The following is a 67358-nucleotide window of genomic DNA, read 5'->3' on the forward strand; positions in this document are numbered from 1 at the left end:
CAGCTTCAATCACCTACTTATTTTACTTTGTCTTTTGGTCGCTCTATAATCCTGCTTTTATTCATTGTTAGAAATGTAAGGGTTTGGCTGGAGTCTAGTCTAGCAAACTGCTTGTCTCTGCGCAGATTAAAAGAGTGGGAACTGAACTCCAGTTTTACCTCTGTTATGCTAGCTGCCATCAGAATCAGCATTAACCTCAACTTGCTCCTCTTAATTTATAAAGGTCTTCAGAAAGTTGATCCAAACTATCTGTTTGAGCTGAGAGCTTTGATTGGTCACCCTTTAGGCTGTGTCCAACCTAGACTTATTTCCCTAAAATTTCCTGACAAAGCAGCTACCAGTAATTTTAACCCTTCCATCTAACACTACTCAGAGCTTGACATGGTGGTTAAAATACTGTTAGCCACCATTGCTACAATTGTAGTGGAACTAAACCAGGGAGAACAAAGGGAGAAATTTCAAGAAAAAAGCTAGTAAAGACAAGGCCTTAGATTCTCAGTTGCCAACAGAGTTATTTTGATGCTAGTCTGCTTGTCTCATTATTACTTTAATTGGCTATAGTGCATGGCTATTTCTTCACCTACCCTGTTTCCCCGAAAATAAGACAGTGTCTTATATTAATTTTTGCTCCCAAAGATGCGCTAGGTCTTATTTTCAGGGGATGTCTTATTTTTCAGAAATGAAAAATGCCTTATTATCGGTGGATGCCTTATATCGGGGAGGTCTTATTATCGGGGGGATGCCTTATATTACAACGAGAGGCAAAACTGTAAGTAGGCCTTATTTTCGGAGGATGTCTTATTTTCGGGGAAACAGGGTATTTAGCATGTTCTCCTTGGAACACCGTGCAGAGTGCCAAGTACCATAAATCTTGTGTAATATTCATGCACTTGACAGCCCTATTGCACATTCCCACACCTCAGCCCTCATTCCCAAGTTGTAAGAGCCCAGGGACTACAACCTGTGTCTGCAGAGCATAGGACAGTTGCTATTCCCACACAGGGGCAGCAAGTTGTAAGGGCCTGTGGTGCCCAGGCTCCAGGAATATTCAGGGCCCAGAGGCCCAGCTCCACCAATTTTCGGAGCGGGGTCTCTCCCCCGGCCCTGTCTGCCACCACCATGTGCTTCCTACAGAGCGTCCCCCGACCCCCACATGCCTCCCCTGGGCCCTGGAGCATCACTGCCTCAAGTGGGTGGCTGCCCTGCCGCTCCGCACTGCGTTCCCTCGCCACCGCCGGCAGCCACTGCTGCCTACAACACAAGAGCAGTGCTGGTGGCAGGCTGAGGTGGCTGCTGCACCTGCGGAGGTAGGAGGGGAGGAAGTGCACACATGATTGGCAGCCCTCCTCTTGCCCCGGCACCCATCAGGAGGCAATGCCAAGGTGGCTTTCGGGAGATGGAGTCTGGACCTCACCTGAGCAGCTGCTGGGGCTTGGGTGAGTTTCCGACTGTGATATCCACGCTTCCCACCCCCCGCCCACTGCCACCACTCCTGCCCCATGCTGGGCAAGGGGCAGCCCCATTTCTCATGAGGCTACAGTGAGGGACAGCAGGCTGCAGCAGGGGAGAAGGCCACATGTGATGGCAGCCCCCTCCTCCTGGCACCCACCACAGGTGAGGTGAGGGGGGCTTCCTGGACCTGAGAGGGGTCCAGCCCCTAGGAGCACGTGCAGTGTCAGTGTTAGGTGAGTGTGCTGCTGGGGGTGGGGCAGGGAGGGGAGCCCCTACCCCAGAGCTTGCTGCTGCCAGCAAGGAGGGGGCTGGGGGGACTGTGGAGTCCTGGGGCAGCCTGCCTGTACCCCAAACTCCTCATCCTCAGCTCCACCCTACCCCACAGCCCTCACCCACCCCCCGCATCCCAACCTGAGCACCTTCCTGCACCATGAAATCCTCATCTCTGGCTTCAGCCCATACCCCAACCCTCTGCCCTAGCCCTGAGCCCCTCCCACACCCCAAACCCCTCATCCCCAGCCAGAGCCCTCATCCCCCACACCCCAACCCTCTGTCCTAGCCCTGAGCCCTCTCCCACACCCCAAACCCCTCATCCCCAGCCCCACCGCAGAGCCCGCACCCCCAGCCAGAGCCCTCATCCCCCCACCCCACCCCACATTGTGCAATACAGGGAAACTGTTAAATGCTTACTGTTTCCAGTCCATTTTTACATTATTTAAAAAAATATATATCAGCTTACAAGGCACGTGTGGGGTGTGGAACTGGGCGGGACTTGGACCCGTTTTGGACACCACCAAAAATTATACAAACCTGCTGCCATTGTTCCCACAGTGATACTGGGAGGTCATGTGGAGGTATAGCCAGGGAACACTGTGGAGAGTAGGTGCAGCAGGATGTATTGCCCAAGAAACCCAGCATGACAGTACCCTGAGGTCCTGTGGTTGGCCAAGTGCCTGAATTAACCCCAGGAGTTGGCCCAGAAAGTTGTCTGCGAAACCACAGAGACTTTGGCCTGCTTTGTCTCCTGATCTCTGGCTCCAGCCTGTCTCTGAGCCTGATTTCTACCTCTGATGTCCAGTCTCCAACTCCAGCCTGATTCTGATTCCTGCCTCTTGACCTCCAGCACATCTCTCGGCCTGCGCCACTTCCTGCAGTCCTCATTAGCCTGGGACGGCGAACTGCGGCCATTGGGAGCCGCGATCGGCCGAACCTGCGGATGTGGCAGGTAAACAAACCGGCCTGCCAGGGGTCTTACCCTGGTGAGCCGTGTGCCAAAGGTTGCCGATCCCTGATTTAGATCTTCTTTGTGGCTACTGATAAATATTTCATGTGATCTGATAATCCATCTGGTATAGGGAAGTGGTGCACAGCTAGTAGATTACATACTCAATAGTCAATTGTCTATTTCCATCCATAAAGCGTGTGCAATATAAGCGTCAGTTTCTGAACATTTGGCTAACAATGTATTACCTCAACAACTTTCTCCTTTTTCATTTGACAAACATGGATGTATCCCTGGCTTTCTAATGGATTTCAGCACAGTGGAAATTGATGTAGGGTTAGTGGAATAGGGTTGATTCATTAACTGTTGCTTTAGAACCAGTTGATGGAAGCAACAAAAATCATAGAATCATAGAATATCAGGGTTGGAAGGGACCTCAAGAGGTCATCTAGTCCAACCCCCTGCTCAAAGCAGGACCAATTCCCAACTAGATCATCCGATTTAAAATGCTATTGCCTGATTTCTTCATGAAAATATCTTCCATACTTTAAACAAAAATTAGCATCAAACTAATGGATTAAAAAGGGGGCCCAACTGAAGTCAATGAAAGAACTACTTTAGTCTTCAATGAGAGCAGGAGGAGTTCTCAAATATTAGAAATATTAAGGTACATTGAATTTTAGGCCCATGCTATTTGACAGAACCCCTTTAACTGTTATCTTACTGGTTATTTCCCAAGTGTGTATTTTTTGTTTTTGTTTTTGCCAGTTGAATTTTAGAATTATGTTGTATGTTTATGTAGTGCCACTATTATAAAAATAAATACACAGTGGTTGAAAAAACCTCAAGGATGTACAACAAACCATTTTTCTAGACTGGTAAATTTAAAAAAATTAATAATGCTATAAATCTACGGTAATAGTGTGGACTTCAGATTTATCTTTGATTTACAATACAGCTAGGCAGCTTAAAACTACACTGTGAGCTCATTAACAACCAAATAAATTACACCAAAAGTACACTGTAACTCATATGTATCCCAAGCATAACTTTATATTTCAGAAGACAACAAATAACAGCAGGTCAGCAAGGCCCCAGAGATTTGAATTTTGTATTTGAACAAAAGAGAGAACATTAACAAGTAAAGGTTTTTACATAATTCCATGAATCCACCCATACTGCAACTATGTACCAATTTTGCTATTACTACAAGACTAAGTATCTACAAGAATCACATAATACATCTATGCTTGCTTTGCTACATCTCCCACCCAGGCACAATCCATTCACTCACTCTTAGCATGATGATGGTGGGAACGGAAAAAAAAAAAGATATTCACACATCGACAAATACTACATCTATCTCAGATGCAGCCACATATAACAAGATGTCGGTGGTGGAAACCATGATTGCAAATGTGTAAAATCTGTAACCATATTAAGGAGAGACATCAACAGGACATAATCCCAGCCTTTCTTCCCCTCAGTGTTTTGTTTTGATGATTTGTGTCTAAGAACTTGAAAATGGAAGGTATTTATCTCTTCTGAATCTACTTATTATTACTTTGAATGTGTGTAATTTATTGTTATTTTGTACCTCTTTAAAAGGAAAAAGGATGGAATGGTGGGAATGGAATAGTCTGTGTCAGTTGAAATTTTACAATTCTTCCCCATCTCTTGGTCCTTAGAAAGTTAGGCCTTTGAAGTTCTGCAAATAGGGACAAATCTGACTAATTGGGAGGCCATCAGGGTATTCCTCTCAGTCAAGAATGACATAACAAAAATTCTGAGCTGATTGGAATTTTGAGGGGCTAGTTGTCTCCTCTGGACAGCTTACAGTATGTGTTGAGCTTTGGTAGATTAGTGAATACAAAGACGAATAAAGGGGAAAGAGGGAATGTAATAGAATAAATATCCTTGTAAAGAAGAGAAAAATAAAAGAACATGCCAGAGAAGATATTTTTACCTACCAGTCTGTGTGTAACTCGAACTGAGGGAGAAAAACACACACTGAAAGAATATAGGGAAAAAGTGGAAAACTCTTAATAGATATTGATAAGGAGACAACTTGAAATGTTTTACTGTAAATAAGTTTGGTACAGTCCTCATCTAGCTTGGGAGGAGTTGAATGGATTATGGTTGATCACGTTATTTTAATAATCTTTTGATTTAGCCTTATTTTCTCCTACACTGTTAGTAAATAATGTTATCCTAGGTCTTCTTATCCATTGAGAGTACTATTTTTAAGTACAAGTATAAAATGCAAACCTTAGAAAGGAGAGCGGGGAAGGAATGGTGAGAGTGAAAGGGAAAAATACATTTTCTGTCTAGGAATTTACTTTATGTTTAAAGTCAGGAGAAGTGGGGTGAATTGCCCTGCTTTCTATCTACAATTAAACTGTTGCCTGTATTAACTTTAGCTATTGGACACTCTTTGATATGAATGAGGCCATATTCTTACATCCTAACACTGGGACAGTCGAGTTTTTGCCCAGCTGAGGACTGACTACACTGGACCATTGAAAAGCCCAAGCTCCAGTTTGCACTTCTATAGCAATGTGAGCTTATTTTCCTTTGCACCGACCTTTTCCTAAGACAGACGCTCAACCTGCTCCACCCAGTGCTACCTTCAGCAGGGGACTAATCTCCCCCTTTTACCAGGCATCATTTGCATAAAGGAGAAGCCAATTTCAACTACCCGCCCCTTGTGCACTGATGTGGCCCTTGAAGACTACTATTCCTAGCATGCAATGCTTCCACCGCCTGCAGAGTATTGAATGCTGGGATCTATAGTCTTCAGATGGAACTTTGGCCACGTCGAACACCAACTTCCTCCGCCTCTATACGTTGCGCATGCGCTCTTCTTTCCTTCCCCCCGAACCGCTCCCCGTCTGTCTCTTCCAGCTCACGCGCCCCCTGCTGCTTCAGCAGAGGCCGCGCGTGACTGCTGGGCCGTGAGGCCAAGTCTAGCGAGCTGTCAACTGACGGGGGGGGGCGGAAGAAGAGAGAGGGGAGGAAGCGCGCATGCGCCGGTTGGGTTCTGCCACTGCCATCGCCGCCCTCGTGCCCGCGGCGAGGTTGGCGTTTGATCGCAGTGCGCGCGACCGCCGCGGGGGTTGAGTCAATTCTTGGAGGAAAAGGGGGAGAGGAGCACGCGCGCCCACGGAGGGGGAACGAGGCGGCGGCCGCTCGGTCCGGACCCCAGCCGAGTTCGGCCAGTCCTGCTCCCTCTCCCCGGCGTGAGTGAGCGGCGCCTCTGCCCGGCTCCTCCTCCCCTCCCCCCGCGGCAGCGAGCGAGCGAGCGAGATGGCGGCCGCTGGGACTCTGGCTAAGCACGAGCAGATCTTGGTGCTCGATCCGCCCACCGACCTCAAATTCAAAGGTACGAGCGGTGGGGGCCGAGTCGCCCGGTGCCGAGAGGCTGCGGGGTGGGTGGGAGCCGGGCCCGGGCTGCCCCTGCGTGGGTATCGACTTCCCCGGGGTCGCGGCGGCGGCAAGGCCCCGTCCCGGTCTCCCTGCGGAACGGAGAACCAGAGCCGGTGACCGGGACGCGGCTCCGCCGCCGCCATCTTGAGATCCCGCAGGGAATCGTGTGTCTCGGGCCCGGCTCCGACCCAGGCCGCTCCCGGGGAGAGGCGGGCAGGTGCCGCAGCAGCCGCCCCGCGCTGCATGCCGCCCCCACCTAGTGCCTGGAGCGGGGAGCCGGGCCCCTCCGCCCTCCCGCCGGGAGCGGCTGTGCCGCAGCCAGGCCCTTAAACCTCCCCAGACTGCCCAGCCGAGGGGACGGGGCAGCCCGGCCTCCATCGCCCGGGAACTGGTGGGGGACGCGCTGCATCTCTACCCTGTCCGCTCTCGGGGCGGGTCTCTGGGCACCGGCGGGAGTGACGGGGGGCTCAGAGCGGGGATTGTCCCCTACCCCAAACCAAAACCTGCGTGGCGCGTCTTCCCCGGGAACAGGTAGGAGAGGCCGGGGGGAAGGGGGATGCTGCATGTGTGAGGAGAGACGCTCCCCCTTTCCCAGGGTGTCCTCAAGTCTATTTGTTCCCTGTCCGTAGGCCAGCTGTTAACAAGGGTTTGTAGCGGGGAGGGAGTGGTGCTATTTTGCACCATTATCTGCTGGTATCACTAGGGGATCTGCAACGGCACGCTCCTTTCCCAGATGGAGTTTGACCCTTTTGGGAGGGCAGATGACACGATGCTGGCGTCTTTCAGAGCAGTTTTAGGTTAATCCTTCAGAGTGTCTCAGCAGGCAGTTCATTAACTTTTGGTAATGAAGAAAAGGAATGTGAGAATTGCAAAAGCTTCTGTGTGTCAGATATTTATTTGTGGGGAGCTCGCTATGTAGTGTTACTAAGACTGGCTTAAAACAGTTCCGTTAAAATAGGCTCTGATTAATTACGATGTTCTCTGATAAACCCCAGCTTTAATAGCGAGGGGGGTTCTGAACAGACACACATTCAGTTGCTAGGACGACAGGCCCCTTGGAAGGTGAGGACCAAAAGAAAGTTGTGCTGTGGTAGTCATAATTATGTGGTAATTTTCAGTGCCCACAGATTGACAATGGGCATTAAGTGAACAATTTATTAGTTAAAGCTTTTACTCTGAAACAAAACGGTTACTGTTAATTTGGGAAAATATGAACAAACCTAATTGCATAAATATAAATTCCTTAATTCTTCAAATAGCATCAGCAGTTCTTGTACTTCTTAGCTAATCCTTTAATCTTTCTTTGTATTTAACTTTTTACTTTTAACCGTGTTAATTCTTCACATTCATTTTCTATGTATAGTATTTTGGGGAGCAGGGCAGTCTTTTCTTGTGTTCTTTGGGAAATTTTAGAATCATTTTGGTGGCTTATTTGTAGGACCCCTTTAAATGGGCAAGTAGAATAAACTGATGTGATCTTGTATCTTACAGAGAACAACTGTGTTCCTGAAAAATAGCTGTAGGTAGCCCACATTTTCTCAACAGTGCTTAAAGCTTGCTTATTAGAGAAGAGAGTTTTATAACAAACTATAATTTTCATATCAGAGATTTGAATTATTTTCTACCCATTTAGTCAATTAAAAACAAACCTACAGGAATGCGCTCACTTTAATATTTTTAGTAGAACTTTTTAAATTGCATATTTTCTGATACACCCAAAATTGTAGAGGTTTTTTTTCTTTCTATATTGTTAAAATACTGCCAGGTTTTATAAAGTCTCTCTCAGAGTTAGCAGGCCCCAGAATTGTACATGCTCTTAGAGAATGGCTGCACTGTATTATACATTTCAATACCCTGTTGTCTCCCAAGAAGAGTAGAAAGAGGGTACACGCATGCATATTAAACCAAAGCTAGTATGTATAATTGCAGGCATATCAACCTAGAATGTCTCACTTAGCCAAAAGTAAGCAACGTTTACTGGGTATAAACAGAACTGTTGAGATTTAAGAGATGCTGTCCTTGAATCATCATTGGATTGCAAAATCTATAGGACAGATATGAGTAAGCAAATAAATAGTCTTAGGATGTACCCTCAGAATGGGAGATATATGAATTATTTTAAGTGTAAACTTAAACTTTATTTAGACAAGTACAGGTGTTGGGAAGATTTTTGTGGAAGGGAATATTTAAGTAGAACATGAAGCAAAATGGGGCCTTCGATGACTGTATAGAAGGACCAAACCTATTGCATTTCAGATACAGCAGGTCAGTTCACTGACTCTACATGCCATCTCAGTATGTGTACTTTTATGTTAAAATACATCAGAACAATGTGCAATTAACAACCATGTTTGTGTATTACAAAACACTGTTTCTCCAATAATATAACTTAGAAAGTTGGGGGCGGGGAAGAGATTGTAAGTAATATATTCTCCTTTTATACCACTTAGACAAGCTGATAATAGGTAATGTACCTTAAAAGAGGTTCTCTTTCAAATCCAATGTGGCAAAAGTGTATTGAGTTGGTAAAAAGAATAGTGTTTTACTGTGATTGCCACTGATTTGCTGAAGTTCTTTTGATGGGGCAGAAAAGAAAGTGGTTGATTCATATAGCATTCCTAAAATCAAACACTTGATGTGCACACTAGACATCCAGATTGGGATTTTTACAGAGTCCAGAACAAAAACAGGTTATTTTTTGCTCCCAAAGGATTTACTTTCTGACATTGGTGATAGTTGAATGAGGGTATAATATGTGTTAACGTACTTTGGCATAAGCAGTGAGTTGCATTCAAAAATAAGCAAGTACCAGTCTTGTCAGGAAGCTCTGAGCAGCGTCCAGTAAAATGTTCCTGGTTTTTGCTTTCTTTACAGATGAGAAAGATGGTCAGCATCTTCGCTAACTGATTTAATTACTCAGAACCTTAATCAACAATTGCTGCATAAGGTCTGAACGGAAAGGTGTTACCATTTGGGGTTCATATAGGTTAAAGAAAATATCTAATGGTGGCTGATGTATTATATGAAATATTTCCCCTCCCTTCCCCGCAATGAATGAAAGACTAGCATCCAGTATTTGTAGCCCCTAGATATTTCAGTCTTAATAGCCTCTTGCTTGCAGAGGCAGAACTAGTTTTCTCTTCTGATGTAGTGGGCAATAGTTGATCCTATGAAATTTTGGCAGTCATCAGATTTACTCATTACATGGTTGTCAAGTATCAGGGGGTAGCCGTGTTAGTCTGTATCTACAGAAACAACAAAGAGTCTGGTGGCACCTTAAAGACTCATTACATGGTTGTTCTCAAAAGTAGATCTCAAAACACTTGATGAAAGGAAGTATAATTAAAACCTTTTTTAACAAATGGGGAAACTGAGGCACAGAGTTGACGTGATTTCCTGAATGAGCCACTGACAGTGCTGAGAATGGAACCCAGGTCACTTGCCTCTTAGTCAGATGGTTTATCCACTGAACCATACTACCTTCCTAAACCAGTGTGTTCTTCCATCTATCAGCCTAAAACATTTTGTTTGTAACTTGAGATCTGAGAAGGTACAGCTATAGTGCCTTGATATTTGATCGGAAGATTTGAAAATATATTATTTGCTTAAAATCCACTAGTTTGGAAAGTGGAACAACTTCACTGTATAGTATAAGGCTCTTTCACGTCAACCATGCAGATACTGATACATTTAGTAATTGTTGTTAAAGCTCTGAATTGTCATGGGATCTCAGCATGTTCTTCATTAAATCGATAAAGGCTTTTTTTTAACCTTTAAAAGGTATTTATGATTGTGAGAGTTTAATTGGAGTTACTTTTTACGTGTCAGTGCTTTTTTTCTTATCTAAGAGCTGCTCCAGCTTTTAAAAATATAATTGTCAATAATAAACAAAGTATGTGTTTTGCATACACTACCTACATTTCTTCAAATGTTGTGTCAGAGTTCATCATTAACAAGTACATTTCCCAGACCTGAAGTAGAGCCCAGTGTAAGCTCGAAAGCTTGTCTGAGGGTGCGTCTATACTTACCTCCAGGTTCGGCAGTAAGCAATCGATCTTCTGGGATCGGTTATCACGTCTTGTCTAGACGCGATAAATCGATCCCGGAAGTGCTCGCTGTCGAAGCCGGTACTCCTGCTCTGCGAGAGGAGTAAGCGGAGTCGATGGGGGAGTCTGCCTGCCACGTGTAGACCCGCGGTAAGTACCTTGTAGTTCGAACTACATTATTCACGTAGCTGAAGTTGTGTATCTTAGTTCGAACTGGGGGGTTAGTGTGGACTAGCCCTGACTCACAATAGAAGTTAGTCCAATAAAAGATGTTACCTCACCCACCTTGTGTCTCTTAATATCCTGGGGATAACTTGGCTACAACACTGCATTAACAAGTCACTCATTTTGCTAGTATTTAATAGCTGTGCTCCTGGCCATGCTGGTAAAACATTACTTCTTGTTCTAAGTCTTTCAAGTAACTATGGAATATTACACACATTTAATTTTGAGTAGTTTGTAAGTATTTATATCACCAAATATTTTCTCACTCCTTTTAAATTTTAAAAAAATCCTTTAGTTACTAACATATCAAATTATTAAAAATGAAAAAAACCTAAAATTCAGATTTTATAATGAAGATTTTTTACTTTTTCCTCAATTTGGACAATGAAAATAGATTAGTCACCTTCATTTTCTGGCTCTCTTGCACTAGCATAATACTGCTGTATTAGTTGCAAACACTGCAGAGGAATGTTTAAATATAGTCTCTTCACTGGAATTTAAAAAAAAGGTATGAACATTTCTATTTACTGAGCCTGAATTTGGGAGTAATTGACTTGATAGTGTCCCTTTAAAGGATTATCAACCAGTATCTTATTTAGGGTGTATATTTAAAATAACTTATTGGCATCGCATAGGAATATTTTAAGATTTAAAAAAATGCTTTCTTTTGAGTGGGGCTTATTCTTGATTCATGTTCTTCATTGAAGATCTTGTTACAGGAATGTGAAATCCAGTTGTTTCTATTGAAAAGGTCACTTACTGGAAAGTGTAAACAAAGTATCATTACAAATATGAGCAAGAGTACAGTGGTGGTGTTTTTCCATTTTGTTCCTGATTTTGTTATGTTTCGGGCTAGAATAAAAACATAAATAAATAGACTGAAATCACCCAGTTACCAGTAATGATCAGTATAGCAGATCAGATTTCATTTCTCATTATTAATCTTTGTAATCTAAACTCATTAGAAGAGTGTAAAATTGCCTCCTGTTATAACCAGTATTCATGAAGATTAACATGTTCAGGTTACATAAAATATTGCAAGGAAACACTTTCTAGTTTGTCAAGTATAGATGTCCTTCTGGGATTTCTTATGATTATTAGAACCATATCAAATAAGTATTGGAGTTCAATACTATGCTTTGTAATCACTGCCTTGCTATTGGTAATGTTGAAAGCTACAGGATATGCATTACTGCAAATCGAGAAGGTTGAATTTAAGAGTAAAAATAGCTCACTGTTAAATCCATCCCCCTGCCTTCAAGACGTGTTGCCAAAATTGGCCCAGGCTATGTCTTTTTGTGTAGGCAGGATTTGAACTCCTTAAATGTAATATGGCTGCTTTTTTGAGTGTGCCTAGATTGGGTCATCTTTTGGCTCTGCCCAAAGTGCCAACAGGATTTGTGGCGGATTAGTATTGAATTGTGCAGTCTCAGTTTTCACTGTGAAGTAAATGTTCCTGAATAAAAATAACAGAAAATAGTCATACTAGTTACATTTTAAAAAATCAAAATATTAGATTGCACAGGGAAAATTTGATGAAAATGGTTATGTGCACAATTGTGATTTTATTATTTATAAAATGAACTCTTTTATACTTAATGTGTTCGTATGCTAAGTGTTAGTAGTGTGTACTGAGATAGAGATATCATTCAATGTGAAGTTGAATAAAGTTCAGTGAATAGTCACTGATTTTTTTTAAGGCCAAAAATGTGACACCTCATTCGCAACACAGGCTATAGAGTTTCACCAAGTGATTATTGTCCCAAAATAATCTTTAGTAAGATGAACAGACACTCTTTCCTTAACCTGTGCATTATAGAATTTTAACATTAGCTTTAATAAAATTCTATAATTTTTTTGTAGTAGCAATGAAATGAAATGTATGATAAACTAACAATGATTTGTACAGATGTGTTAAGAAAAAATAAAATTCAACATTTAAAAAACTTTGACCAATCAGTATTTACAGGGAAGTGTTGTGACCATTGTCATCTCATAATCACACAATTAGGACAGAACTCAAAATTGAGTAATTGATGGGGTGTACTGCTTTGTCAAGTTAGGAATACTGTAGGTGTATTTGATACTGACTGCTGTTACATTTATTGAAGCTGAAAATAGTGTGACAAGTTATGTTTGTAATAGTGGCATGTCTTGCTGTTTATTCAGATAGAAAATTCTGTCAATAAATATTTAGAGTATTTGTTGTCAAAGGACTACCTTCTTTCATTGGAATTAACAGGAGTTGTGTTGCTCACTTTATCCCACCTCCAGATGCTTGAGAAACACCATCTATACATAATCCTAGATCTCTCTCAAGTTCTGCTAATTATAGTTTGAGAATGAAACTGACCTTTTTTATTGTTTAAGGCCACTATGGAAAACAGAACCTTGAAGCATAGTCCAAAGATAGCACTGTGCTGGGAATCCTAGTTCCTTAGCTAAGGGGGTGGATGTTTCAATGCAGTGCTGTCCTCTAATGGTTTGCTGCTGAATGAGGTGGTTGGTATCCTTATAAACTTCTGGCCAGTTTAGTTATTTGATTGATAGCTGTCTTGTAAACTTCTAAAGCACTAGCCATTTAAAGGATTGAAATATACTCATCTTGCCAGTTGCAAAATCAAGTTGGAAGAAAAGGCTGAGGAGAGCTTAGTTCATACTAAACTAGTAAGGAAAATTATGAAATATATGAACCGTTAAGGGACTAATGATAGATTGGTATTAACTTTCTCCACCCATACTGAAAGTTCTCAAATGAGACAACTGTGATCTTAAAGTAAACCAAACAGACACATTAATTTCATAGACAAAATCAACAGGAAGTTTGCTGAGTAGTACAAGTTGTCGCATTCTGCACAGTTCTTACTGAAAATAGGAAGGTAGAAACACGAGTATGGTATATTGTAGTTAAGAAATTCCACTTTTTCCCCCCCCTTAAGTTATAAAACTTAATTTCTGATATAACAAAGATGCAATTTATTCTTGGGGTGGTGGGTATTTATAACAATCTTTGATTATAACATACTTGATTATAATGTATTTGGGCATTGATTTCTGAGGGGAGAAGAGCTTTCAGTGAAGCTTTCTTGTGCTTTTTAGCCCAAAAGTGAAAGTTTTGATAAAATTTTTGTTTTGTAAAATTCATTTTGCCTATGTTTTGAATAATGGGATGTGGGCTTTCGGGGAGAGAGTCCTTCCCCCTTGACTTTATTAGGCTTTAAATCATTTAATTTAGAAATGAAACTACCAGCATATGGTATTCAACTTGAATACAGTTGGCAGTGAGGTTTGGAGAAGTCTTTCTTGTATGCAGCTGTGGCGGCAAAAAAAAGCATATTAGATACTTGAGTGAATTTTTAAAAAGATAAAGAATAACACAGAAAATATATGTTGGCATAACTGAGTATAGTCTTGCTTGGAGTAACATCTAGTTTGACACTTAAGAGCCCAAACATGTCTGGAGAAGGTGGCTTGAAGTATGGTGATAGTTAAAGATGCCTAGGAGATCATAAAAAAATAGGTTTTAGCTTTGAAAGAAGTTGGAAAAGCTTGCCTGCAATATTTAAAATTCTAGATTGTATTTCTACATGGTCTTGTAATACAAAGTGTGGGCTGGGGGCTCTCAGTGAAATCGGTCATGTAAACTTAGAACAAATCAGAAATACTGTTCCATGCACATAGCCCATGGAGTTGAATTCATTGCTTCAAGAAGTTACAGTCAAATACCGGAGCTAAATTTAGAAAAGGATTAGATAATTCTATTAATGCTTTTGATGTTGTTCATGCTAAAATAGGGGTTATAATTTTGATTGAAATGGAGGTTCTTTTATCTTTGCGGTTTTCATGATATCTAGCATATGCCATTTCACTTCCTTGTCATAATTTTGGTTAGGGTTTTTGGGTGTGGAGATGTGTGTAATATATAAAATTAAGATACCACAGTTTATTTCAAAATTGGGTACTATTGTGCAGTATAGTCCTGATTTTTCCAAAATCTTGTTATCTGAACCTAGTCCCTCATGCTGGGAAGGGATTTGCATACCAGAGCATCTGGTAAATAAGCACCCCGACTTTCACAGCCAAAAATCAAGCTAATCCCATTTCAAAATAAGACCAAAACAAGCCAATCCCTAAGAACCCCAATAGTGTGTAACTAGATCCCCCCCGGTGTGCAGCCTGGGACTGTGGTGAGCCCGCTATGCACCCCGGAGTCTCTTCGCCCCCTCGCCCCTGCTTGCCCCCCTTTGCCTCTGCTTGCTGGGAGCCGATCAAAAAAAGAAAAAAAACCAACAAGCTAAAAACTAGCCAACAAGCAACTCACAAGCCAATTAAGCCAAAACCAAGCCCAATTTCACGGTTTGGCATGTCAGCTGCAGGGAAGGCTATCTTACTGTGAATGGTTCCTGCAGCAGCGCAGGTACCACTTCTGGGGCTATTTGGAGGTGCAGGGAAGGCTGTGGTCCTGGTGGGAAAGAGCAGAGTCTGGGCTGAGGGTCTTGGCTCTGCTCTGCCAGGACCTCAGCCTCCCTCCTGCAGCTTGTGCCTGCAATAATGGAGAGGCAGGAATGGCAGCACAGTCTTCTGTATTTTCACTATCACAGGAGTGAGTGAGCAGACAGACCTGTGACCGTGGAACTGTAGAGGGCTTCCTGTGCTGCTGCTACTACCTTATTGATTATCTGAACTTCTGATTATCTGAATAAAATCCTGAGTCCCTCCTGCTATTTGGATAATTGGGAGTATGCTGTATTAGTTTTACTTGATGGAATGTGATTTGAGGATACTGAGATAATTGTTTCATAGTTCTATATCAGATGGAGTAAGTTACTAACAAGAGTACTATTTTTTTTGTAAAGCAGATGATCTAATACTTCCCTGAGTAACTTAAAGGCAGGTTCCATCAGTGCCCTTAAAACTAACTGTTGAAGACATGAGTATCAGTCTGTTTCTTTACACTTCGAATGAATCTTTGCACCTCTGGGTGAAAACTCACAATGTGTTTGATTTTTGCCCATGAACCTGCAATAAGATATTTGTACATTTAGAGAGCTTGTACTTAAATGGCCTATTGGATAGAGCACTCAACTGGGAGTCAGGAGACCCGAGTTTTATTCCCAGCCCTGCCACTCTCCTGTTTGGTGACCATGGGCATGTCACTTCACCTCCCTGTTTCCCCAGCTGTAAATTGGGGACAATTATACTGACCTCTTTTGATATCTTTGATATCTACTGATTAAACATGCTATGTAAGAGCTAGGTATTATTATCTAGGCCTGCATTTAGAAAATTTAAAAGATATGACACTGAAGCCTGTTGAGAGTGGACTTTGTGCATTGTGTCAGGTGGAGGTTGGAGAGCAGCAACAAAAAATGAATCTCATTTGATTTTTTTTTTTTAAACTTGCATGGGCCGCTTGCTGTTAGAGAGCAAAAAATATCTCACTTCCAAAGTCCTCAATAACATAAATGCATACACGTGTCTCTGTTCACAGCAGGAGCAGAAATATGAAACTTGCAAAAAGTTGCTTTCACTCTGTTGCTGAAACTTAACGCACAAGGGAAGCAGTGATGACCCGGAGAATGCTTTTTGAGTTCTTGCATTAAGTTCAGTACTTTGAATGTTCCTTGCTTTGAAGCTGGTCTCCTTAATAGCAAGTTTTTGTAGAACACTAGTCCCTGGAATAAGTGTCTTGAGGTACAGTAGCTGATTTTGATTAGGCTTTTTGTGGAGAGACTGAGTAGTTTGGCACCAGGGCCATAATAGTTGGTAGTCTGAGATGATTAAAATTAATTTTTCTGATTTCTTCTATATCATTTTAAGAATAGTTTTCCTATTGCAGCAGAGGCTAGAAATATGTATGAGAACTAGCCTGGAAGTTCCATTTTTGAGAAAAGCAACAGAGGGTCCTGTGGCACCTTTGAGACTAACAGAACCTTCTTCAGATGCAAGGCATCCCTTGCATCTGAAGAAGTGAGGTTCTTACCCACGAAAGCTTATGCTCCCAATACTTCTGTTAGTCTCAAAGGTGCCACAGGACCCTCTGTTGCTTTTTACAGATTCAGACTAACACGGCTACCCCTCTGATACTTGATATCATTTTTGAGAAGGCACTTATGCCTTGTGGTGCTGCTTATTGGACATGTTGAATAAACTTGAAACCTTTGCTGTGCTTCAGCCCCACCAACGGTTAGTAGTATATCAGGTGAAAACCTTGCGGGTCCTCTCTTTCATTCTCAGTGGTTCATTCAGTTTTGTTATACCAGTCTGGCATTCTGTGTGTGGTTTCTAGAAAAAGAGTTCCTGGGAGTATCTCTGCTTAGTTCATCAGTTATTTGGTTTACTTGGATTAGGCAACATGTTGCAGTTCCCGTGGTAAAGGATCATGCCGCGGCCAGTACATTACCGAAATATAATGGTTGATCACATATACTTAGCAATATCTGACCTGGCCTTGGAAATCACTTGTTTTATCACCTCCTCATCTATTATTGGGAGTGGACTACATCCACCCTGATTGAATTGGCCTTGTCAACACTGGTTCGCCACTTGTGAAGTAACTCCCTGCTCTCCATGTGTCTGTATATAATGCCTGCATCTGTAGCTTTCACTCTATGCATCCGAAGAAGTGAGGTTTTTACTCACGAAAGCTTATGCCCAAATAAATCTGTTAGTCTTTAAGGTGCCACCAGACTCTTTGTTGTTTTTGTAGATACAGACTAACACGGCTACCCCCTGATACTTGTTTTATTAAACATTCACATTTAGCAGTCCTAAAATATTTCTTGCCACTCTTCTGTTGTCACAGCAATGAGAGAGCTTTTGAAAGGGGAGAATATTTTATCAGTGTAAAATTTTGAAAGACTTATTTTCTCTCTCCCACTGTACCACGGGAGGAATAAGAATTGTTCAAAATTGTAAAAGTTTACAATAGATGTGGAGTCATACTATGCAGTAGGAATAACATTACCATTAAGTGAAAGTAGGATGTGAGTTTGGAATTAACAAAAAGAGATGTGGACCTTTAATATAAATAACTGAAAATGAGCCTCAAAGAAAACTTGTCACTCTGCTAAATGGATATTTGAGGAATATCTTTCAATAAAGCCGGGAAGGTGCAGCAATTGAATATAAATCAGGCTTGCTGTCTTAGCTTCAGAATTTAAAAGCACACCTTAATTTAAGACTTAAGTAGTTCTCGCAAAAAGGTACTTATTTTCTTACTAGGTATTGGTTTGTTTGGCTTATAATCACCCTGCCAAATTACAAATTTGAATTTGAATTTCAATTTTAACACATCATAATATTGTATTTACACAATAAAGCATAACTGTTGATTGTGAGTACCGAAGCACTTCATTAAAGTTCTGTTGAAGTGTAAGCATGCATAGTTAGAGTAATATAAATATTTCACAGCTGGGATAAAGGAGTTCTCCCCAATGATGTTTCAAATTACCATCAACTATACAGAGTTGTTTTGAGTACATACGATCTTTTGCATATTAAGTGGTTAATGTTGTACTTATAGGGTTCATCATGCCACTGACACCATAAACTGAGTGTCAGGTTTTTGGACCAATATGAGGTTATAAACAAGGATTCTTTGAATGGGAATTTACTGCTCTGTCAGGTTTGAAACTGCTAAGCTTTTTTCTGGCTAAGAAGCAGGCAAAAAGTTTCCCTTTTAGATTCCCCCCCCTCCCCTCCCCCCCCACCATATGGCCTGTCAGTACCCCCTACAGGCATGCCTGGTAAACTGCACTGCTGTTGCTTCTCAGTGTTCTACCTCTGTCAGAGGTAGACAGGATCTTTCTGTGGGTTAAAAATAGAGCTCGTCCCCCTCGTAGGGAAAATCTTTGGCAGATCCACTAGCAATCTGCATGATGACTGACAGCCCGTCAGGATGGGGAGCTAGGTGGAATCTTATATAACACATGGCAAGTGGTGTACTCTTCTGGAGTCCTAGTCTAGACTCAACCTTCTGGAATTGTGTGGATGCAAGTGTCAGATTGTTTTCAAGGGTGCTCTGAGTCACACATTTATGAGGAGAATGATATAACTACTGCCAGAGCTTAGTGCATGTCTAAGAAGAACAAACAGCAAAAGATTATATTGCAGATGTTGGAATACCTGGATTTGTGACTCAGATACCGATAGGCTGAATGTCAGCCATAATGAGCTGGAGTTGGGAGAATCAGAGCTAACCAGCAAGTCTTCAGGCAAATTATATAGAGTCGATTCCTTCTGCAAGTGGAGACTCATGTTGCAATCCAGTTCATAGGGAAGATAACCAAATTCTGCAAATATTTTCACTAAGAGGCTACAGTGGATGCACTACCACTTCCCTAATCTGATCTGCGATCATGTCTTTTTGCTGTTACCCTTTGCATCCAGATGGTCAGAGGGGTCAGCTTGGTAATACTGATTTCCTCTTCTGTCCCACATGCCCCTGCCTTCCCAGATAGTGTCCTCCGTAGGTTAGTACTAATCTCTTGAGATCTCATCTACCGCACACCTTTGACCTACCCAAACCCGCAGTGTGTGAAGCCTGCCTTGTGGAAACTGAACCACCATGCCTCCTAGAGTAGACTGTGAAATACTCTCAAGTTGCTTGATTTCCTTGTTAGATTCAGAAATTTTTCTACCATTTTGGCCATCCATGGTCTTTCGGGAGGAAGACAAATCCCTGGAGATTGTCCATGAAGGACATTTTGGACGTCTCTTTAAATTGTTTGTAGAAGGATCTGAGTTTCTTGAAAGTGCAAGTCTAAGCAGCAAATAGTAGGTTTCTCATTATTTCCTGTGCCATCAAGCTATTTCACCTGTATGTGAGGCCCTACCTAACTTGTGATATTGCAGAAAATAGATAACGAAACAAAGAAATAACAATTACAAAACCCCCCAAATGCACTGGCCATCTCTATTTTTTCCCTTAGAAGAGAGCTTTCTTCCAAACTTTACATGCTGTCCAAACAAACAATAATCCACATCAGACCGTTGGGGTCTCAAAACTATCAGTTTTTCCACAAACATACATTCCCTTCCTTCATCCATCTTTTCACCCTTCCTTGCTCTGGGACCAGCAAACTGGCAGTGAAGAACAGCACTGCAAGCCTCATTTCTCCATAAACATTCGCTCTTTTTCCTGAAGATATATATATTTTTTGGAGATGCTCATTCGAGACATATTCTTAATATTGGTCTGGCCCTATAATTAGTGTGTAAGGTGGGGTCTTTGTGGGGGATATGATGTGTTCTGTGGTCTTTCCTGGAAACTCCACACAACTAGTTTGTCTGATGTGATCGAGAATGGGGAGCCAGTGGAGGGAACCAAAGAGAAAGGTGACATGGTCAAGTAACGAGTCAGGAAAATAGTCTTTGCAGCAGTGTTTGGAATGGATATAAGTGGGGCAATATTGCTTAATGTTATAGAATAATATGACATATTACTCTGTTTGCTTAAAGCAGTACATCTAATCATGTTTTTTAATAATTCTGTATTGTATTTAAAACATGATATACAGTATCAATCCTTTGCAGATCAAAAATATTGACTTTACATTGATTTGAAGTCTTATTTTACTATTTGAAAAATATGTTTACAAAATGATAGAATGATGCCATAATCCTTTATGGGAAATGATTGTATTCTTTATACAGAACCCCATTAGTGGGATCCATCTGCACTAAATCCAGGATCCCTCACCGTTCTGTATTTTTGGTTCCTTAGGAAACATCCCTGGGAACTCTGTTACATTAGTTGTTGCCGGGTGCAATGGCAGAAACTGGGGGAAAAAAAGATCAGTTTTAAGACTTACCTGCCTTGTGGGGAAAGAGTATCTATATCAGACCCCTGTGCCCAATGACTTAAATGTTCGGGTGACGAGCACTTGTACAAATGATGCTCCATCTTCCTCCAGTTTGTTTATTAGAACCTGAGAGGTGAAGGAATACTCTTTCCCAGTTCGCCATAATACAAATCTTCTTAGGTTAATGGCTCCAAAAGGGACAAGAAAAGGCCAAGGAAATGCAGAGGATCCTCATATTTGTCTTCTGGGAGCAAGGGCAATTTTCTTTCAGACTTGGGACTAGAACCTACAGAGAAGGAACCTCAGAATCATTTTTTTGAGTAATTTGGAACTATTCTCAAGAGTATTATGTGGACCTTATATACTCCTCCAGATAACCCTCTGAAAAAAGCATTGGAGGAAGTGGTCGAGAAGAAGAGTCCACTACAAGTTAAATCTGTTCTGATTTATACTCCCTAAAGTTGATGGAACCCTAATGTCTGGTAAAGAAATGGCAATAATAAAGAATAATATAGTAATAAAAAATGAGGTAATGTCAGCAGCCCTTCATACATCCACTACCTTTACATCTTGTGCTAGAGCCATGCAGGCATGGTCAGACTCCTGTTGCCCGTTGTCATTCAAGATCATAGATTCCAAGGCCAGAAGGGACCATTATGACTATCCAGTTTGACCCCCTGTATAACATAAGACAGAGAACTTCCCCCAAATAATTCCTAGAGCAGATCTTTTAGAAAAACATCGAATCTTGATTTTAAAATGGTCAGTGGTGGAGAATCCACCAGGATCCTTAGCAAATTGTTCCAATGGTTAATTACTGACCATTAAAAAAGTATGCCTTATTTCTAGTCTGATTTTGTCTACCTTCAGCTTCCAGCCATTGGATTGTGTTCCACCTTCCTCTGCTAGATCAAAGAGCCCATTATTAAATATTTGGTCCCCATGTAGATACTGAGGCTGTAATCAAGTCACCCCTTAACCTTCTGTTTGTTAAACTAAGTAGATTGAGCTCTTTGAGTCTGTCACTGTAAGGCATATTTACTATTCCTTTAAATCAGTCTCATGGCTCTTTTCTGAACTGTGTCCAGTTTATCAACTCCTTCATGAATTGTGGGCACCAGAGCTGGACGCAGTGCGAAATAAAAAGAGGTAAAATAACCTCTCTACTCCTTCAAGATTCCCGTTTATGCATTCCATTATTGCATTAGCTCTTTTGGGATAGTATCACACTGGGAGTTTATGTTCAGTTGATTATCCACCATGACCCTCAATCTTTTTCAAAGTCACTGCTTTAGTCTTGAGAAAATATGCTACAAATGGCATCCTCAGGGGCCTGGTCTGAGTTTATGGCATGTGTTGTTAGCATGGATGGATCCAATCCATGCAAGGGCAAAGCAATTTTTTGAAATTTTACAGCATAAATTCTTAATATGGGCCTCACATTCTAATCCAAGTGGTACCCATATGCACTCATTGGAGACAGAAAATGGGTGTAGGATTGTTTTATCCAGATGCAAGAGGCATGTTTGAGTTGTTGTGCTGCTCAAATCCCACACCAATTAGAAGAACTTGCTCCTGGAAACTACTGTAAATATTAATTTTGAACTTCCTATTGGGAAATAGTCCAGACAGTACAGAATTAAAAGTTTACTTCATCTAATTATCAGTGTCAGACAACCATGTTGAAAACAGTTTCATAATTTAGACTATTTGAATGATGGCAAGAGAGGCACGGTGGTGTGATTTCTTCCCACTGCCACCCCTGCCGGATGAAGTGTGCATCAGTAAGATAGGAACACATCTTTCCAGTGCTGTCTTTCATTGATGGTGCACTTAAAATATTAAGTATGTAGCAACCATCATAGTTATTTCATTGGTTATAATGACAGTTATCCTACACTTTGTCCTGGAGTTTTTCACATTTATAGACATCTGTAAGACCTACATCTTGTAGCTGGTAACCTCCTGGAATTATCATTCTTCACTTGAGTGTTAAGCAACTGTCATATGAAAGGACGGCTTGCTTTAGGTAGTCATATATTTGCACTGGCACAAGTTTGTGCCCTGTCACAGATGACATGTAACCACTTCTGTTGTGCAGTTGTGGTTGTGCTGAAACATGTAAAAAATTGTGCACTGCATTTTATGACATTGTCCTTGCAACTCAGCCTTTCTCTTTAAATGCTTCTGTGATTTGTAGTTATTTATTTCATTTCATGGTTGAGAATGTTACATATTTTGCAAAAGAGTTTTCCTCTGTCTTTAAATGCCTCTCTAAGAAAATATTTTTTGTCTTTTGCTGATTTATTTGCAAGATGAGACTTTTGTTGCGGCTTTTTTTTTTTTTTTTCAAGAATTGTTTTTTCACAGCTGGGCTTTTTCTTCTATAGATCCCTATTACCCTCCACCCCCATCCCTATTTTTCACACTTTCTATTTGGTCACCCTAGGAGAGACCAAATGTAATGGTTCTGCAGACTTTGCCGCTAAAAAGATTTTCCTCCTATCCTGTGTCTCTTTTCACCAGAATAGAGTGGAACCAGGTCTGCACAAGAAACTTTTGCTGATGTAGCTTTGTGATTTAGCGGTGTAAATTTTTTTGAGGGGTGTTATTTCAGTACTGGCAAAATCAGAGTGTAGCTGCAGTTTATGCTGGCAAATGTACTTTATGCCTATGTACCTTATTTTGCTTGCCAAACCAGGATAAGTGTTTTTTTGTTTGCAGGTTGGATTGACTTAAATCAAAGTGGTTTTAATCACCCAGCAGGAAACCTTGATTTAAATAATCAATTTTAATTGTTTTATGCATTTGTAATTTTTATTATTTTCCTAAAGAGAGAATGATTCTCATTAGTTGGTAACCATTAGAACATATTGATTTGCAACTAAATATAGCCTTTACACTACGTTTGGTGCTCTTTTTGCTAGTCAGCATGATACGATATGCACATTTACTTCATCAGTTATATAACGTAACTTATATTCATTCAGATTCTTAATTTTTACTCTTTTATTATGTTTAGAAAATGGTGAATGATGCATTTTTTATTTATTAGATTATTTTTTTAACTGTTTTGTGTCAAGCTCTGGATGGAAATTCAAATTCAATTAAAATTCCCCCAAAAAAATTTTTATTAAATAAAATGACTTTAAAAGTGCTGGATAAACTTTTTGTGTGTGTATCAAAATGTTTTGCATTTAATATGGTTATTAAACAAAGGAGGTATTATCTGTAGTTAGTGTTTTGTTTCTGTTCATAGCGGCCTGCAAGGTTTTAGAACTAGAAGATCTCATTCTTGCATCTAGTTTTTATTCATACACTGGGAGAGAAAAATAAACTTTCCTGCTTTTTCAACTCCCAGTGGTTTCTTAACTTTGAACAGAACTAGTTGTGTAAACTGAAATGAAGAAAGCATTCTCTTTGACTCTGCTGTCAAAAGCTGGTTTAGGACTTCAGCAAACTTTGTTTCCGGTTGCTTAGCAAATGACTTCCATGAGTTCAGCGGTTTGATTTGCTTTAAAACTTGGCAGGAAATATTTATTGCTTAATATTAAAGTTTGTAATTAATTTAAATGATTTAAAAAGATTATAATTTTAGGCCTTACGTAGGTTGTCAATTTCAAATTTATTTTTAAGTGGGTCTATTTTAAAAAAATAAACTTGTGTTTAATTTAAAAAAATAAAATCATCAATTTGTATTCACCCTCTTTCTGCTATAACCTGCATCCGTGCTAAGATGGTATGCTCGTATAACTATGTCAGTATATCTTTTCTAGTGTAGATATTTAGAACCAAGTCTGACCAAAACAGTTACAGGTGTGTTCGATCTTTACAATGCTAGACTAGCCCAAGAACTGAATATCTTTCTCAATGGAAATATGAATCCCACCCAGTCTACCTTGGAGTAATCCTAGATCTCTCTCTCTCTCGATAGGTAGGTAGCTATATTTCCATATCTATATCTATCTCATAGAACTGGAAGGGACCCCGAAAGATCATCAAGTCCAACCCCCTGCCTTCACTAGCAGGACCAAGTACTGATTTTTGCCCCAGTTCCCTAAATGGCCCCCTCAAGGATTGAACTCACAACCCTGGGTTTAGCAGGCCAATGCTCAAACCACTGAGCTATCCCTCCCCCCGTCTAAACCACATGAGGACAGCTGTGGCTAAGGTGAGGTTGCGAAACAGCCGTCTAAGCGAATTGGCTGGCATTTCATGGGGAGCAAATGCACAAACTCTCTGATCATCTGCTTTAGCCCTCTGTATGTCTGCAGCAGAATACTGCTCCTGTCTAGCTCCATTCATCTCATGTCAAGTTGGTTGATGCACAGCTATATTCAACTGTGCGCATTGTAACTGTCATGATTCGACTCATACCAGTACCATGGCTCCCTGTGTTAAGCAACATCACTCTTCCGAGCACCTGTGATAAGTATGCTACAGCCAGAATGGTTGAGAAGATCAGGGCAATCCTGGTCCTACAACTATACGCAGACTTCTTTAACCACCCAAGAGTGCACTTGTCATCGATGCACCTGTTGTGGGCCCGCTTGACCTGCCCAGATTTCTCTGTGATGTCAGTGTGGTATGAAGAATGATCTTCAGCTGATGTCAGAAACCAATCTCTTATAACTGGCCTGACCACATGTATACCTAGCTTTGGTTTGCCAAACTGTTCATGGGCCCTTCTGAACCGATTTGAACGAGCCAGGGACAATGTGCAGCCAGCCGTCACGCTTGGGGCTGGCCAGCAGGAAGATCCCAGGTGAGCTGTGGACAAAGACCGAGAATGTTTCACATCACTGACTGCCCTCTTACCAATTTGATGGTGATCTGAGGGTTCTGCACTTCGCTGCTGCGGCAAATTGGCTTGGCAAGCTCTGCATCCAATAAGATGAAATGTAGACATGGTTTAAGTGGAAGTCTCTGTCCATTTTCCCCTGTCCTAACCCTTGTCTTCAGCCAGTTATCAACTCCTCTCCAATCACTTCTATGTAGGTTGGTGTTGATTCCCTCAGAACCAAGGATTCAGATTGAGAGTTCACAGGATTGTAGAAATGAAGGAAGTGCCATACTGACAGATTAGTGGGCCATCTAGCCCAGTATCCTCTCCAGTCGTGGCTAATACCAGTTACTTCATCTAGAGGTGCTGGGGGATTCCTGTTACAGAAGAACCTACACACAGGGAAAGTTTCGTCCCTGATCTCAGGGCTGGGTTATATCCTGAAATTTGAGGGCTTATATCCTTTTACTTTTCGTCTTATTTAATGAAAACATTTTTCTTTTTGTGCGTGACTTTTCGTTGTAATTTCAGCATTTTCACAATAAGATGCAGTAGGATTTTTAAAATGCCATTTAAGAGCTCCAAAGTAGTTGTGATATCTAGAAACTCCGCATGTGAAATTCGGTTAAGAGCAAATTTCATATATATAAAACCTTTTCAATAAAACTATAAGCAGGCATCCTCCCATTCAGTGCTTTTGCTATCTTGCTTACCCACAGCTTGGGGCCAGTTAACCTCACTTGTGCTTGGAACACTACAGCTTCCTCTTCTTTCCTCTCTTCATGCCATTGCTACTAGGTGCCATCTGAGGATGGGCTCTGAAGAGAAGGAGCTTATATTGCTGACACTGAAACTATCTCTCTTTGCTTGGCCAACTAGTCTAGTCGCTTCCCTCATCTAGAACTGTAGGGTGTTTTTTTTTGTTTTTTGTTTTTTGGCAAACATAGTGTTCATCAAGAGCTGTGTGGATAACCATGGAAACTGAATTCTCTTGTCCATAGAATAGGTACAATGTGGGCAACAGCAATTTAAACATTTCTATCTTCTCTGCCAGTTTTTTTTCTGCCCACATCTGGAAAGACCACTTGAGAGTTAAAGGATTAGTGTGTCTGTCCATTTTGTCCTTGGCAACTCTATCAACAGTCAACCAGCGAGCAATTAATGCATCTCAGTATCACAGAGTTTTACCTGTTATGACTTAAACATTTTACTACTCAAGTATAACAAAGCTATAGAGAGGTTTCTTAATCTTAAATATGCGTTGCTTCTGTTTCTAAGGAAAAATACTGCCATAGTTATTTTAACACTTTGACTATCATATGGTATTTCAAGAAAATTATGGGAAAATAAACATAGTAACTTTGCTGAAAATGTTTTCTTTTCTGTATTGGCTGTACTATTTTTAAATAATTTGAATCCAAACTGTGACTAGTTTGTACTACAGAGGTGTGCACTGGCGTGTGTGTGTGTGTGTGTGTGTGTGTGTGTATATATATATATATATATACACGTTGTCGTGTAACAGAGTACATGTGGGGTCTGGACATTTAACAAGAAGAATATGTACCTTGTTGCATGCTTTGTAATTGTTAATGTTCTCAGGAGATAACAAAAAAAAACTACTATCAGAAATTGAATTTGAGTATTCAGGACTGCATAAGCGTTTTTTTTTTTTTTCCCCCCCGCCCCCCTAGAAACATACTTTTTTTTTTTTTTTAAACAGGTCCCTTCACAGATGTAGTCACTACAAATCTTAAACTACGAAACCCATCAGATAGAAAAGTATGTTTCAAAGTGAAGACCACAGCGCCTCGTCGATACTGTGTGCGGCCAAACAGTGGAATTATTGACCCAGGATCATCTGTAACTGTTTCAGGTAAAAACAAGTTTGTTGTGCGGCTTTATAGTTCTGATTCTCTTGTTGCAAGATACTACACAAAACATTTTGCCACCTGTCCCTTACAGAAACTATTGCATAACATCATTAACTGTTTTTTTTTTTTTTTTTAAAAAGGGTTGTTGATAATTGTTAGTACAGTCTCTTCAGTATCGTTAAGCTTGCAGGTGCCACCACAACAACTTGTACACCAAAAGTTAATATATGAAAATGAAAATCCTAGATACTGAAATATTTAGCTGTCTTGTACAAACTATTATGTTTCTGACTTAATTTGGACAAGTTAACACATTCAAATTACCCTTTCTGTATTGACTTTAAAAAAAAATGTGGTTCAAGATCAGATTATACAGTAAGAAAGGAAATGGGAAGGTGGGATAGTGAGGAAAAGATATGATGGGGGATACTGAATTACAATTATAATCTGTTATAATCACCCATGATGAGTGTACGGAAGCTAGAGGGGAAGGTGGAAAGGGTCAGAGAAAAATTAATGATGCCCTTGCCCAAGAGAGGCATATTTTTGTTTATAATGCACCCTCAGCTTGTAGTGGGACATCACTTTATGGCTGTGAAGTAATTACACTGTATATGATATCTAATATAGTTAATGACGCTTTAAAAATTAGATGAAAACTTAGTTGAATGGGTCATATAGTACATTCCATATTTAAAATGATTAAGTGGACCATATAATTAGCTCAATCACAGCATCACAAATCCACTATTCAATACCTATCTTTTCCAGATTATTTAGGTATCCTAATTCTTTCCATTTATAAAAGGTTCTTAGTCTTTTTAAAGAAGCTCTGACATGTCCATAGTTTGCAGCAGGCCTTTGAAATTCAGCAGAGGGAGCCCTGGGGACTGACAGTGCCTTTTCTTTCTCCCATGAAAATTTGTTTGGTTTGTCTTGGACAGGTTTTTTTATTTTTTTTATTTTTATTTTTGCTGTTGTTGTTTGAAAAATTACCATTGCCTTTCTGCCACTTGCGTTGGCAGCAAAATGTTGGCAGCCTGCCAAAATAACTGGACATATGTATTTTAATCTAAGACTGGGCCCATGGTACTGCCAAAGCAGCAGCACACTGTACTGAGAATACTGGGTGCAGGCTGCCTCTCCCGGGTCTGGGGAAAGGGCTGTACTCTCCCATGAGTGAGCAAATGGCTCTGGTAGCTCATCCCACTGCCCTATGGGGAGGGCCACATGGGGAAGGAGCTCCCCCACCTCCCACGAACGAAGGAAAGAAGAGCCAGGTTGCCTCCTGACCACTTCCATGGACCCACCATATGGATCCAGCTGATCATTCTTTCCCCCTCTCCTAGACTGCCTTGGGTATTTGGAAGGGGTAGGGAAGTAATCCTTTGCTAGGTGGTGCTCTAGGCTCAGGCAGAGTCATTCAGGCTCCTGTCTTGCTCTCCTTGGGGCTTCCACAATGTAGCAGGGAAGCTGCCAATGGAACAACCAGAGCTGCTGTTTTTCTTTCTTCCTTATGGTGTGGCAGGAGCCAGTGGATGAGCTGCTGAGAAGCAGCAACAGAGATGTGGGGAGCAGATGCTCAAAGCACTCCTGATTCACATTGATACTTATCTTGAGAAGTGGCTGAAGGAGACTGGGAAGGCCGATTGAAACAATTCTGTTTAAAAGTTGCCGGGCACAGTTCATGGAGCAAATTTTTGATTTATAGTCAAATACAAATTTTCTTCTTAACAGTTGCCGTTGAAGAGAACAAGTTGGGCCACTGTTATGCAGAAGGTAGATCACAGTCCAAAGAGTTTCTACAGTGATTCCTACATCTAGACCAATAATTTCTGGTTGAGCTAGAACATTTCACTGAGAGACACCTTGAATTAAAGAGACTCTAGGTACATCTACTTTGCAAAAAAACCCAAAACCCCGGATCAGGAGTCTGAGAGCCCGGGTCAATTGACTGGGCTCATACTACAGGACTAAAAATAGCAGTGTAGATATTTCCAGCCTGAATGGGAACATCTACACTACTACTTTTTAGTCCCATAGCATGAACCCAAGTCAGTTGACCCAGGCTCTGAAACTTACTGCTGCGGGTTTCTTTGTTTTTTTTGCAGTTTAGACATATCTGCTAAGAGTAATGGAGAACTTACCTTGTTTCCAGCAGAACTTTGCTAACTTCACCTTTCAGCCATTGTATCTCATTATGCCTTTGTCTGCTAGGTTAGAGTCCTCTAGTATCAGATATCTTTTCCTTGGGTAGTCAGTTTATAGATTTGTGATCAAGATTCCACTTGACCTTTTCTGTAGTAAATTAGGTTGAGCTCCTTTAGAATCTCATAGTAAGGTGCCTTTTCCAGGCACAAGTCATCCTTCTAATTCTTCTCCAAACCTCTCAAATTTTTCAACATTCTTTTTGAAGTGTAAACACCAGTACTGGACAGTATTCCAGCAGTTGTTTCGCCAGTGCCAAACAGAGGTAATATCACACTTTACTCCTGCTTGATTCCCCCAGTTAATACAGTCAGGTATTTTAATAGCCCTCTTTGCCACAGAATCACACTGGAGGATCATGTATAGCTAGTTATATACAGTGACCCGTAAGTACTTTTCAGAGTTGCTGCTTTCCAGAATCCAGGTTCTGTAAGTATCTGTAAGTATCGTTTGCGTTCTTGTCCCTAGATGTATTGTCTAGCATTTGTCTATGTTAAAAGGCAGATCACACACCATGTTTCCAAATGACCCAGATCATTCTTTATCAATGACCATACCTTGTTATTTGCCACATCGCCAGTCTTTATCATCTGCAAATGTTATCAATAGTGAATTCATATTTTCTATCTAATCAATAGTGGTGGGCTGAGAGCGCTTATTTCAGGATCTCATTAGAAAAGCCCAACTGGTTAATACGTCTCAAGTTTAAATGGGGAGTTATCATTACTTTTAATCCATTTAACATGTGCCATATTGATTTTTGAATTGTGCTAGTTTTTAAATCAGAATGTCATGCAGTATTGAGGACAAAGAAATCCAAATGTGTATATTGTGTTATATGTATTGTATGTTACATCAACACAGTTACCTTTCTCAGCTACGCTTGTAATCTTGTCAAAGAAAGGTATGTTCATTTGACAAGACTTATTTTCCATTAAACCGTGTTGACTAGTATATTTTTGTCCTTTAACTCTACTGATAGTGTGGCACATCATTCCATTGTTTTGCCCAGGCTTTGTTATGCTAATTGGCTTATAATTACCTAGGTCATCGAATTACTTTTATAAGAATATTGACACATTGGTTTACCCACTCTTCCAAGACATAAATGGTCCAGAAAGTTCTTTGGACAGCTCTGTGGATTTTGAGGTATTAATAGAGCTTTGTTTTGGAGTAGGCAAAGACCCCAGTGGGTCAGGTTCTCAACTCTGAACTTGTTAGAGCTTTTTACCTTAAAGTCTCAACTGTTTTTTTGGAGTTCTCCTTGGAGAATTAGATATCATCCACTCTGGTAATACCAGGCCTCAATTGAAGGGGCCAGGCATGTGTTAAAGCTTGAAAGAGAGCCTTGCACCCCACTCTGTCAGAAATTTTTATTTAATTAGGATTAAGAAAAACCCAAATATTTTAAACAGTCTGAACAAAAATTTCTTTACTTCTCAGTTGCTCTAATTTCAGTCGCTTATCATTATTCTAATCCTGTTAGGTTTTCAGTCATTCATGGAAAAACAGGGTGGTGAAAACTTTATTTTTCTTTATTAGAAACAAGAAATGTCATCGTCCTTTTTTGGGTGATAGGAAAATGGGAAACAGTCATTCAGACTTTTGTGAGCCAAAGATTTCTTTTTTAAAATGTTATGCAAGCACATCTGTTTTTTTTTCCCCGTTTACAAGACATTGGTGACATAGCCAATGCCAGAGAGCATCTGGATAGTGCGGATCCTCTTCTTACATACATACATACATTTTTTTTTTTTTTAAATCAGCATTTTGATTCTAGGTATGGAACATGGTAGAACTTACAGGTAACCAGCGTCAAAGGAGAATGGGCCAGTACCTACTTGTCTGTCATTGTACTGTCCTCTCCAGAGAGGAAGGGGAAAGCTGGCCCAACTAGCACCTGTCTTCAGAAAACTCTTTGGAGTAGATACTGATTGTAACTATCATTGTTTATATTTGGGGTCTGTTGTCTTCACTTAAATCACAATATGTGTTTTTCTTCAAGTGATTGCTCCTGTGTATTCCACAGTAGGAGTGCGTGCTCGCCACGTGCATCGGTGCCAGGAGTTTTTCCCTTAGCAGTACCCGTAGGAGGGGAGCACTGCTGCGACCCCTGGAGTGGTGCCTCTATATCACGCTATAAGGGGGGCTGCGCACTCTTCCCTCCCCCCCCAGTTCCTTTTTGCCGCTAGTGAAGGTAGTTGGAACTTTGTGCTCCATCCTTGCTGTAGACCTTCTAGTAGCCTTAGTAGTACTCATCTTCTCCATAGTTGGATAACTTCTTTAGTTAGTTGTCTGGTGCGGGACATGTCCTGTGCCCCAGGCTTCAAGTCGTGCGACTCCTGTCCCAGTTCTATGCCAAGAAGCGACTGGCACACTGTGTCTTCGCTGCTTGGGTGAGACTCACGTAACCGATCGCTGTAAGATCTGTAGGTCTTTCAAGCCTCGAATGAAATGTGAGAGAGAGATCCGGCTCTGGGCCCTGCTAATGGAATCTGCGTTGGCCCCCGGCACCGGCGCACTGATCAGACTCTGCACCGGGTACCACGTCCTCGGTGTGGAGCGAGGCGCCCTCCACCAGTCAGCACTGCTCACCCACTAAGAAGCAAGGGAAGACTCAGCGGCGTCGACAAAAGGACGGGGTGAGGCCGGACCTGAGTTGGGCAGCCCATGATCCCCCTTGAGACCCAGACCTCCGACTCGCGCAGAGCGGAGTAGCCCGGTCCCATCCGCGCGTGCCTCTCCCACGGTGAGAATGCCGTCGATGCCGGAGGCTGCACAGGCTGCGCGTGACATCCTCTCCCTCCTGGTGTGGGGTGCGCCGCTCGAGACGGGCCCCTGGTCCCGAGGGACGCCGCCATTGGGAGCACACCAGCCCTCCCCTACAAGACACAGCCTGCGCTCCGAGGACAGTGAGCCCCGTTTGACGAGGTCCTCACATAGCTCGCATCTGCCCTCCGCTCCGCTCAGACTGGCTGACTTGCCCGTGCGGGAGTCTCGAAGGTCCTCCACTCCCCATCGGGAGCGCAGGCACCAAGACAAGTGGCGTTGACGCTCCTCTTCGGATAGGAGCTACAGGAGCAGATCCCAATGCCATTGTTATGGACGCTTGGGCTCGAGTGCCCGCTCTGCCAGACACCATGGACGGAGCTCTCCTCGGGCGTTACCGGCACCGAAGCGTCGTAGCTATGATCGCCGGGACGACTATGAGAGCAGCACTTCGGTCGAGCATCGCTCCTCAACGTCGACAAGGTCCAGATCTCGAGGTCGGCACCGGCATGACCGTAGACACTCCCGCCGCTCCTACGGCACCGTGTGGTCAACGGCAACCTCGACCTCGGCACCCAGCCGGCCGTCCCCAAGCCGCACCGGGCCCCAAGAGCAGCCTCCATCACTCGGCACCCAAGCTGGTCAGTGGCAAGGGGCACCGTGACAGGGCCAATGGTGTCAGTGGGCACCGTGGCCGCAATTGCCTGCCCAGGCGAGACCCCGCTCGGTAGCCGGGGCATCCCAGACCCATTCGGTGTCCCCTCCTCGACAGAGTCAGAAGTCGATGGGCACCAAACTGGCGGCACCGGGCCCGGGCTTGGTCTTGGGAGTTGAACCAGCGGCACCTCCCGAGGCCCTGGTAGCCAGCCCGGCCCCCTCGCCGGCACCGAAGGAGACCATAGCGGCAACTCCGTCTGTTATAGAAGAGGACTTTAAAGCTCACCAGGAGCTCCTCAAAAAAGTAGCCTCGAATCTCCAACTCCAGGCTGAGGAGATGGAGGAGTCGTCGGACCCCCTTTTCAATGTACTGTCCTCCTCTGCATTGGGCCGTGTGGCCCTACCTCTTCACCAAGGTGTGACCAACATATCGACTGCCCTGTGGAAGACCCCAGCTTCCTTGGTGCCTATCTCCAAGTAAGCGGAGAGAAAGTACTTTGTTCTGACTAAGGGACATGAGTACCTGTACTCCCACCCGGCACCTAACTCCCTGGTGGTGGAGTCAGTCAACCATCGGGAACGCCACGGCCAGCCTGCATCCACCCCCAAGGACAAAGACGCCAAGATTCTTTTGGCAGGAAAGTTTATTCTTCTGCGAGCTTTCAACTTCGGGTCGCCAATCACCAAGCCCTGTTGAGCCACTATGATTTTAACTGGTAGGGGTCTCTACCGAAGTTCGAGCCTCTTCTCCCGGAGTGGGACACGAAAGAGTTCAAGGCTCTGGTTGAGGAAGGGGCAGCAGTGGCGAAAGCAGCCCTCCAGGCCACCTCGGACACGGCGGACACGGCAGCCCGTTTTATGGCGTCGGCCATATCCATGCGAAGGGCGTTGTGGCTTCTCCTGTCTGGTCTGTCTGCAGAGTCTCAGTCTCTGATGCAGGACCTTCCCTTCGACGGGACAGTGCAATTTGCGGACCAAACCGATGTTCGCCTGCATGGGATGAAAGACTCCCGTACCACCCTGCATACTCTGGGCCTATATGTCCCGCCAGCGAGGCCGCAAACCTCCGCTCCCCCCGCTAGGGGCAGATATGAACCCCCTCCTAAGCGACTGAGGGAGCAGAGACGCAGGTCTCAGCGTCGGCCCCGCGACCAGGCCCCTCGAAGGGCAAGAAGCAGGGGAAGAGGCGGTTTTGACTCTTTGTGGGGGGCCACAGGGCCTGTTGCCACGGATGCCCCCCAGTTAATAAAGTTTGTGTTCTGCAACCGGTTATCTGCGTTCCGAGTGCAGTGGTCCCATATAACATCGGACCAGTGGGTCCTCAGCACAATTTCCAGGGGCTACATGTTGCAGTTCGCCTCACACCCCTCCCCCCCCCCCCCATCCCCTGCCCCGGGAGGACCTCGGGGACCGGGAACATGCCGCCCTCCTAAACCAAGAGGTGGCGCACCTTCTCAACCTAGGTGTGGTGGAGAGGGTACCGGCGGAATTTCAGGGCAACGGATTTTACTCCCGGTACTTCCTGATCCCAAAGGTAAAAGGCAGGCTCCGGCCCATCCTGGACCTGAGGAACCTCAACAGGTTTATGGTCCGCTACAAGTTCTGCATGGTATCCCTGACCTCCATCACTCCCTCTTTAGACCCGGGGGATTGGTTTGCGTCCCTGGACCTTCAGGATGCGTATTTCCATATCCATATTTTCGAGGGTCACAGGCGCTTCCTCCACTTCCTGGTAGGGCGGGACCGTTACCAGTTTGCGGTCCTCCCCTTCGGCCTTTCCACAGCCCCCAGGGTTTTAACCAAATGCATGGCAGTGGTGGCAGCCCACCTCCGGAGGAATGGGCTGAAAATTTTCCCTTACCCGGACGATTGGCTCCTCAAGGGCAGCTCCCGGTCCCAGGTTCAGGCCCAGATGCAATTCCTGCTGTCCACATGCGAGGGTCTGGGTCTAGTGGTGAACGAGGCCAAATCCACGTTGGTACCGGTTCAGCGCATACACTTCATAAGGGCTCTGCTAGACTCCCTAAAGGCCGCAGCCTCTCTTCCCCGGGACAGATTTGAGACATTCAAAGCTCTCTTAGCCTTGGTCACGGCCTTCTCTGTGACGACGGCAAGGGTGTGCCTTCAAATCCTAGGTCACATGGCAGCAAGCACATCCGTGGTGCGACATGCCAGACTCAGAATGAGGCCCCTCCAACTTTGGTTGGCCTCCCAGTATTCCCAGTCCCGGGACAGCCTGGACAAAGTGGTCATGATGCCTCCCAACGTGGTGGCCGCTCTGCAATGGTGGTCCCTCCTGAGCAATATGCTGGACAGGGTCCCCTTCCGAGAACTCCCTTCCTCTCTAGACCTGGTGTCAGATGCCTCGGACCCGAGATGGGGAGCCCATATAGGGGACATTCAAACCCAAGGCAGATGGTCGACCTTGGAATTGTCTCTGCACATAAGCATCAGGGAGCTCAGGGCAGTGCGCCTGGCGTGCGTAGCGTTCAGTTTGCATCTTTGCGGGAAGGTGGTCAGAGTCCTCACGAACAACTCGACCGCCATGTATTACATCAACAGGCAGGGGGGCATGCATTCCTTGGCCCTGTGCTGGGACGCCCGGGACCTATGGGAGTTTTTCATAGCCCACGATATCTCCCTACGGGCCTACCACCTACCTGGCGCATGCAATGTGCGAGCCGATCGCCTCAGCAGGGTGTTTTCCCACCAATACGAGTGGTCACTCCACTGGGAAGTCGCCCAACAGCTCTTCTGAGAGTGGGGAGCTCCCCGGATCGACCTCTTCGCTACTGCCCAGAACAGACGTTGCCCCCAGTTCTGCTCCAGGGCAGGGGCAGAAAAGGGGGCGATCTCGGATGCATTCCTCCTCCAATTCTATGCCTTTTCACCCTTCCTACTGATAGGCAGGGTTCTGCAAAAAGTAAAGGCAGACAGATCGAGGGTTATCCTCATAGCCCTGGATTGGGCCCGTCAGCATTGGTACAGGACTCTTCTGCAACTTTAGCGCCCCCCCCCCCCCCGCGCGGAGGCTGCCGCTTCACCCAGACCTCCTCTCCCAGGAGAAGGGATGCCTTCTCCACCCCAACCTGGCCGTGCTCCACCTGACAGCGTGGTTGCTCCATGGTTAAACGAGGAGGAGGGAAGGTGCTCGAAGGATGTAAGACTAATTCTGCTGGAGAGCAGAAAGCCGTCCACACGGCGCACGTACCTTGCCAAATGGTCTAGGTTCTCCAGGTGGGCGGGGGAGCGGGGCGCCTCCCCATCTTCCGCATCCCTCCAGCTTATTCTAGATTACCTCCTGTCCCTTAAGACCCAAGGGCTAGCTCCTGCCTCCGTCAGGGTACATTTAGCGGCCATTTCAGCCTTCCACCCTCCCGTGCAAGGTTACTCGTCATTTTCCCATCAAATGACCTCCCGTTTTTTAAAGGGCCTAGATTGCGCTTTTCCATACGCCAGGGCCCCGGTCCCACAATGGGATCTGAACCGAGTGTTATCCCGCCTCACGGGTCCTCCCTTTGAACCCTTGACCACGTGTTCCTGGTCCCACCTCTCATGGAAAGTGGCATTTTTGGTGGCTATCACCTCAGCCCGTCGGTTCTTGGAATTTAGGGCCTTGACCTCGGAAGGGGGGTATACGGTTTTCCACAGGGATAGGGTCCAGCTTCGTCCACACCCCGCCTTTCTCCCGACGGTGGTCTCTGCTTTCCATAAGTATCAGGACATTTTCCTACCAGTACTCTGTCCTAAGCCCCATTCCGCCAATGAGGAACGCCGCCTACACACGCTAGACATACGTAGAGTGCTGGCCTTCTACCTGGACCGAACCAGGCTGTTCAGGAAGTCCTCGCAACTATTCGTTGTGTCGGCCGAGCGTATGAGGGGGCACCAATTTCCACCCAGCGCCTTTCCCGCTGGATCACCTCGTGCATATGCATGTGTTACGACTTGGCAGGGGTTCCCCTGTCTCCTATCGTAAAGGCACATTCTACGAGCGCAAGCCTCGTCGGCTGCCTATGTAGCCCACGTCCCTATCGAGGACATATGTAGGGCTACCACGTGGTCTTTCGTCCACACCTTTTCCTTGCTCTATGTGATCGTCTCCCAAGTACGGGATGCCGCTGGGTTTGGTAGGGCGGCACTTCGTCCTGATAACCTTTAAACTCCAAGCTATATCTGATGGAGGTGGGTAGGAGTCCCCTACTGTGGAATACACAGGAGCAATCACTCGAAGAAGAAAGGACAGTTACCTGTTCCGTAACTGGCGTTCTTAGAGATGTGTTGCTCCTGTCTATTCCACATCCTGCCCTCCTTCCCCTCTGTCGGAGTTGTCTGGCATGAAGGAACTGAGGGTGGGGGGAGTGCGCAGCTCCCCTTATAGCGCGATATAGAAGCGCCACTCCAGGAGTCGCAGCAGTGCTCCCCTCCTACGGGTACTGCTAAGGGAAAAACTCCCGGCACCGGTGCACGTGGTGAGCACGCACACCTACTGTGGAATAGACAGGAGCAACACATCTCGAACGCCAGTTACGGAACAGGTAACTGTCCTTTTCTGACTATACAGATAGCAAATTATGATCCGTAAGTTAGTTCAGTTTGTATTGCAGAGGAATTAAAAATGGATTAAAGGAAATTAAACTTGTTTGTTCTTTATCTTAAATATTTTCTGGTACTGGTAGAAATTAAAAAATGTTCTGCCTGTTGTAGTGTTAGATCAAAACAGGTTATTATAAATATGGGCTTTAAGTGTTGTAAATTCTAGGATTTATACAGCTGCAAGATTTGTTCCAGTTGACAGCTGTTGCTACAGTGTATTTCTCCCCTTCATTTGCATTGTGGCTTTGTTAATGGCTAGTCAAGTGAGAATTGAATTAAAGCTAAAATGATTAATATGCTTGCACTAAATGATCAGTTGAAGAACCATGAATAATCTTATATTTGTTTTTTGTACAGTAATGTTACAGCCTTTTGACTATGACCCAAATGAGAAGAGTAAACACAAGTTTATGGTACAGACAATCTTTGCGCCACCAAGCACTTCAGATATGGAGGCAGTGGTAAGTAAACATATTAACGTGAATATGTTGCCTGCTTAAAATTCAGTTTCTGCTGTAATAGGTAAACATGTTATGTTCAAATTTAAGAAGCAACAGAAGGTCCTGTGGCACCTTTAAGACTAACAGAAGTATTGGAGCATAAGCTTTCATGGGCCACAAAAGTCTTAAAGGTGCCACAGGACCCTTCTGTTGCTTCTTACAGATTCAGACTAACACGGCTACCCCTCTGATACGTTCAGATTTAAGTAATTCTTACTGCGGAACAAAACTCAACAGACATTTTCTGAAGAACTCTCTGACTACTGTGAATAAGTGATCCAAGATTTTGAATCACAAATGCAAAATCATGTCATTAGTGCTTCTGACTTGCTTAATGAGTTTTGTTTGAAAGTTATTTATGGGGCTTGGTGAATAGCAGGCAAATTGAATGTGAATGACGCGCGGATGAATTAGTTTTGGGTATTACAGCATGGACCTACTGATCCTTGCAGTCAGTTAACAGATAGTAAACAGGGTTAGTGTGAAGGAGTTCAAAGCAAGTGTGAAGTGGCAAGTTCTAACATGAGAATCACATCCAGTAATGCCAAAGAAGTTCAGCTGGGACAGAGTCTAATGGGAATCAAAATAGTCTGGTGGAGAAGATAAGCTGCTTTCTATAGGAAGACCAAGAAAGCAAAAATATGCACAAACTACAAATTCACTTTCCATTCTTGTAGAAGTAAGCACATACCTGAGGTTGAGCTGACAGATACGATTGTTGGGATATGTACCCTTTAGTCTTTGAAGCACAGGTGTTTTCTGGAAAGCATTCAGAGCACAGAGTATATAAGGGCTGTGTGGTCCCAATACCTTAGTTGTTGTCACATTTAGCTGTTAGTGCAAATGATTTTGCCCCATGCCTAAAGATCTCAACTTGAATTTTCTCAAGGCTTTCTCTTGTATATTTCATGTGTATTCGTTCAGTTTAGTTTAGTTATTGTTATAGTGGTACTAGGAGTTTTAGGCTTCTCATCCAAATTTTTTGAACCATTGCACAGTTAGGCTTGATTCCATTGCATTCTTGGCATCAGGAGTCTTCTAGCCGATGCAGTTTTCAAAGACCTGGAGAAGATACACCAGTTAAACCTGGTCATTTCATACCTCTCCAATATTCCGAGGGGGCAGGCTGATGTACAATAGCTGTTTGATTTTACATTGGGGAGGTCCACTTTCTAGATAGATGCTTCATGTACAGGACTTGTATACCTGGGGCCTACCTGGATATATCGACACACAATCCAGGCTTTCCTCATGATACAGGAATTAGGATTCAAGGACCCACAACTAACTTCAGATCAAACAGTTGGTTGTGCTATTCAGAAATTCCCAAGTTCTGAAAGCTGGCTCAAAAGACAGATTACCCACTAAAGCCATGTACAACTGGTGCTGGAGAAAGAACTGATCTGAGCTGGTTGATTCTAGGACCCCATTTATACTGGAATGTTCATCAGCACTGTAGAAATCTCTTCAAACATGGATTCTCTGCAGTGACTGGATCCCTAAGTATTAGGGATTCCCTCACTGCTAAGGAACCCTGAAGGTCAGGATCAGTGCCAGGATCCCATTGGACCCATCTGAGTCCTCAGCCAAGGCTCGATTCCTGTAGAGGTGTTTATTCTGCTCTCTGCTCCCTTTAAGAGTAAAGATAAGAACACTAACACTGAGAGATCTTGTGTGCTGGAGCACTGTCTTCTAGGAAGAAAAGCTACTATCACAGATCCAGGAAGTGGTGGATGGTCCATATTTCTGGAGATATTTGTTCCACTATTGTTAGTTCTGAAGGGTCCTCTAACCTCAAGGCCTCAATGTCTCCTTCAGGAGGCGGAGAGAAAGAGAGTCCCCCTGGCCCCAGGGATCTGGTAACCATGTGCCTTCAGATTCAGGGAATGGGTCCAAGAACTTGCTTGGTTAGCCATGGTGCACTCCCAAGATCCTCACCTGGGTAACTCAGAGTAGACAAAAGGGCAAAGGCCATAAACCAGGTTTTACAAAAAACTAAATTCACTGAAGCTCAGCAGGCTTGTAACAGAATTGAGTAATCTGTAACTGGTTAATATTTTATTGTTTTAAATGTTGTTCCCTTGGGAATAATTTGATCTCCAATTCAGAGGGAATTGACTTTCGGAGTGTTGGGCCATTTTTCTGCAGCAAAGTGGGTCAAGATATGCCCATGCTGGAACCAGCAGCTCAAAAATTGAGCCTAGGGAATTGCTCTGTGTCCATACACAGGAGCAGGAGACCCAAGGGCAGTTATTTGTTGAGGTGTATATCTTTGTAGAACAATTACAGATAAGTAATTTTAAAAAAGTGTTTCAAGGTGGAGGGACATGAAGTAGCCTCCAGAAAGCTACGTTGTTGTCTGAACCGCTTTTCTGTCTGGCTAGGATTATAATTTGTTTGGTATAAACTAACTTTGAAATATTAAATCTATTCCCAAAAAATCAAATGGCTTATGAAAGACGCACCGTGTATTTAAAATGGACATCCAAAAAATTATATCTTACATACTACAATTTTCCTCAACTCATTTATAGAAAATCTTGATATATCACAGGGTTTCAATATCAGATCAGTGCTGAGTGGTGCTTAATATTATTAGTGTCCTGGGATGCCTTTATAAACATTCTTTATATTCTATTTAACAGATAAGACAGTATGTAATACCTCTTTGTGTTCATTAGTGTGTCATGGAAACACTTTTATTTCTATTTGGGAGTGATTTGACTAAGCTCTGCCCCCTAGTGGACATATACAATTTTTGTGGCTGTTCTGAATCTTAAAGCTTGTAAGGGGCCATTTTTGTTTACCATTCTTAGGAGGAAGTCTTGTGACTGTTTTTTAAACTTTAAATGCTTACTTAGCCATAAAAAGGGTGTTTGGCAGCAGGAGAGGGTTGGGAATAGTTGTGGATGTTTTCAAGAATTGCAGCTGACATCTGGAACTCAGTAAGCCTAAGACATATTTTAAGTGGCAGTATTTTAAATACCAGTTATCTGGAAGGAGGGGATATTCCAGCCTTTCTTATAGTTGAGTATATTTGACAGTACTATAATTCAGAATGTTTGAGCTGCTATGAAATATTTCTATAGGCCCAAACAGTAATGTATTAAAAGCTGCAAAGTGGTAATTAGTTCAGAAATCTAGGGTAAGGAGAACTAATTGATTCATAGATTCCAAGGCCAGAAGGGACCATTATGACCCATCTAGTCTGATCTCCTGTAGTAATAAAATTACTCTGAAAGGTGTTTTTGAAAATATAGGATCATGTTAATGAGATAATACTGCCATTATAAAATACAGTACAGACTTTTCTGTATCTTAGCAAAACATCTTTTAGTTCTTTGCTTTTAAAATCAAAAGTTGCTTCATAAGTTGCATTCTGTTTTTCATCTTTATTTACAGACTTTAGTTTTACACATCTCTAGCTTCCATTATTCATTATAATTTGTAGAATAATGGTGTTGAGAATTGTTTAAAAGCTAGAGTCTGAAAATTGTAGCTGAAATAAAGGCAATATTCAAACTTGAGAATTGAGAAGGTATAAAAGCAAATCACTTAGGAAATGTCTGGATTTGGTTTGCATGAACCTTGTATGTTAAATAACCATAAAAATTGTCATTTTAGTGGAAAGAAGCAAAACCGGATGACCTAATGGACTCCAAATTGAGATGTGTGTTTGAAATGCCCAACGAAAATGATAAACTGGTAAGTCAGAAACTAAGTGATGTTATATTAGCCTTTTAAGATCTTGCAGCAATTTCAGTTTATCTGAGTGTTTTTAAAGATGCTATGATAATAAACATTGTGCTGAACGTCCCAGATACCAAAAGTAAGAAAATTAGCAAACGGGTAACTTAATTTAAAAAAAAATAGTTTTTTCTTAACCCCTAAACACATTGCTAGCTGGCTTTTTGCTTTTTGTTTTCACTACATGATATGGTTTTACAAAATCTGAACATGCTCTTGAGATAAATGGTTTAGCTCTGAAATATTGGAGCCATATTTTTTAAAAGCAACCAAACTTACCCCGTACTATTCTCCATTGGGGTTCCTTGTATTTTTATACCTCAGTATAATACAGGCTATGTTGTCTAATGCAGAGTGTACTTGTCATCTAACTTGAATAGACCTGGGAATAGGGGAAGGAAGGCAAATTTAACATTTATTTGACAAGTGTCCCTCTTTTATCCTTTAGCTTTTATTTCATATTCCCACATATTCCCCTTTTACCTTAATTAACTTTACCATTCTGGTGATGAACTGAATTACCGTATATACACAATTATAAGCCGGTTCGTTTATAAGCCGCCCCCTCCCCCCCATGCCCCCAAGATGGATAGGTAAAAATGGAAAATAATTCAGGGGTCAGCAAACTTTGGCTCCTGGGCCATCAGGATAAGCCGCTGTTGGGCCGAGATGGTTTGTTTACCTCGAGCGTCCGCAGGCACGGAGGTAAACCTAAGTAAACAAAGTGTCCTGGCGCGCCAGCTGCTTACCCTGACGGGCCGGGACAGCAACTGATGGGGAAATTTTTTGGGGGGAGAAGCTGGGAGTCAGGGGAGTAACCCCTGTGACCACCCCCCATATGACCCCACCCCTAGCCTGGGACACCCACACTCTCCCCATCCCATCCCTTCCCACCTTATCTGGGGAGGGTCAGGGGAGGATGTCTCTGGCCTGGCTGGAGCTGCTCCGGCAGGCTGGGCAACGCAGCCACAGCATGTTCCAGCGGGCTGGGCCGGGCGGCATGACCGCAGCGTTCTCCATCAGGCCAGGTGGCGCGGCCCAGCCTGCTCTGGGGGGTGGGGCCGAATGGCACGGCTGCAGCCTGCCAGCCCCGGAGCTGCAGCTGCTTCAGAGGCTGGGGGGAGAGCAGTGTGGCCAGAAGTGAAGAGACTCTAGCCCCAGCTCTTCCCTTCTGGCTCTGCTGGCTGTGCAGCCTCTCCTTACTCCCTCTGTTGGGGAGAGGGGCTGTGTCCCACCTCTCGCTCTCTCTATACCCGTTCATAAGCTGACCCCCGTCTCTGGTGCTTCCCTTTTTTACAAAAAAAAAAAAAAAAATTCGGCTTATGAACAAGTATATTCGTACTTAGTCTACAATTAGAGAGACAAGGTGGGTGAGGTAATATCTTCTATTGACAAACTGAAGTTGACCTGAAGTAGAGGTCGGTGTAGCTCAAAAGCTTTTATTAATTAATTAATGGAGATATCCTATCTCCTAGAACTGGAAGGGACCTTGAAAGGTCATCAAGTCCAGCCCCCTGCCTTCACTAGCAGGACCAAGTACTGATTTTGCCCCAGATCCCTAAGTGGTCCCCTCAAGGATTGAACTCACAACCCTGGGTTTAGCAGGCCAATGCTCAAACCACTGGGCTATCCCTCTCCCCAGTGTTATTTCACTAACAGAAGCTGGTCCAATAAAAGAACACCTACCTTGTGTCTCTAATATTCCTGGGACCAACATGGCTACAACGACACTGCAAACATGAAACAGGAAATTGTTATACCATATTAAGTGAACATACTGGTGTACAGTTGGTGAACTGTGCTAAATACGCCTTTGCCTCGGAGGAATAACTTTCTGTGGATAGTTATTACAAATTGTGGTGTGGCCCTTACAGATGGTACAACATTTAGAATTTGTGAGTTTTAAGAATATCAATAGATAAATATTGCATTAATTTTCAGCCCTCATTTTGATACTTTAATATTCTTGGCTGGGTTTCAACAGATTGGGTAAACAAATGAGACTTTTCAGTATTATGTGCAAGACTTCTTTCATACACTAAACCTTTATTTGAATATTAATGAAAGTATTGATGTACATTTAAAAATGAACTTTAATCAGTCATTTCAAACCTGTAATTTTGAGTTCGGCTTTCCTCAAAAAGGAGGTGCTGCACTTGGGCTTAGTACAGATACTCTTGGGCTCTATGTCCATCTTTCAACTTTTTACCTGTCTGCACCAAAATCCATTCAAATTGTGTGGCAGATGATGATAATTTCAAGCTGTGTAAATTGAAGAGGCCCTGTCCTCTCTGCACTGTCTGACATTCAAAATAACAATTTGCTGTCAGTTACTCAGAAATTACAAGGGAGCAGGACTTTGAAGAGTAGAACTCCCAGGCCTGTGTATTGAAAGCATGCTACCTCAATATTGTCAATTCTGATGTCTCTGCATTCATAAGCCTAGGCAGGGGTCTTGCAGACAACAACCTAATTCACTTCAGAGCCCTAAGAACCATCCATCTTGTCCACGGAATGAGGCAGAAGTTCATTCGAAAAAAATAGTATGTGGTGATGTAATTAAAGTCTGCATTATAATGGATACACACAAAGGGGTCAAATGAAGGTTGCAATTAATTGTATAAAACTTTTTGTACTTGGTACCTTTATATTACTGCTTGTACATAATGTTTATGTTTTTCTGAGTAGCAGCGTGGGGTTGCAGAACCTAATCCTTTAGCCGTTGGTTTAGTCACTCCCTTAAATCTTGCAATGAGAAAACTGCCGAGTACTGAGGGTATGGCTCACCTGCCACCTCAGGATTTACCTACACCAGGATACAAGTATTTCACTCCAGTGAGCAGCAACTTTCTTCAGACACCTGTCAGTTATAGCCAGAAGATTGACACGAAGGAACCAGTCAGTGAGGTCAGACAGCAGAAGAAGCAGGTTTGTTCCAGGGAGCTAAAAGCTATAGGGCTCTAGTGGAGTTTGTGTGTTTTAAAGCAATTCCTAGTTAGCCCGCAAACCAGCAATAAACTAAGTGCCATATCGTGCTCTCCCACACAAGTAATTTTGTTGAATCTAATGGATGCTACCTATGGAAGACAGCAGGATTTGGCCCTTAGGCTCTTTATGACCATACAGTAGAATATGTTGTAAAATGTAAGCAGGTGTAATGAGATAACCAGTAGCAGCTTGAATTGTTACTAATGAAGTTCAGTTAATTATAAAGAACTTCGTTTTTTCTGCATATTGAAATCAAGATATCTTCTGTTTTTACATAATTGCCATATTAAGTTTAGTTATTTATAATCTTTGATTTGGTATTTAACTTTCAGACTGCTTACTTGCTATTTGAAGAGGTGCAATAGAGTGGTGACCTAAGTAAAAGTAACTGCATAGTTAATCAGAAAAAAATACAGTAGTGCTAATATAATTTACTATGATATTAATTACTATTATCTCCATTTGTTTTATAATTCCATTTAACTGTATAGTTAATCCAGGTCACCACTGTATGGAATGGTATTTTTAATGTCCACTGGAGATTGTTTAACGTCTAGAGCAGGGATGTGGGAATCTAGACTCCTGGATTATATTTCCAGCTTTGTCACAATCTTGTTGCGTGACCTTGTGCAATCACTTAACCTCTTTGCTTCTGTTCACCCATATTCAAAATTAGTGGAATCCTTCCTCTCAGAGATGCTGTGAGGTTTAATCAATATTTGTAAAGTGCTTTGAGCTCCTTGCATGGGAAGCACTCAAAGTTAAAAATATTTTTATTTCCTTATCATACCTCAATCGTTAACAGAACTTGTGTATCCTGGATTTCATCTTTCTAATTTTAGCCGTTTTTTATTGCTTCCTATTAATTTTTTTCTTTTTCTTTTATATAAAAATGGAAGTTCACGTTTTACGTTATCATTTGGATGCCTGTTGGGTCAGTGATAACTCAAGAAGTATAAGGATTGGCTTTTTTCTCAGTGGCATTGTGCTAAATGCAAACAATGCTATGTTCTTGTGCCTTTTAATGCTGTGTTTTGGATGACCTCAGATATGAACTTCATTTGAAATACATTGTAGCAGTAGTTTAATTTTTTCAATGTTTATATTAAGCTGTAAATATTTATTTGGATCTAGAAAATTAAAATTCTCAGGTTATTCTTAATATTTGCAGAATGATGTAGAAGCAAGCAAATCTGCCCCAGTCCTGAATACATCTAAACAGGATGGACCGATGCCAAAACCACATAGTGTCTCTCTTAATGATACTGAAACAAGGAAACTAGTGGAAGAGTGCAAAAGACTTCAGGCTGATGTGATGAAACTGTCAGATGAAAATCGGCACCTGAGAGTAAGTTCTGTTGTAATGAGTTTCCTATTAAAATGAGTTACTCCTAAACAGGTGATTAAAAGACATGGATTTGTATAGATGCATGCAGATAAAACTTAACTTTTGAAGTTTTATCTGCATAAAACTTAAAAAGGGGAAATACTTTGGGGAATACTTCTTAGAATGAACAAAGTAGGTACAATTATCTGTATAACAAGGATCATGTGCTATATAATTTTCTTGTTCTCCTAAGAAATAGGGATTGATCAAATGTAGCTATTTCTTTAGCAGCACTGTTAGCTAAGCTATCACTTCTCTCCTCATCTTAAAAACTCCACTTCTGTGTCAATTTCAGAAGTAAGTGAGCTTATTTTTAAATCTGTTTATAAATCATCTAGGAATTATTATTCCATGAATGTGTGGAGCACAAGTTAATGTTAAATGTAAACACTCATCAGTTGTTTATGGTCAGTATCTTTTTCTTTCCACTGATGAGAATTTGAAACTAAACCAATTATATATATTTTTAAGATGCAGTGAAATAAGAAGTGCCGTTTTCCAAGGTGGTACTCAAACATCCTGCGTGTAGTAGTACTTCCATAATTATAACTTATCAGTACACAATTATATGTTGTCATTGTAACTGTTGGGTATATGACAGTTCCTATATTGTCAATAATAACATTTTAATGTATAAAGAAATCTGAAATAAAGCTAACTCCTAAACAGTAGTTGTGATATCAAAGCACATGGGGAAATCACAAAATATAAATATTAGCTATTGGGGAGTTGTTTCATTTACTTAAAATTTTTGTGTAAATTAAAGATGGATTTTTCAGTGTGCAAGATAAGAGTTTTATTACTTTTACTAACAGTTATATACACAAACAGGGTGGAATACATGTGGATTAGGTATTGGAAAAGAGAAATTGTAACTTGATAAATGTACTCTTATTTTGAATCTTGTAGTATCTTGATTTTTTTTCAATTTAAAAAGTAATAGTACAGCTACTTCTAAAATGATTTTGTATGACCTGGTTGAAATACTTACCAAAGAGATTCAGTCTCCTGGTTAAATTTTCACCATTAAGAAGACTATGATTCCATATTCATGAATTTCTTCCATGTGTTCTTTTCAGGAGGAAGGCTTGAGGCTCAGAAAGGTAACACACTCCGATAAATCTGGATCACCCACAGCCTTGGCCCTCAGAGAGAATGGCTCCAATCCTCTTCCTTCACTTCTTGTTGTAATTGCAGCCATTTTCATTGGATTCTTTCTAGGGAAATTCATCTTGTAAAAAGAGAGAGAGAGAGAGAGAAGCATGCAGAATGCAGCTTCCTTTTTTTTTCTTGGCCAGAAAAAGATTTGTTTACCTACCACTTCATTGGTAGTATGGCCCAAGTGACCATTTTTGTGTACAGCGTCATACAGGCTTTGCCTTTAATGATCTCGCACGGTTAGAAAACACAATTAAAAAAAGACAAACTGTTCGGCTACTGGACAAAATTGTACATTAAATCATCAATAGCAGGTGTCAGTTGCACATTCAGTCCTTTATGAAAATTCATAAATAAAGAATTGTTCTTTCTTTCTGTGGTTTTAATAAGAGTTCAAAAATTGTTCAGAGTCTTGTAAATGTTATTTTAATAATCCTTTAAAATTTTATCTGTTGCTGTTACCTCTTGAAAGATGATTTATTAGATTGCTAATCCCACTTGTTCAGGAATATGACAAGAGGTTTTCTGGGGAGAAATGGTGCCTCTTACTGTGTAAATTTTCTCCTTTACCTTACTTTGCTAATATCATGGCAGAATTTCTTTCTTATCCCTTGTGAGGCAGTTATTGGCAGTTTTTCATCCTTACAATCCTGTCCCATGATATTTAACATTAAAACAGAAATAAAATTAACAGATTTTCTGCTGGGTAGCCTGTTTGTGTGTGTCATACTTTTAGAGGGATTCCTAACAAATTCATTGTTCATGGTAATTTGCTTCTTGTAACAAATGAATATTTTTCAATTTACTTTCAATCTTTGGCTTAGACTGTTGTATTTGAAGCTTGAAAAAAAACATTAAGGGTTCCCATTCTATTTATGAAGTTCTGAACAGTTTTTTTGGCTGCTTTCAGCTATAGAACAGATAATTATCTAACTTATTTTGAGACATGGAGATAATGTGGGTATCCAGCAGGTATAAATATTGGGAGACAAATGTTTTCAGTATTTGGTTTTTAAATATTTACTTGGATTGTGTGGGTGTATAACAGTCAACCTTCTGTTGCATCTTTGGGTCTGTTGGGTATCTTCCAGGGGCAGATTCTCCTTTAGTTTCATAAAGGGTACACCATTCAAGTTTACTAATCTATCAGTTCTCTTTGTAACTCCATTTTAATTGATATTCTTAAATACATTTTTTTTCTATTCAAACACCCATAATGAATTTCCATGATGCAGAGGAGTTGATGTTTGCTGAGCAAGCCTCAATTATTTAACTTCCCCCCAAAACCAATAAACAAAAAAACTTTCATGCAACTCTTGGCAAATTTACCTGTTATTAACCATATATATCTAAGTTTTAGAGAATGCATTTATTGGGTCTGAAATGCTTCCCTGCACTTAATCTTACATCTTGCCTCATTTCTGATATACAGGTCATAAAACCAAGTAGATGGTAGTATTGGAAAAAAATATATCCATACTTCTGACTAAGCATAATCCAACACAGGGAATTACTTGTAAAATGACAAATTCTGGAAGGGATATACTCCTGTAGGCAAAATTGTGTATGTACTTGGACAGCTTGACTTGATGTGGTGCAGCTAAGTGTGTTAGACCTTGGTGTATACACACATTGTGTAGCTGAGAAAAATGTTCTAGGGAAACATTCATTATCTTGGTTGCCTTTGATTTCTAGTGCTTTTTAATGAAAAATATAATTACATCATGTTCTGTCATTGCTATCTGTGGTAAACTTTTATAAAAACATCTTGCATATGTACGAGGAAGACAACAAAGAAAATACAAATAATGCTTATCCTTTCACTTAAAAGCATGCAAGTACAGATGTTTCCATTTGTATGTTCCAGTATCTGCATTCAAGTCTCCTCTCAGCTTAATGACTGGAAAAATATTCTAAAGTCTTGATTATTTTGATTCCATTGGTTCAGAAACCAATACAATTCTCCAACTTGTGCTCTGTCAAAATGGTGATACATTTGACTGTATAAGCCTGTTCCTTAAAGGAAAGCTGATAACATGTAAAGTAACAAAAAAAAGCTATAGTGTGCAGGATGTAGTTTGCTTCAGACAAAGCAATCATAAACTAGTGTATGCAAAGATTTGTAATAATGCCCAGCATTTTCAGGGCTATAGAGCAGAGAAAGTCATTTCTCAGTGCCGCCCATTTATGTTGGATGTCAGGCATCAGTACTTTAGAATGGAAAAGGGCACCTATATTGAGATAAAAATGATTATAAAATCAGCCAATTAATATGAATTTTTATAAATACAAAGCAGGTGGAAATTGTTATGCTTGAAGTAATATGTGCAGACTAAAAGTGCAAACAGGCATCGTAACAATATACATAACATGAGTGCTCCTGATATAAGGAGACTCTTTTGGTTTCCAGTAATCCTTCATAGCTGTATATAAAATGTAATGCTAAAACTATTTTGCTCTCAGGAGTGACTTTGGATGAGATCAACTGTATTCAGTGAATTATGTAATATGGATTAAATTGTTTGTCTGTTCCTGAAATGGTTAGAACTTCTTACTTTGTGTGCCTGCTTATTTGTGTATGTCAGCATGGGGAAATATAATCCCCACTGCTAATAGTGAGAGTACGGTTAAATGATAAAGGCCATAAAGTCATGTATGAAGTTAAATGCACAATTTCCCCAACTTTTTTTAGTTTAATGGAGAACACAGATTGCATTTTTGCTTGCCCGCTAGGGCAAGATGTTAACAAAAACCTCTTGATCCCAAATACATAGTACAGTATGTTAATTTTTTTATGGATATAGCACTTTAAAAAATGTATAACACTTCAGAAATTCAGTTAAATAGAAAATACTTCATTGTCTTTTAATGCATTTCTGTAGTAATTTAGTTCCCAAATTTAACCTACTTCAAAATTACTATAGTAAATAAATTAGTCTACCACTTTATTGAGCACATTTAAAAAAAACTCTGCAACCTGCACCAATGTGCAATCTTTTTATGCATTCCTACTGCTTCTCTAAAAGCAGTTGACAAGCGCTGTCAGTCAGTCTTGCATGTTCCTGCTATGATTGAAGCGGATGTGCATACAGGAAATAAACCAACAAAACACTAGCTTGAGCTCTGTTAATGTCTCTCAGGGGACAAAAGGCCTTTGCCAAATGGGAAAGGATAACATCGGTAAGCAAAACTTATTATAAAGGTTTTAAGGGTATTACAAAGCATAAAGTGTTAATAAACTATTAAAAATGTGACAGTGTCTTTTTTGTTTTGAGACTTACTGATTCAAGTTTATACAGTAGATCTGTATTTCTGTGCCAAATAGGTGTACCTAGTTTGCCTTATAGCTTGCCATACTGCCTTGTTTGTTGTAGCTAATGTTGATAAATAATTTAAGCATAAAGTTTGCAGTAAACTGTTAGTGATCAGTTTTCACATGTTGGATAGTCAGACACAGTAAACAAACTAAAAATATTCTGAGTGTTGTGGTAAAAAAAATAACATACCTTCTTTTGTATTTATATTGGAGCCCTCTGGGCTTATCTGTTTGCTTTTATACTCATCCAACAGCCTTCTGACCAAGGAAGTGAAGATGGAGTCTACTGCTTTAGTAAATAGCAAAGTCCCCTTGTAGCACTTTCTAGGAGTCTAAATTGCTTCATAAATCCAGACTGCCTGTGATTTACTCCAGAATATACCACCTCTCACTGTGAGGTATTATCCTCTTATTTCACAGAAAAGATCATCCGCAGCCAGGCTAAAATGATAAAGGCCATGAAGTCAAGTATGAAGTTAAATGCACAATTTCCCCAACTTTTTTTAGTTTGATGGAGAACACATATAGACAAGCAAGACCAACAAGCAGAATCTACGAACAAAAACACAAAACACACTTTTCAAGAATTAAATCAATTCCCACAAGTAAAATCATTATTTCACTATTGATGGCAGTTGGCATATAATGTTTTGTAATTGACCCCCGCCTTTCCTGGATGTTAAAAGATAGAACCTCCATTTTCTAAGCAAGCAGATCAAAAAGATAGCCAATAATCTCCGCTGTCACATGTCAGCTGCCAGTCTCTAAGATCCTTCAGTTACACTTTAGGCTGGGGCATAGTACGGAGATAGCACTTGTTACTTTAGATGACCTATCCATGGACAAAGGAATTAACATCCCTATTTAACCTGCTGGACCTTTGTGGCATTTGGTACCATAGGGTCACCAAATATAAGTGGCCTGTCTTCAAGAAGCTGTATGGTTGAATGGAAACATCCTGAAATTGCTTGGGTCCCTCCTTTCAAAGGGAATCTAGTGACTCATTGTGAATTACTGGTCCTCCACCTTCACAGTGCTTGCCTATTGAGTCGCACAATGCAGGTATCTCCTCATCTTATTCAACATCTGTGTGAAGCCATTGGGAGAGCTGGTGAGACAACAGAGGCTGATGTGTGGATAGTACACAGGTGCCATCCAGCTCCACAGCCCTTTTCAATTAAACATAAACAGCACCGTTTCCCAGCTTTTTAGATGCTTTGCTGAAGTCTTATCACCTGGATGAAAAGCAGCTGGCTACAGCTGAACTCATGCAAGATGGAGGTGCTGCTATGGTATCTCATCGCCCATGACCAAGGGCATTTGCCCTTGTATTGTAAAACCTGTGGTCCTCAGTGCTATTGGGTGTCTAAACAGCCACTTCCATCTATGGCAAAAGATTGTATCTCATTTTATCTGATACAGACCTAGCCATTGTGCTCTGCATTCATGTCCTCCTAGCTTATTTGTTGCAATTCATATCTAGGAAGGAAGCCACTTCGCTCTCATAGCTACAGCTACAACTAGTACAAAACACAGCAGCCCATCTTAGCAAGGACACTGAACAAATCACTCCCAGTGTTCGTATCTTTTCATGGGGTTGGTCACAGCTTCTTGAGAGAAACCGCCTCTCCCTTTTCGACTGACTTGCTGTCACAGCTATATTCTGCTAGTATAGTATAATAAGCTATTGACCACTACAGAGAGGCTGTGCAGGTGACCGAACTTCCACAGTTCTGGAGTCCTGAAAGAAATAAGTATGACCATGAAATTAACCACAAAAGTAAATGCAAAAAAATTTTTTTTTACTGTTTCCCTTCAAATGAGTTCTTTGCACATGCACAAAACCAACTAACATAACCACACTATAATCAAGCTATTTCTTATATGAGATAAGGAAATAAAATTATTTCTATTTTTAAATACTTGAAAGTTGGTCACATTTTGAGGGCTATATAAAAAGTACATAGGTAGTGGATGGGTTGTCTTTGTAAACATGTCCTAAGTGTAGATTTAATCAGAAAAGTGGGTATGTGAAAACGGCATCTTGCACAAAGAACAGTTCTTAGTCTATTGATTCTTATCTGCTAGCTTTGGCAACTAAGGGCTTGTCTATGCTTCCCTGTGGTTTGGATTGTGGGGCTGTGAATGACAGTACACACCAAAGTGCTGAGCTTTTAACTGCTCTGTATGGAAACTGCAGGCATCAACTGCAGGCATCATAGCTCAAACCTGAGGGTATGTCTACACTACCCATCTTTTAATTTGTGCATGCAACATCCACACAGAGGCATTACACCCCAGCATTGTGGACAAGTATGGATCGCATAGTGTAGACGTGATAAATCGATCCCCGATTGCTCTCCCGTCGACTGCTGAACTCCAGCTCGGCGAGAGGCGGAAGCAAAGTCGATGGGGGAGCCACGGCAGTGTGAGGACGTGAGGTAAGTCGAACTAAGATACGTCGACTTCAGCTATGCTATTCTCGTAGCTGAAGTTGTGTATCTTAGGTCGATTTCACCCCCAGTGTAGACCAGGCTTTAGTCCTATTCAAACAGGCCTACATTAATGAAAACTAGTAACCTTTTAATTTGTGCATGCAACATCCACACACAGGCATTACACCCCAGCATTGTGGTCCATACTGCCATTCATGTTCCTATAGTCTGAATTGCAGGGTAGTGTTACACATAGCTTATGTTTCTTCTGTACAGCTAAATGTGAGCTGGATTCTATTTTAGTGTGCATTAACAGAATCGTTTGTTACAATCAGCTATCCTTGTTACAAAGCTACTGAAAACAGTTGATTTGCACATGTAAGTACTACTTTTGCCCTCAGTAGTATAGGTCTTTTTGATTTTAGCTGATGATGCGTGAGAAGAAAAGGACCACTCTTGGCTCTTCAATTCTAGGCTGAATTTGCAGAAAATGACACCATTTAAAAAAAAAAAAAAAAACAGCAGTTTTTATTTCCATTCTTAGACCATTAATTTGGAAATCAGTGACAAACTTGGGGAGCCACCAAAGCTATGTTTCGTCACTTTTTCAGAATCGAGTGGTACTTGTGGTTAATGCTGAATGAGAGGTACTTCCATTGTAATCTAGGAAATGCGACCACTTGCTGTATGACAGGATGCATCCGTGCACTGGTCATAAATTTCAGGTTTTGAGTCTTGAGTGAGGTGCACATGAGTTGGTCTGAAGTAAGACGGTTCTCACAAATCATACTTTCAATACTATACTCATTTATTTTCTCTGGTTTACCTCAGCCACTGAATTACTTCTACATACAGATTTTCATAGTGATAGCTACATATTCTTAGAATAGTAACAGCACTACTACCTCTTGTGAGTTTTTGGGGAAAGTCTCGAGTTTTAAGGAAAACCACAAATCTTCAGATACTAGTCATTTGAGTGAGAATTTCAGTTTTCATTTTTAAAAAGTTTCTAGCCTTCATAGTTGCCAAGAAAAACATGCATGTTACCCCTAAAGGCTCAAAAAACAGATGGCAAGTAACCATTCCTCCCCACGTTTTGACATACAAATTGAGTGTTTTTTTTAAATCATGAATTTTTAGGGCCTGACTCATTATTTTTGAAATATGGGGGTTGGTAATGCTGTATTAGTGCAATTAAATGCTCGCTAATGAATGACGGAACAGAGGTCTCAGCAATTGTTAAAGTGCGTTCTGTTCCCCTCCCCCTGCACACACTGTTTTCTGAACATTTTCACACCAGCACAACCAGTGAGTCAGCTCCACTGGTGTTAGCAAGGGGGAGTATTTGCATAGAAAGGCTTCTGACAGATGCAGATATTTTAATTACCATGTTGTCTTAACTTTGTTCAGTGCAAATCATCACAACACTGGTAAAATTGCCATCAGATCTTGCTGCCTTGTCTGTGCTAATGCTCCCACCTGTTGGTAGCAACAGTGGAACTTTTTCATGAAAAACTAGAGAAGTTTAAAGGGTGATAGTTGGGTATATGTGCATGAGGGTTACGGTTACTACTTGGGGAACAAAACTGAAATCAATACATTCAGGAAATAGAACAGTCCTGCTATAGAAGTAATACCCTTTTGGAAAGCCACTCAAAACATATTTGTATGATGGAAGATTCTTACCACGAAAACATCTCTATATATAAATTAGGCAGCAAGTTCATTTAAAAATGTGAATAGGATACTGTCAACCTGGTTAGGCCCCCCCAATCTGCTTTTCCTTGCACTAATGATAACTTTAATTGGGGAGCAATGCCTCCAATGTATTTTTAAAATATCTCCAAACTATAGCCAGTCATCTATGTATGTGAAACATGTTCAGTCTGGTTGCTGCTGCTGATCTCCACCCTCCAGTCTGCTCTCAGAGTAGAGCTCTCATATAGCACTTTCCAGCAGTAGATCTCAAAGTGATTTACAAATGAGATCAGTGTAATTATCCCCGTTTTACAGATGGGGAAACTGAGACACACAGATGAAGTGGTTTGCCTGAAGTTAGTCAGCAGGCCAGTCACAAAGCCAGAAATTAACCCAGGTCTGAATGCTCAGTCCACTATGCCACATGGTCTCCTCTTCAAACCTCTTTGGGTTCTTGCAGATACTGCTCTATGGGGACTCCAAGATGCTGCTATATGTTATTGGGGAAACTTATCTGGTGGGCACCATGAGAACCTTCTTGAAGAGGGGTGGGCTGATACCTTCTTGTTCCTGAAGTCATGAGGTGAGCAGGTGGAATGTGGATTTGAGGAAGTCTGGAGGTGGTGAGTTGCTTTTATTGTAGAGTGGCTCATCACGTCAGTAGATAGGCATACTGTACAGAGATGATACCACCAAAAGTAGTTGTTAAAGGTCCCAGTACCCTGGTGATGGTGGTAGTATTAGGGCATAATGCTGATCCTGTGTGGGGGAAAGCTTTCGGTGGTGCTGATGGTGTTCTATATCTATCTGCTCTACAAAGTAAGGACAGGAAAAATAAGTATGTTCTGTTCAAAGTCATGTGGGCAAGTAGCATAGCTACTGTACCAGTAGTGTCGGGAAGTGGGGAATATTTTTTCAATTGTCATTTTCATAGTTCAAGTAAGTTAATATAAAATAATGCTGTACACCTCACACTCATATTTTCTGAAGACATGAGAGCAGTCCTGCATCAAGCACTTCCCGTAAAGTCTGGAAGAGATTGAATATATAGCTTTCCAGGGCAGTTAATGACAATGACTGAAAGTATGTTGAATTCTGCAGTTAAAGTAGTTGAGGAACACAGGAAGGAGGCTCTGAGGAAGGTTAATACAACCCATTTTTAATTTGTAATAAGTGGTCAACTTTAAAAAATCATAAACCCATTGCTTTTATCAATGGTTCCCAAGTGGTGGTGTGAGCTGCAAGTGGCTGGCATGTTGACTGCTTTAAAATATATCCGAGGAAGAATCTGTTATCACATTGAGTACAAAATGATAGGGGGTGTGCTAGGTCTCAGTGTCTGAGAAGCACTGACTGGAATAATTACTGTACAGTACCTTAATGCACTGTATTTACTGGGGGAGTTTAGGGAGCCAAAGTGTGAGACTAATGGTAGTCTCCTTTAAAAAAAATAAAAACCATCACACTCAGCCAAACACCAAAATAAGCCCAACATGTTGTAACCTGAAATACCTACTAGAAGGTGGCTGTACTAATGAAGAGAAAGGGAGCCCTCACCTGGAGTAGCAGATCAGACAATAGCACATTTTGCTGAGGCTGAACAAAATTAATGTATAGGTGAGCAGATTGTCATTATTTAAAATCAAGGCATCTGTAACACGGGCCAGGGTGGGGGTAGGAAGAAAAGGTGACACCTAACCTGGGATTTCAGAGGAGGTTTGGAAAGCTAGGGGGAGGGCAAGGCAGGTGATTGATAGGACTATGAAGTCACTGGGGATGCACACGCCTGCTGCCCAGCGCAAACATTTCAAGCCCCAGCAGCAGCAGCAGTACCCGCCCTGCCCAAGGCAGGACTCCTACCACCGTAGGAACAGAAATAACAGGTGCAGGCCTTCAACTCCACCTTCAGGGCAGGGACAGGGCCTGACTAAGCCACCGTCAGGCTCCAAACAAGGCTTTTGAAGGGATGCCTGAGGACGGACCCCCCACAATCCCCCCACTATCCCGTATTCTTCCCCATGCTTCCTGAACCGTCTGTCCCACTTCTACCGTGCGTGGTCGCACATAACATCGGATTGCTGGGTGCTTCGCATGGTAGAGGTGGGATATTCTCTCCAGTTCTGCTTCTCCCCTCCCTGCCACCCCCCTTCTCTGTCCCTCTTTAGGGACCCTTCTCACAAGCAACTCCTTATACAGGAAGGTGCAATTGCTTCTTGCCATAGGGGCAGTGGAGGAGGTTCCTCAGGAGTTAAGGGGCAAGGGATTCTGCTCCCGATAATTCCCTATCCCCAAGGCAAAGGGGGGTCTCAGACCAATTCTAGACCTACGAGGACTCAACCAGTTCATGGTGAAGTTGAAGTTCGGCATGGTCTCCCTGAGCATGATCATACCTTCCCTGGATCCGTGAGACTGCCTTCAATATGGAAGATGCGTACTTTCACATAGCCATTCGTCAGGTGCACAGACATTTCCTGAGGTTTGTAGTCAACCACAAACACTATCAGTTCATTGTGCTCCCATTCAGTCTCTCGACAGCCCCCCTAGTGTTCACCCAAGTGCATGTCGGTTGTCGCAGCCTTTCTCTGCAAGAGGAAGGTGCAGGTGTGTCCCTACCTTGACGACTACCTGCTGTGGGGGTGCTCCAGGGTGCAGGTGGAGTCCCAGGTCCGGTTAGTCAGAGATTCCTTTGAGAGACTAGGACTCCTCCTCAACATGAACAAGCCGATGCTGTCACCGGTCCAAAGAATAGAATTAATTGGGGCAGTGCTGGACTCGGTACAGGCAGAGAATTTCTGCCGGAGTCCCGATTCCAAGCAATGACAGATGTCATCCTGACTCTCAAGTGATATCTCACCACAACAGCAAGGGGATGCCTGAGCCTCCTCGGACACATGGCAGCCTGCACCTGCATCATCAGGCATGCCAGACTGAGACTCAGGCCACTCCAGGCATGGCTCGCCTCAACTTATCGCCTAGGTCGAGACAGCTTGGACTCAGTAGTGACAGTGCCGGAGTGAGTTCTAGAATTCCTCCACTGGTGGCTAGATCCTCGGATGGTCCACGAAGGAGTTCCATTCAGCACCCCTCAACCCTCTATGACTCTCATGGATTCATCGGGGGGACCCATCTAGGAGACCTACAGACGCAGGGTTGGTGGTTGCAGGCCTAGCTCTCGCTCCACATCAATATCTAGGAGCTCATAGCTGTGCGAGTAGCCTGCCAGACCTTCCAGTCCAGAATGCAGGGCCAGTGCGTGGTGGTGATGACTGACAACACCACTGCCATGTTTTACATAAACAATCAGGGCAGAGCTCGCTCCTCCCCTCTCTGTCGGGAAGCTCTCCATCTGTGGGATTTTTGTATAGGACACCTCCAGATGAATGGAGTGGGCTATCTCCCTGGAGTACGGAACGAGCTTGCAGACCACCTTGGCAGGTCGTTTCGCAACCACGAGTGGTCCATCCGTCTGGATGTCATACATTCCATCTTCCAAAGGTGGGGGTTTCCCTGGGTAGAGCTATCTATTAGGAGCAACAGGAAGAGTGCAACGTTCTGCTCTTTCCAAAAAAACAGTCTGGGCTCCATCTTGAACTCGTTCATGCTACCCTGGGGACATAGCCTCATATATGCCTTCCCGCGGGCCCCACTCATCCACAAGGTGCTGCTTAAGATTCGCAGAGACAAGGCAGAGGTAATTCTGCTGGCCTCAGCATGGCCATGCCAACATTGGTACACCATGCTTCTGGAGCTGTTGGTGGACATCCCAGTCACACTGCCGCTATACCCTGATCTGATCACACAGGGCCACAGTCGCCTCCTTCACCCAGACCTCCAGTCCTTCCATCTCATGGCTTGGAAGCTTTATGGTTAAACCCAATGGAGCTCCAATGCTCAGATTCGGTGAGGGAGGTGCTGCTTGATAGCAGGAAACCTTCCATCAGGGTCACTTACCTAGATAAGTGGAAAAGGTTCTCATGCAGGTGTGAACAGCAGCGCGCATCTCCACTTCAGGCATCTCTACCACTCATCCTGGAGTATCTACTGCATCTAAATCAGCAGGGATTGGCAGGATCATTCATCAGGGTGCACTTCGCAGACATCTCGGCGTTCCACCCGGGAGAGTTGGGATGCTCTGTATTCGCCAACCCTATGGTAGGACATTTCCTGAAGGGCTTGGAAAGGCTATATCCACAGTCCCGACCGCCGCTACTTGCTTGGGATCTCAATCTGGTCCTCTCCAGACTAATGGGGCCCCCATTCGAGCCACTGGTGATATGCTCTCTTCTGTATCTCTAGTGGAATGTGGCTTTCCTGGTCACCATCACATCAGCCAGGAGGGTGTCTGAGTTAAAAGCGCTAACCTCTGACCCCCCCTACACATAAGGACAAAGTACAACTCAGGCCTCACCCAGCGTTCCTGCCCAACGTGTTATCTCAATTCCACATTGGCCAAGACATCTTTCTGCCAGGCTTCTATCCCAAGCCGCATGCTAATGCACAGGAGCAGAGGCTTCACTCACTAGATGTCCGGCTTGCGCTAGCATTCTACATCAAGTGCATGAAGCCTTTCAGGAAATTGAACCAACTGTTTGTATCAGTCACAGAATAGATGCTTTCAGTCTCCTCACAACACATTTCTTCCTGAATCACGGCCTGCATCCATACCTGCTATGAGCTGGTTAAGGTCCCACCCCAGCTATTACGGCCCACTCGACAAGAGCTCAAGCCTTGTCAGCCACCTTTCTGGCCCAGGTGCCCATCCTGGAGATCTGCAGAGCGGCAACCTGGTCTTCCATGCACGTGTGTTCCACTCCCTGTGCCATCACCCAGCATGCTAGAGAGGACGCAGCTTTCGGCAGAGCGGTTCTCCGATCAGCGATTCCTTAACTCCGACCCCACCTCCAGGGGAGAGCTTGGGAGTCACCTGATTGGAATCGATATGAGCAAGCACTCGAAGAAGAAAAAATGGTTACTCAACTTCTCGTAACTATTCTTCGAGATGTGGTGTTCACATCCATTCCAATACCCACCCACTTTCCCCTCTGTCGGAGTAGCTGGCAAGAAGGGGGTCGGGTTGGCAGGGTCATATATTGAGGGAGCTCCCCAGCCAACCCGGTGGGAGCTGCATGGTTGCTCTATTAACTGTTCTTCCCACACTGTCTCAGAATGATTGGTTCACTGCTCTGGACTTTCAGTATGCTGACTTTCATGTGGCAATTCTGTCGAGCCACAGGAATTTTCTGCATTTTGTGTTAGGAGAATGCCACTTTCAGCATATGGTTCTTCCGTTTGGCCTCTCTTCTGCCTCCTGAGTCTTCACCAAATGCATGGCGGTGATCAGGGCTAAGGCTGAGAGTTTGTCATGGAGGTCACAGAGGTCATGGATTCCGTGACTTTCTGGGATCTCTATGACTTCTGCAGCAGCCGGTACGGCTGGCCTGGAAGCCGCCTGAGCAGCTCGGGCTACCCCTGGGCCAGCCGCACCAGCTGCTGCTGCGGCAGTCTCGGGCCACCGCCCCTTGCTTTCCCCCAGCAACAGCAGCAGGAGTTTGGGTGTGTTGGGGGCTGAGGGCTTAAGGTGGGGGCTGTGTGTGGAGATATTAGTTGAGGGAGGGGCATGTTGCTGCTTCTGGGGAGCCGTGAGGAGCTGGGTAGGGAGCCTGCCAGCCTCGCCAACCCCTCCCCCAGCACCTGCGGGGGTCCCAAGCTCTATGCTGCTGCCTACTCCTCTCCTCCCACCCCCTGCACCAGCAGGAGTCCCGGGCCTCCACCCCCAGAGCATCCGTGACACCCCCGGGCCACCCCCCCCAAGATGTAGTCAGGGGTATAGAGAACAAGTCATGGACAGGTCACGAGCCGTGATTTTTTGTTTACTGCCCGTGACCTGTCCATGACTTTTACTAAAAATACCTGTGACTAAAATGTAGCCTTAATCATGGCATATCTCAGGAGGAAGGGAATCCACATCTTCCTGTACCTCAACAATTGGTTGCTGAAAGGTGGCTCCGGAGGGAAGGTTCTCATCCATGTTGACACAATTTTGCCTTTGCTCGACTGTCTGGGACTCATTTTAAACACCGTAAAGTCAACCTTGGCTCCCACTCAACAAATCAAGTTCATTGGGACCCTGTTAGATTCCATGAGGTTGAGGGCGTTTCTGCTGACGGACCACTTCCAGGGAATTCAACAGCTCTGCCTCAGTCTGCAGTCTCAGCCAACTACAACAACAATTTGTGAGTGTCGGAGCCTGTTGGGCCACAGGTCTGCTTGCATGCAGTTGGCCCAGTTTGCCAGGTGGCTCAGGATGGTTTACCTCCCTGCTCTGCATTCCCTGGACAGGTTGGTTCATCTTTCTCCACCAGTCCTGAATTCCCTGTGCTGGTGGGAGTCCCCACACAATGTGTGCCAAGGAATCCCCTTCACTCAACCCTCTCTGACCAAGTCAGTGGTTATCGATACTTCCCTTCTGAGTTGGTGGGTGCATCTGGACTCTTTATGGGTGAAGGGCCTGTGGTTGGAACAGGAAACCTCACTCCATATCAACATGTTGGAACTTTAGGCCATCCACAATGCATGTTGTGTCTTCTGGGATCGCGTTAGGCAGTCAGTGGTTCACATACTCACCGATAATACAACCACTATGTATTATGTGAACAAGCATTCCAGGTTACTCTTTCTGGGCAATCAACCTGTGGCAATTTTGCATTGAAGAAGACATCACTCTGGTAGCAGTCCATTTTCTGGCAGTGCAAAATCATCTCGCGGACCATCTCAGCAGGGTTTTCTCCTTGAGCCACAACTGAAGGAGAGCATTCTCTGGGTCGTCTTCACAATATGGGGCATCCCTGTGATTGATCTGTTTGTGATGAGGAAAAACAAAGTATTGCCTATTCTGCTCTGGGGGGCGAGAGACTCAGTCCAGGCTCCTTCTCCAACACCTTCCACTACAGCTGGCCATCGGCTCTTCTGTATGCTTTTCCCCCCATTTCGATCATTCTGCTAGTCATTCTCAACCTTAATGTGGATCAGGCCAAGATCATCCTTACTGATCCAGCATGACCAAGACAGTTTCTCAGACCTCCTTGCTCTGTTGGCTCAGCCTTCCATACTGCTTCCTCTCCATCCTAACCTGCTCACTCGGGACCATAGTCGCACCCTCATTCCTGCAGTCCGCTTCCTGCACCTTATGGTGTGGCTGTTACATAGCTGAATGAAGGGGAGGAACAGTGCTTGGCAGCTGTCCAACAAGTCTTACTCAGCAGTAGGAAGTCCCCAACTAGGACGGCCTACTTAATGAAGTGGAAGAGATTCTCTGTGTGGTCCTTGGCCCGCGGAACTCAGCCAACAGGAACTTCCATCCAGGACATCTTGGAGTACCTGTTATGTCTTCAGAAATCGGCCCTTGCGCTCAGTTTGTGAGAGTGCATTTGGCAGTGATATCAGTGTTCCATCTCCCAATTGAAGGGAAGTCAGTTTTTTCCAGTGCCACGGTGATGAGATTTCTGAAGGGGCTTCTTTGCTTACATCCTCCAGTCTCAGAACTGGTTCCCTTGTGCAACCTTAACACAGTTCTAGCGGCGCTGATGGGTTTTCCATTCAAGGCCCTTGCATCCTGTCTGCTGCCTCTCTTGTCTCAGAAAACCATCTTCTTGATAGCCATTACTTTGGCAAGAAGGGTGTGAGTTGCAGGCCTCATGGCTGAGCTGCCTTACACTCAGTTCTCCAAGGACAAGGTAACGCTGCGACCACACCCAAAGTTTTTATCCAAGGTGGTCTCTGTTTCATCTGAATCAGGCAGTGTATTTACCTGCATTTTTCCCTAAGCTGCACTCTTCCCCAGAAGAACAGCGCCTCCATACGCTGAATGTCAGGTGATGTTTAGCCTTTTATCTTGATAGGACTAAACCATTTTGTATTTCACCTCGCTGTTTGTGTTGTAGGCAGACTGCATGAAGGGGCAAGCAGTCTCTGCGCAGACTATCTCTAGATGGATAACATCCTGTATCAAGCGACAAAGAGTCCTGTGGCACCTTATAGATTAACAGACGTATTGGAGCATAAGCTTTCGTGGGTGAATACCCACTTCGGCAGATGCATATAGTAGAAATTTCCAGAGGCAGGTATAAATATGCAGGCAAGAATCAGTCTAGAGATAATGAGGTTAGTTCAATCAGGGAGGATGAGGCCCTCTATTAGCAGTTGAGGTGTGAACACCAAGGGAAGAGAAACTGCTTTTGTAGTTGGCTAGCCTGTATCAAAGCTGTTTATGAGATGGCTTTGGCTACGCCTTCTCAGTGGATATGTGCCCACTCCATGAGAGTGCAAACAATGTTGATAGAGTTCCTCAGTGACATTTCCATACTGGACATTTGCAGGGCGGCCACGTGGTTGTCCATATATACATTTACAGACCACTATGCTATTACAACATCTTTCGGAGTAGATGAAGGCCTCAGAAGGGCAATCCTGCGATCCCTATTGCAGTACACTCCGAGCCCTGCCTCTGGATTGGGGTGCTACTCACAATTCACCTAAATGGAATGCACATCTCCATCTACTCAAAGAAGAAGAAATGGATAGTTACTGTAACCGTGGTTCCTTTGAGATGTGATGCAGGCGGTTATTCCATGACTCACCTTCTGTCCCCCCTGCATCGGCGTCTCCTCTCAGGGGCTTTCAGTGCGAAGGAACTGAGGGGGTTGGGGTGACCCCACCTCATATAGCCAAGGGAGAGGCCACAGCCACCAGTGCTGCCCTTCTACCTAGGGATTTCCCTACCCCCTCCCGAATGCCTCCATCCCCCTCTAGTGGTCAACTAGTTACTGCAGTGTTGCCAATTTAATCGTTTCCCAACCTCCACTGTAAATTCAAATACCCTCTCTAATTTCAATTCCTGGGGAAGACAGCCTCTATGGGTACTGCTAGGCAAAAATCTCTGGCTCCAGCTTGCTGGGCACACACCTAACTGGAATACATGTCTGAATCACCTCTCGAAGAACCAGTTACAGTAAGTAACTGTTTCCTTCTTTGCTCCACTTACCTCCTTGGGAAAGTTCAACCAATATACTTCCTGAGGGTTGAAGCAGCCAGTAAAGTGTGGTTGCCTAATCCCTCAATATATGGATAGGTGCCAGAAATGTCTCTCCTGTCCCTTTCTATTAGAGCTGGTGTATGTACTTGGCTGAGGTGTTGATCTCTGTTGCACTCCTGTGGTTCAGTTCAGCAAGAGTCTGTATCCCCTGTTGGGGGAAGGGGACTAAACTAAAGCTGGGAATAACTGGGTTTAGCAAATCCAGTCACGGACAGGCCCTGTAAACAAAAAGAATCCCAGAAAACTAGGACGTACGGTCACCCAACTCGCATGACTATAGCTGCCTAACCTCAGGCTTTTGGTCTGACATTCGACCCCTTGGCACTGCCTCCAAATTCTCAACCCTTTCTGCTGTACCATAAACTGTGACTCTTATGCCCTTCTCCCGGTGCTCCAGCTTCACTTAAAGATTATTTTCCTGATTAAAATGATTTTTCTCCTCAACCTGTGGAACTCCAAGGAAACCAGGTTCATTTAACTTGGAATTACATTGGAAAAGAGTGTCAATGTACTTGTTAAAATTTCCCTAATTGTTTTATATCAAAGGCACCAGAATGAAAGGCTGGCCCTCTCTCAAATGTCTTTTCACAACTTGGAACGTAGTTGTTTCCATGCAGTTAAGCTGGAACCATCCACTGCCATAAGGAAGAAATGTTGCAACGCCAGGAAATATCAACCTAGGTACAGTCCCACTTGCTCCCCTCCCCCCTGACTGCTCCATCTCAGTGCTTCACAAATATTAGTGAATTTATACTCTTCACACCCCTATAAAGTGAGCGAAGGGGTGGTATCCTTGTGACAAAGATAGGGAAACAAAAGCACCGAGAGACTGACTTCTGCTAGGTCACACAATAATTTGTGGCAGAGCCAGGAATAGAATAGTGTGTCTGGTTCCCAGCCAGTGCCTTGACCATAGGATCAACCTTTCTTCTCTAAATGATTTTATAGCTATAAAGCTGTCTCATATACTGTTTGTATGTCTGTGCGTACATGTATGTTTACATACCACAAATGTGGCTGTGATTGTGGAGCCATGTGATAAATAGAGGAGCTGTGAGTACTGCACTGTTCTGAATTTTACCACACACATCTGACTGCTTCAATTTTCCTCTGTCCATCTTCCCCCCAGAGCTGCTGACATTTCAAACTTCTGAGCAACTTCAAGGTCACTAAATTTTTTTTTTTTTTGGAGCAATCTGCCAGAGAAATGGTTCCTCCTTTCTCACCAAAAGTGGAATTGTCTTTCCTGAAATATCTCCTCCCTAAGATTCTCTTCAGTTGTGGAAAGGTTTCAGGTCCAGTATGATTCTGCAGGGATAGAAACAGGAGCTGTAGGCTTCTGGAAAAGGAAGATTCCTAGCATTCCAATGTGGGACACAGCATCTGCTTTTACCTATGTATGATGCTGAGAGAGCAGACCTTAAAGTCAAGGTAGTTTAGGTACAGAAAACCTAATCAGATGATATTTGTAGCTCCCTCTGAGCCATATGTGTTTGGCAATTAAGGCACCTGGTTTTATAGGCAAAATGAGACAACAAAATGGTCCTAATAATTTTTTTCTTAAGTAATTGTAAAATAGTTTTTCTGTAACATGGTATATGCAGAATATATGATGGTCTGATGTAAAAATACTGGCATTGACTTGGTGTATTGTGGTATTGAGTGATACTCATTTGGGATCACTCGCATAATTTGTGGCTTCAGCATTCATGAGTAAAGTGATCATTCCTAATTTATGCTGATAAAATCTTTATACTATGCCATGGCACATGTGTGTGTACATATACCTTTTTAAAGTTATCCATTTTATGACTTTTAAAAACCCATAGAAATGACTGATAAGCTGACAGTCTATGCAGACAATTTAAGTGTTTCAGTACTTTGGAGAGGGAGCTGGAGAAGGGATTTCTTTTAGGTATTTTATAGAAGTTTGATTTAAGTGACCTGCCTAGCTTCACATAGGAACTTTGTGGTAGAGGCAGGGACAGAATCCAGTTCTCCAGGGCAGAATTCAACTGCCTTAACCACGAGACCATCCTTTCCCTTCTTAAAGTCCCCAGCCTCATTCACTACACATCTTTTAGTTTCTGCAAGAAATGAATCGGGGTCCTACAGACCATCTCCTTCACTATAAAATCCTGATTCATCCCCAGAGCATGCTCCATCATGTGCACTGAATGAAGCAGGGGTCCTGTGGGGGAAAAATAGTATGTGATTGTATAATTAAAGACTGTATCATAATGCACACACACAAAGGCTCCGAATTAAGGATACACGAGCTTTTCACATAATTCATGGATCATCTTTAAATCTATAGCTAGATATTTAGCACCTATTTAATTATTTTTAAAAATAAATGTTTGTTATTCTCTTCATATTAAGCAATGAGCTCTGGTGTTTCTCTGTGTAGCATGGAGGAATGTTGGGGGGGAGGGGCTCACGGTCCGGCCTAGCCAGACCCCACGAGGGGGCAGGGAGGGAGCACCATCCAGCTTTACTTTGGCCCCAGCTCTGCTTCAGCCCCACCCCCAGCTGCATCTGTGGCCCTTGTTCCGCTCCCGGCCCAGGCTGTGGTCCCTGCTCTTGGCCACTGGCCCCCAGCCCCCGCTCTCAGCCGCTGGCACCCGATTTCCAGCCACAGCCCCCAGCCCGGCTGCAACTCTGCTCCTGGCCAGGGGGTGGGGCCCGCAGACACATTTTATTACTGGTGGTGGAGGAGGGGACACAAGAAGAAAAGTTAGGGGACCACTGGTGTAGTGTGTGGTGGTAGGACTTCATTAGAGAATTAACATAAGGCAAGATGTTACCACTAGATGGCAATATTTTCTTATGCCTAGCCACTATTTTCTTTGCGAGAGCTTAATTTCTTTCAGTGAGTTCTAAATTACCTAATGAACTGCTTAAAGATACTGGTATGAAGACATTACAAGATCAATTGATTAAATCTTTAAGATAACTTTAAAGTCGCAATACATGTGATAAAACTTTGGGGTCTGTATTTGATTTTTGAAGCAAAATAGTTGGTATGTGGAGTTTCATGGAGCAGAGGTATCATGGTGGCTTATTAACACGTTTACTTACTGGAAAATATGACTGACTCTAGTAATATATATTACTATGCAGTTAATCAAATGAAACTAATGCAAATTTACTGTTTTATTGCTTGCCTCCTATAGTCTCCCAAATATTAGTGCTTGTGGCTGAGAGGAAAAAAAAATCTGTTTGGGAATATGTTTAGGATTTTGAGAAATAAGTGAAATGTCTAGAGACATTTAATATATCCATTTTATTCTCTTTCTGGAATTTGTCTAACCTGTGATACATATGGGCTGATGCCATACCTCTTAGACAAATCTATTGAATTCCAGTCAGTTTGCTTATATAGAGCATCTCAAAGTGTAAATTTGTGCTGCCATTACTTAGCAAACCCTTCAAGATGAAAGCCTTTAATTTATTTAATGAAGAAAATATTCTCCTGTGCAGTTTTCGCTCTCATTTTCCAGTAGAAATTCTTTTAAATTGCAAAGACTTAACTAGAACTGGGCAAAGTTTTTTCCACACTAATTTATTTTTGGGGGGTGGAGGAGATGCAGATTCAGTGACACCACAATGTTTCAGAAATTGGTCTTGCTTTTGCTCACTTGTTTCAACCGGAAAAAAATTCTGAAAAAAGCTTAATGTTTTGTTTCAGTGTTTGTGAAACATTTCATTTTTTTTTGTTTGAAAGGACTTTTCATTTCATTTTTAACTTTATACAAAAAAAAAAAAAAAAATTAAAAACATTAAAAAGTTGTCAAAATTGAAACAACACATTTTGTTTGATCCAAAATGAATTTTTCTACTTTTTAATTTGCCAAAATAATTTGAGCTCATAAATAGAGTTCATTTATGAAAATATTTTGTTTCTATTGAAACCACACACTCTTTGTACTGACACAGCTGTTCTGACTGGATGACTGTACAGTCCTCTGAGG

The 67358-nt window shown here is 42.8% G+C and overlaps 1 protein-coding gene across 1 annotated transcript; it reads left to right on the forward strand.

Annotated features, from left to right (window-relative positions):
* Nucleotides 1–5695: 5695 nt before the first annotated feature.
* VAPA (VAMP associated protein A) lies at nucleotides 5696–50095 on the forward strand. Its single transcript, XM_054021235.1, has 6 exons — nucleotides 5696–6056; nucleotides 26684–26836; nucleotides 37422–37525; nucleotides 41189–41269; nucleotides 45471–45647; nucleotides 46766–50095. The coding sequence occupies exons 1-6, from the start codon at nucleotides 5981–5983 to the stop codon at nucleotides 46922–46924; spliced, it is 750 nt and encodes a 249-aa protein (XP_053877210.1). The 5' UTR covers nucleotides 5696–5980; the 3' UTR covers nucleotides 46925–50095.
* Nucleotides 50096–67358: the final 17263 nt, after the last annotated feature.

Source organism: Malaclemys terrapin, chromosome 2 (assembly GCF_027887155.1).
Source record: "Malaclemys terrapin pileata isolate rMalTer1 chromosome 2, rMalTer1.hap1, whole genome shotgun sequence".
In the NCBI taxonomy this organism is placed as follows: Eukaryota; Metazoa; Chordata; order Testudines; family Emydidae; genus Malaclemys; species Malaclemys terrapin.

What these genes read in the sequence shown, in the direction of transcription:
- VAPA (XM_054021235.1), top strand. Translation starts at nt 5,981, where the DNA reads ATGGCGGCCGCTGGGACTCTGGCTAAGCACGAGCAGATCTTGGTGCTC. An exon ending in CCAACGAAAATGATAAACTG is followed by an intron (nt 41,270 to 45,470) that starts GTAAGTCAGAAA and finishes TAATATTTGCAG; the next exon opens with AATGATGTAGAAGCAAGCAA. An exon ending in ATGAAAATCGGCACCTGAGA is followed by an intron (nt 45,648 to 46,765) that starts GTAAGTTCTGTT and finishes TGTTCTTTTCAG; the next exon opens with GAGGAAGGCTTGAGGCTCAG.